Raw genomic sequence first — 68,582 nt, 5'->3', positions numbered from 1 at the left:
ATATATATATACATACATACACACGCCCCTCTGGCGCATTTAAGTACTACAGCAAACCAGTTAGTGTTACAAAATAATTATGCAAAGTACAGAAATTATACATTATAAATTACGCACAGGCCGACATACATAAATGCTGTACAAATATACGAAAATGCTGCTTCGCATAATAAATAAAAAATGTTTGGAGATTATTCGACCAAAAATTATTTACTTGTGGAAAACATTACAGAGAGTCGCTTTTTTACCTGTGCACAGGTTTGACTTTTAATAGCTCCGGAACGGTTTGTCGCATCGGTTCAAAATTCTGAAGATAGTAGCGTATGGTTTTAGAATCGGGGTGGGCAAAAAATCAAGTCTCCAATTTCAAAATGCCACCAATGCCACCAAAATGCCACCCACTGTCCCCAGAATATGAGGCCACCCGAAAAGCTATTTTCAAACTAAATTTCTAGCATAGCAAAATAATTAAACATCTTAGAAATGAAGGAAAAACAGTTTTGAAATCCGGAATCACCAAAGTATTGAAAAATAAAAAAAAGTGAGAGGCGTTGAGCTGAGGACAACCCCACCGCATAGAAGTAGACCATCAAAAATTTTAATTCCGACCGTGTTAAGGAAAATCAATCAGCTGACCTCCAAGGGCACCCCACCGACCCAAAATTAGTTTGCACGTAAAGTGGGTTGGGCTTAGTTCGAGAGCTCAATCTGCTAAAATGTGATTTCAACCAGTTTTAATGATTATAATACTCAAATACATTAAGCCAAAAACATTTTCAGGAATTTTTCTTCCCTAGCTTTTAAATAAGCAAATGAGAGCTAAAACTGTATATTGGTAAATGAGTCAAGTCCGACAGGACTGAAGATATGTACATAAGTTTCTCTTTTTGGGGACGTATCAAATGGTCAAAACCCTTTTCGGTAGCGACAACTCAATCTGTTCCTGATAGCTTTCCATCACTTTCATCCATACTTTAAAAAAATATTTGTCGTTCTAAACTCCGTCATTCTGATCTCCGAATTAAAGTTTTCATGTCCATATCGTTTCATCTTGTTCGAGCTCACTTTTCCCCTCGGGCCATATAGAAGGTGTAAAATTAAAGGAGTGAAATGTCACATCATTTACTATCAATGTAAAAACCAAGCTATCTTCAACCCGAGGTATAGTGTCTGTACTTTAAATGTACTTGTGTCTTGCTGAGGATTTAGAGAAGTGACTTTCTTGAGTGAATAGTGCAATATATGTAAGTTAGCAATTACTTAGATTGGATTTTGTTCCAAACAACAATTAACTAAACTTAATTCAATTGCCAACACAATTCAGAGCTCTGCTACAAAAATATTTGATTCGTGATTTAACATAATTACAAATTAATACTGAGCAACAATTACAAAGAACGGGACGTTCCCGCTCTTGTCTGCCAAACACTTCGACTTAAAATTAAGTGTGGACCATTCCCCACTTGCTACGATTTATAACAAAGAACGAAGCGTATGAATTTCGCCCCCTATGGCACCACCACAACCACTACATCATGGGGCAGTTGTACACATAAAATAATTTCACATATTGTAGACTAGCGTATAAACCTGTCTCCCGCCAGGCGGGACTTATTTAAATCCATATTTATTTATTTACGAGAGATTAGGCCCGCAAATTGCGGGCTCCGAATCATTCATCTAGTAATTGTTGATGAAACCATCTCCCGTCAACCACCACACCCCCGGTTAATTCATACTTCCCGTCACCCTCTATTCTGTGTCAACCTACATATGCACTCGGGTTAACTCTTATTTCCGTCAATCTCTATATCCTGGAGAAATACTACTTCCCGTAAACCCCAGACGTCCCCCCTAACTCCTGTTTACCACGCTCCTCGTTAAATCCTACATTCAGTTAACTTCTACTACCCGTCGACAACCACTCCCACCGTTAACTTCTACTACCCGTTGACAACCACGCCCCCCGTTAACTTCTACTACCCGTTGACAACCACGCCCCCCGTTAACTTCTACTACCCGTCGACAACCACGCCCCCCGTTAACTTCTACTACCCGTTGACAACCATGCCCCCCGTACTCTTTGTATGATTCGAGGAATGCATGTCGAGCATGACTGCACAGTTTTTTGCAACCCTCGGTTTCACATATTTAATTAGTATTAATAATTATGTATAACTATAATTAATAATTACAGTTATACATAAATATATGCAAACTGCCAAGTAGATATCAAAAGTTGTAGGACAGTCATACACTGGCGAAAGAACGGAAAAGCCCTGGCTTGTGCTGAAATATATTACCGATAAATTGTAATTGGATAATTGTGATTGGACGTGATAATAGTGGTTCAATTTATATTCCGATAAATTATTTACGTCGCCTGACATGCTTTATGTGGGTATTTTCCAAAGTTCCCGACGGTTCACCCACTTGGGGGTGTGGTTTTTTGTGATTGTACATCACCATTGGGGTCCCCATTCCATCCCGATGTATTATTGGTGTCGCACTAGGCAATTAAATTGATTAACGCCAAAGCGCTGATGGGCACAACCCCTGTGGGTGTGGATTGAAGAATTATATCCGCTAATGTGACCGTCGTCAGAGGGTGTGGCCCTGGTAGGGTTTGGGTATTGTATTTTTCACGCCTCCAAAGCGGAAAAACTCATTAATTGTAACCTGGTTTAGGTTTTCCACACCCCCAGCCACACCCACAAGTTCTTATAAGAGCTAGGGGTCATATTTTGAAACTTTCCAAGTTATGTAATTTCGAAATTTCCAATACCATATGACGACAACCAAATTTTACGCACCAGGGAAGTGTGGTCAGTTTTTGACCTTGTGACCTTCATTACAGGTCGATGAGGTCGAATTTCGAAAATTTGAAATTTTATATTGCAGCCCATCGTTCTAGTCTCCAAGAAATTTCGAATTTTGAAAATCGGTTGAGAATTGCAAAAATGGCTCAATTTCAAACTTCCAATGCTTATAAGCATAGAACAGGTCGGCCAACTAGTTTCAGCAAAATCTGTAGTGCAGGAAAATGCTGCGGCTTTAATCGATGAACCATAGTAGGATCTTGCCAAAACAATTCTTCCTACATCGCGCGATTTAGCCATAACTAAATACATGCTTGCACTTAGGACTTTTTAGAATTTTTATTGTGCACTTAGGACTTTTTATAATTAAGCATCGACTGCACTTAGGACTTTTTAGAATTAGAACGACGATATTGTGTTTCGGTAAGTCGAAAGCTTTCATATTTAATCAGGGTATGTGTACATATGACATCGTACTCACAAGGGACACTCACGACCTGTCGTTCGTGTCCAGGGTACCCACTATGTTTTTTAGAATCTACTAGGACCCTAAATGAAGGTTCCATTCTTATTTCCGTGTAAAACTCATATTTGGCGCCTTGGCGTGGCGCCAAACTTAAAAATCTGCGTTTTCGACCATTTTTAAACCTCCATAACTTTTGCAGTTTCTGTGGGATTTTCAAAATTTTGGACTTAAAATGATCACAAAGGTCAAAATTTGAGGGAAAAAATAAAAAATGTAAAATTTTTATTTTTAAGAGATTTTTAAGATTTTTTCGCCGAATTTCCACGTGTAAAAAAATCTCAAAATTTTGACATAAATTGAAACAATCAATATTTTGAAAAACTTGATTGCATACTAAAGTTGAACTATTTTTCATGATGTTTGAAAATTTTTTATAAAATCCACCCAGGATTTCAAAAGTTATGGCGGTTTTAAAAATAAAAACCTACAAATTTGGCGAATTTGGCGCCACGCCACGGCGTCAAATATGAGTTTTACACGGAAATAAGAATGGATCCTTCATTTAGGTTCCTAGTAGATTCTAAAAAAACAAAGTGGGTACCCTGGACACGATTCGTGTCACACGAACGACAGGTCGTGAGTGTCCCTTGTCAGTAATCGGGTTTAACCGTGAAAATTAATCACACAAAAAAGCTTTCACGTGAAAGTCTCACCATTTGCTGAGCCGAAAAAAGTGTCATGAATTATTACATGAGTAATGAATTTCATTACGCTGAGTACATTTGTACGTGTATATGAATCCAACTCAACTTACTTACATATGTATAAACACAAAAAAACACCAACATATATACATATTATTAATAAGGTTAGGAAATTACAGCCAAATAATAGAAAATATTTCGCCTGTCTGCTGTCAACCCAAACATAACTTTTGGACGAATATACAAGTTTACTTCAAGCTTTTATTCCAATTTGCAAAATGCAAACATTGCTGAAAATGAGAGAAATAGTTAAAAATGGGAGAGTTATAAAATTGATAACATTGTTATTTCGAATCGTGCTGACGTAGTAAAAGAAACAAAAGTTTTATTTTTGTTCCACAAAAAATTCAAAGTGAAGTCAGCGCAGACTGGTATATCAACAAAGTTTTAAAGCCATTAGTGATCATTCCACGTATTTATGGTGATTACCTCCACAAATTACTTTCACTTTGCCCTAAAATTAGAATCGCGATGTACTTTCAAAAGTAACATGAAAGTAACGGTAAAGTGAAAGTGAAAGTCGAGTCAAAATTCCCCAAATGGGAAAGTAAAATCTATGGTAAACCCAAAGTTTTACTTTAGCATTGCCGTTGGAGTTAATATTTACAAAATCAAAAGTAAAATGGAAAAGTGACGGTAAAAGTAGTGATAAATCCCGAGTTAACATTAGGCGATAGGTTTTAATCAAAATAATTGCTTATGTTACATATATACTGAAATTTCGAGCTTAATGTAGTTGTTATAATTGGTTATCAAGATTCTAAACTGATAAATCTTACGTATTTTGTAAATTAACTGAAATATTCTTAAGCCAAAATATCCATCACCTTGGATCACCAGTAATGCATTAACATTAGCGGCAATAACGTAGTCACTCATGCAAACACACTAGACCAAAATCCTGGCACCTCTGAAATGTCACAAAGAATGATGTTTCCCACCATTTTGTCCTTTGTTTTATTAGTAGCAAAATTAGGCGAATTCGTTGCCGATGCTGACGACCAGGTCAGTATTGCTCAACTTATTGATGGATTAGTATATTTCGATTTAAAAATTCTGCATGAAGACCGCCACTCGTACTTATGGCCAAAGCCACTAATTCCCGTGCGTATTCTGTACTGGCCGCTGGACCTAGATGAATATTATTACCTCGGCGATAATCCATCTCAAAGGAAAAACTTCCCACTAATTGATTCCAGTCAGGTACGCGTTCCTATATGTCAATTAACTTTCGTGGTCAACCCTAGTTTAAATGACTCTACTGCAATGCAAATGTTATTTCATCATTGCATGGGTATATCGATGAAGCAATTTTTCTTCAAGTCTCATATATGGGACAAAGTAGTACAGCGCTCCTTGGATTCCGTTGTTATTCTTGTTAGTAATAACTCGATAAAACAATTGACTGTGAACGATTATTGGGGTTACATATACCCCTCAATTTTTCGATTGCAGCTAATCGTCGTTGACACGGGGATGAAAGTCTGTACATTTGTGCTCCCGATCGTCGCCCAAAAAGTTCTTAATCTGGAATGTTTTCCACTCACGAAGGAATACGCGACACACATAACATATCTGGCAAGACGAATAATTGATCCACTAACCCATTGGTGTAGTAGAGAAGTTTCAAAAAATGTCGATCGCAATTATCGTAATGATCCAGTTCGGCAACTGAATTTCTTATCTAAATCAGTTAATCCTTTCGACTTGAAGATGAATGATCCCATTGAGGAGGTCCTGGTAAGTATAGTGTTCTCAAAACTGGTCAACCAAACGACATCAATGAGCCACCAATGTCCCTCTTTCATGGGGCAAATATTTTTTTTCGAGCCACACGATTCTTCTTAGTACGACGTGGATGCGAACATAGTAGTTACTTTGTTTAGCACATATCGGTACTTAACGTGCCACAAGGAACAGTACCTTTCCTGTTTTACATTGCTCCATTTAAGCCGTTCGTATGGTTGGGGATGCTAGTCACGTTGCTTTCGATTATTTCAATGCTCTGCGCTTTCCTGCATTGGTGCGGAAATTCTCAAATTTCATTCACGCCTTTGTTGTTTTTGCTGGCTACAATTTTCGAGGAGTGTCCCTCAATCCCTAGGGAAATTGCGGGCTTGCCTTTCGTTCGTTATATCCTAGGCACCTGGTTGATCATGTCCGTAATTTTGACAAACTGCTACAACGGGATGCTAACTACCGAGTTGAACGCTCCATTGCCAATTTTGCCTCTGCAAACATTTGACGATCTAATATGCGAACAGACAAGGCACGACACGGATGTGTATTTTAACCGGAGTATCACACACGAATGCAGAATTCTTTCACAGACCATTGCATTATTACATGGTACGAAGTTGCAAGGTTCACCATACTGTGAGCGAAAAATCAAGTTATATATTGTCAAAATTGTTAACGATGCCTCGATTATGGACAAATTAATAGCTGGTCTGCAAATCTCGAAGGATTGTTTTACTATTCTCTCTCTGCCGGAAAAAATCACTTTAGGAATTCAAATGGTCCCAACATTTTTGGACTTTCTTGTCCAGGTCAACGTGTGGAGGTTGGCCAATTTGCCTTCATACGTCTGGCTGGAATTCGAATTCTTACCGAAGCACTACATATCAAAACGTTTTTACAAATCCAAACAAATTTTGTACTTGGGTATGGAAGGAATTATATTTACGGGTGCGGGGGCTTCAACTGTTCAAAGGAGTTACCTTTCCCTGTTCGAATCTGGGATTTTGAAGCGCTTACAACATGAATGGATAGTTAAGGGATGGCGTGGTAGGACACCCGTGTTGGGATTTAAACGAGGACTTGGTCATGATAGTGTTTCCCTGAGTGGGTCGTTTGGGACGATTTTCATTCTATGCGGTTGTACCTGCCTATTAGCACTTATCGTCTGGTTTTGTGAAATCTGGCGTTTGGTGTGCTCCCGTTGCCTATTCACAGCTAGATTTGCATACTATAAGTTGATAAGAGTTATTTTGTATCTAAAATCATTGTCATGGGGTGGTTAATTACGAATTATGCCATTCAGTGCAACAAATGTGTATCTAAATAGTATTTAGATACACATATGTATTTAGTAAATACAGATGTACCTACCTACTTAACTACCTACACACCTGTTTTCCTACAAAATTGTTACGTGTATATTCTTTGTATGAGATGAGAAAAATTTTGGCTGAAATGTTTGCGGCGGCTACGGCTAACTTGTAGCACATCTTTGACGAACATCTGCCAGAGGGGCACCAGGGTGACAAAGGATCTCCTTAGGGTAGAAAAATAATTTAGAAAAGAGAGTCCCATTTACGACCTTTTACCCTTCTGTCTAATTGAAATCTTTGATAAGAACTCGTACCAAGCGGAAAATATTGAGAACCTAGAGTAATAAATAAGCCTACTATTTACATAGGTTTGCAGTGTGGTCAAACTCGCAGTTGAGATATTTTAACTAGGTGATATTTCATGCCAGCTGGAAATCCACTCATCAAATTGGAACATGGACACTCTCACAACATACAATTTCATTAGGCCTTTTCTATAAATTTTGTGTGGTTGTGTTGCTCATACTGGTTTCTAAAAGTTGACACATTCAGATGAAATTATGCAAGAAGCTATAAATGACCTGTGGGCAGAAAATATGAAGTTATAACTTTGAAATTATTGACTACAGAGGATGGATTTCTTCGCTGAACGACGATTTTGTTTTTAAATAACTCAGAAACTATTTCGAGTTTTGACTTCAGATTTTGATCATAGCAGCATGTGACCCTCAAAAATTTGCCTGCAAAAATTTCAAATCTCTATTTTCAAAAAATGCTGGCCACACTGACCTCTGAAATAAAAACAGTGATATTTTTTTTCCAAATTGAATTATTCGCATAATCTCTCAACTCGAAGAACTTTTGTAATATGGCAATGGGTTGGTGAAATAATTACTAATTGGATTCTCCCACTTGTAAAGGTTCCTCACATTTCATCACATTTTTTTGCAATTTTTTTGCAATTAAAATTAAAATTTTAATTAGTATTAATATAAAATTTGAATTGCTGTTTGCACAGCGCTTCTCGACACTATTATCTTCCTTGCTACAGATTTTTGTGGTATTATTGGAATATCTGTTGAAGTCAGTAGGCCAATTTGAGAACGGCCGGAAATAGGATTGCTTGGACGTGTTTTTGCGATGGTGATATGGGTCCACTGACTACCGATATGAGCTTGTCGTTACAACCTACAGGTAGCTCCATGCACGCGACCCAAGGTAAAAAAGGAGATGACAGAGAGTAAAATTATCCAGCAGCGATACAAGGTTTTTGAGTTCCTCTAGAAATAATATGAAATAAATAAATATTTTAAAAATAGTTATGAAAATATTTAATTTTTCACACTTACTTTAGCAACAGCTCTGTATAACGTGGCATAAAATACGGCGACCAAATGGAAAAGAGCAATCACAAGAATTAGAACAGGTTCTGGTACAGTTTCTAGAAAAACCGGAAATTTATCTGTGAAAATATTTACGTTTTTCGGTAGGTTTAGAAATTTGGTTTAAATTTGCCGTAATATAAAATACTTTAATTTGCTTCGATCCCACCGACAAAGTAAACACGACCTCAAGGACCTGAAGGACGAGATACTGTAATAAATTCCTGTACCAGGCATGGCTAGAAAAGTCATGATCTAGATCAAATTTGATTGTGAAGATTAAATAATAATAATAAGTTCTAATATGTATTACTTATACATAATACACATCTCTGGTACACGGATAATTTCAAATCTAAATAACATACCTTATTCATCTTGTTTCGTTTTGGACGTCCAAAACGTTTTTTGGAAAGGCGAGTGCCCAATTGGGTAATATGAGTTGTATCAGTTTGCCCCATTTTTCTTACTTTCGGACACCTGTCCTGGGTGGTTTTGGGCCAGCGAAACCCTGTATGTACGAATCGCGTAATACGATAATATTTAGATATGTATGTATTGCTTAAAATCGTAATCGAGATTCGAATCTATTCTAAAAATATATGCCATGAATAATATGAATTTAACGAATATATGCAACACGTAAAACCCACACATATCCTGCCTTCCCACTTTACTTACCCATTAAACAATTAATTACTTAACGTGATTGATGTGAACATGCACGTGGGGAATGATCCATCAGTCCAATACATTTCACAACTTGTCAACAACTATCAATCTGGAGCTTTGTATTTGTGTAATCGACACAGAGACGCATTATGAATGTTGTTGCCTTTATTAATTAATTTGTCACCCGAACGAAGTTACGTGTGCACAATAAATTGGTCCCACCCGCATCGCAACTAATTGGAAATTCCATTCATATCATGTCACGTTAGCATTTATGGTGTGCAAAATTAATTAATTTTTATCACGACATGTTACCAATCAATTGTAAACAACTTGAACCTCTTCAAATCACCAATAAATAGTGAACCCCCTCAATTTATTAAATTCATGTCTTCTTCACCTCTTTCTAAATCAACGCAACAAACATGAAGCTCGCCCTTGCTCTCCTTTTCCTCGCAGTGGTCTCTGTCCATGGTCACGGCTATTTGGCAGATCCCTTAGCCCGTACTTCCATCCATATCCGGCCAGACGAACCGTACCGCCCCCCTTACGAGTGGAATCATTCAGGCATCGAGTGCCGCACTCCGCCCACCTATGGCCAATCGGGTACTTGTCTACGGTGCGGGACCAGCACCGACATGAATTCTGGGGGTGCCTATGACAAGAATGAAATTACTGGAAACTATACGGCCGGATCGGTAAGTATCATATTACATACTATTTCCAGTTGCAGTTTGTTGGTTGATTCCATTATTATTCCCACGTGACCTCTGCCACACCCATATGATATTTCACCTGAATTAATTACCTGAATTGAGCGTTTGACTATTGTTGTACCGTGTTATTATCATGGGGTTGGAAACTGAATGCCGGCATGTGACCCCTGACCTGGACACAGCTATTAAATGTCATCTGACACATTCACTCTTCATGCCTGCTAGTCATGCACTTGAAAAGCCTAGTCATATAACTAATTCCTTTCTGCAGTTTGTCTCCCATTTTGAGCTGCGCGCTCTACTCGATGACTTTTTCACGTTGCCCCTGCTATCATTCTGTTGGGTTTAACACTTTTATGGACCTTCCATATGACCCCTAAACTAGCCGCACCCCTAGGACTCCCCAACGTAACCTGTGACCTCTGCACACCCCTTGAATGTCGCTACGTGACCCTTTGGCACGAAATTTAACTTCACACACCCCCTCTCCGTGCCCCCTGGCCGGGAGCTTGAATAACCTAGTTTAACAATAGAAGAATAAAATTATATATTTCGATTCCCTAGATCATCGACGTCGTCGGAGAAATGACTGCCAACCACAGAGGTTACTTTGAGGTGGAGCTCTGCATGTCGGAAGTCGAAAGTGACTACTGCTTCTCCAAACTTCCCATTGTTGGTGGAACTGAAGGCCATTTAATTCGAATTGACAACAGAATTTGTACCAGCTCGGCCGGAGGCGATCACGAGGATAAAGCTGTCACTGCCCGCGTCCAACTCCCGGTTGGATTTACGTGCAATAAGTGCACCCTGCGGTGGACTTATAGGACTTCATACCCACCAGGTTAGTTAAAAAATCAAACATATGTAGAACACTGTTTAATTAATTATTTGAAATTTTCAGCGGCCGACCATTGTTTCAACCCGGACGAGTCGGTACAAACCTTCCGAAATTGTGCCGATATTACAATCAGATAAATTTTCATTGTCGAATTCGATCTTATATCAAAAGGATGTATTAATTATTTGAATAAATTATCCCAGCATTCAAAACTCGTTTAATAAACAGTTAATTTATTTACTTGTCGAGTTAAGTAATGTGTTCGCAGAGTTTACAATAATCGCAAAAGTTGGGAAAAATAATGCAAAAATTTGATAGCCTATTATCGATAACGTTTTGTGATAAACAATTTCAATTTACATTCGGGGTACTACTAATATCGCCTTGCTTGGGCCTATACAGACCCGCCACACCCTCTCATAGTGGTGAAAAAGGTGAAAACCCCACGTTTTCACATATCCAAACTCTCGCCAACGTCAAATTTTGCCCGAATTTTTTAAATTTTTGCCTTTCCAATTTCATATCCCAGATAGTTGCTTTATAATGCGTGACATCAATCTCAACTTTTTTGAGATTTCAAATTTTTTAGTGTCTAAATTACGAGTTGGTTAGACTTGGTTGGTTGGATGGTTACGAGATGGACCAAATTCAAGTGGTGAATCTGGGAAAAAAAATTTGTTGGAAAAAAATTGTGTTATTAAAAAATTATTTGAAATTACACACATTTTTACAAACTATTATTAATTACACAAAGTTCCCCCAACCTAGAGCAAATTTAGTATCGCTAACTTGACAAGGCTAAATAATGTGGGGGAGATTCGAAGTTCGAAGGAGTTCGAAGTCCGTTTCAGAAGTCAATATTTCCGTTTTTTGCAGGGGCTTAACTGTGGAACGATGAAATGTGGGGGGATGATCTGTGTGGGGATTAACTGTGGAAGGGATGAAAGGTGCGGGATTAAGAGTGGGGTATTAAATGTGGGGGGATAAACTGTAAGGGATTAAGTGTCCGGACACCGGGGAGATGATGCCAACAAAATTTAAATTGGGTTTCCCCTCTCCCTCCTTTTGCGTCCCTTATTACAGATTTCAAGTCCTGCTCAAAAATAATATTTTACAACACTGTATTTTAAAAAAACTTCTGTAAATAATACTTTGTGTGGGGGTATCGAACTGGAGTAATTGTGAATTTGGCAATATTTGACGCCACAGCATATTCGTTTGTTTTTTAATCTGATTTATTGATGCCAAAAACCCACAATAATAAGACTGGACTCGTTGGAGAGACATAAAAAGAGACAAGATCTTAACATTAAAACTATTGGTTGTATCACTAAATATTTTTAATACTAAATCTACTCATTATAATTATATCATAACAACATATTTTCCATACAAAAATTCACTTGATCGTTTCTCCAGCAGCCATTTCTTACTCGATGGGACGAATAATTTTGCGATAATTTTCGGATTTTTCCCTCTCCTCAAAAATCGCCTTCAAAATATGAAATAAATTTAAGATGTGATAAAAAATGCAGTTTTATCCATTCACGCTGTAGATTTTGTTCAGGAATTGATTACCAAATAAAATACCAAATAACAACAAAATTTAGAAAACACGTACAGGAAAAATAAACTTATATTATTTAGTACTTGAAGAGAATGCTAAGTCGAATTGAGTGAGGCAACCAATTCGTCCATCAATTACTCAGTTCTTCTTCTTCTTCCCCTTCCCAGCTTCCCCTTTGTACTTGTCCATTTTCTAAGATTAACAACAAAGTAGAGAATTTCGGTAAAATTTCACCACAAATAATAAATTTCCCTCTAACAAAATGACAATACCTAATTAATTAAAACCTTACCTCCTCATATTCCTCCTTCGCAGCCGCAGCAGCCTTTTCGTACTTCTTCTTGGAGGTGATCGGTTTACAAATTCATTTCTTACCTAGATGTCAATTTTTTTATTGTTGTCCATCTATCTTATCTTACCACTTCTCTTGTGCACAGCTCCAAATAGTCATTTCCAATTTTGGTACACTACTCCAACAATCATGCCAGGAATAGTTCGGACGTTGGAGATAATCAATTAGACAAACGTTGGCCTCCAAATAAATTTTATGAAAAATTTTTAATTTTACAAATTTATCATTAGACTTGTACACATCTGACAACAATCTTGCATCACTTTCACCCAACATGACTTGGCATCATCATCGCAAAAAAATCGAATAGAATGCAGAGAAATGCATAATAAGTAGTTATTCATTTGCATTTTTCCCAAGTGACTTTTTTAAATAAATAAAAATCATATTCTTAATTTTGATGAGTTTCTGCAAAAATTGTCTAAATTTCACTAGGAATTAAACATTTTTGTGCTACATATTATTACTTCTCGTGTTAAACGGATGTCAAATTGGATTCAATTTTTAAAATTTAATTTGACTTAATTCATGACTCATAGTATCCTCGCATACATAATTTGTTAAATAAAAATATTTAATTCCAAATTGGAGACATCTATGTAGTAATTATGTAGTATTTATCAGGTTATTTTAAGTTTTTTAAAAAGTTTGATATACATATTTATTAGTGCATATAAGCCATGTAATAATAATGCAATGCAGTAATCATTACAATTAAAAAATTGGGATTAAAGACGTCCAAATTTTCATGAAGCATTCCATGAAATCTGATTTCCATGGAAATGCTTCATGATAGATAATTTTCATGAGCCAACTCTCACAACATAGACCAGTGCGGGTCACCGATTTTTGTCGAGCTGCCCTGTATTTGGTATTGGCCCACCTTTCACCAAGCAACAGCCGATCTATTGTATACGTGGACGTTAATATTTATCGAAAATCCGAATAAAATTCAAACAATTAATGCATCTTGTGTTATTTCCTGTTCTCATTAGTAGTTAATTAATTAGGATGGATTTCAATTTTAGTCGGGAGAGGGGTAAGCAAATTCAATCATACTTTAAGTATTTATTTGTAATTAAATAATGAAATATTTTTCTGACAGGACATTTGCCAACTTCCGAATTTAATAATCATCCCAAACATTATTTTTACTCGTCCAACGAGCCAGATTTGGCCAGGAGTTACAGAAATGCTGTGATGCCCGTAAAACCCCCACCGTCGCGAGGGGTGCGTTTTGTAAACTGTTAATTTTTAATTAATAATTAAAAAAATTTTACTGCCTCTTATCCAAGGTCCTCTTTCCACCGTCCACATCACAGCTACAAAATAATGGACAAGCCGACTTTACCATAACTTCGCAAACAGTTTTCGGAACTGTGACTCAAATTTACGACATATTTGGAATAATTGGGGAAAATCACATCCTCTTCTCACTAAAGTATGTAAGAGAATAACTGATCAAATTCGGAATATTAAATTATTTATTTTATTTATTTAGAACCGTGAGCGGTCCCATCATTCCAAAAATTGGGGATAAAGTTGTCGCCGAAGCTTTCCCCGTTTCTGGAATGCCGTTCAAACTAAATGCTACTAAGGTTAGTATCGTGGATCACGATTTGACATGCAGCTCCACACTCAGTTTTGATCAGCGAGATGAAACCAGTCGTCATGACAACCCTACAGTTCAAATGGAACATTCCTCAAATAAATTTATAGGAATCGGAAGGTAACTTTAACTCACTAAAATCAGGATAATTTCGACCTCAAATTATGACATATTTATTTATTAGCTCACTCACTTCTGATGCAGAATTCGAATCTGTTCCCTGCAACGTAATTCCAATAGTGGCAAAAAAACAGGACGACCACACCAGTCCCACACCTATTCTTCCCCGACTATCCAAACAAGAACAGCGAGACGAAGAAAAAAAAGCGGTCAAGAAAAAGAGAGAGCATTTAAAGAAATTAGCCAAACTTGAACAAGCCCAACTGGAGGCGTTACTCGTTTTAAAAAAAGAGTCACTCAAAGTCTCTGGAGTTGCTGCGGGTGAGAAAAAATCGGCTGCGGTTGAATACGCCGCAAAATCAAATTGTTCTTCTGGGAGGAAGAAATTGTCAAAATTACAAGAAAAAATGAAGAGGGAAATCGCCGACAAGGAAAAAACCATGGCGCAACTCCGTTTGGAGAAGGTCACCGATAATCGGCAGGGTGCCAACAAGAAGAAAGTTAAAAGCCTTTGGAAAGAATGGGCGAAACGGGGTGAAGGCTCCACCTGGAAAAGTCGAATTAATTCAAAGAAGACTAGTTAAGTTTGCCAAGCAAGTAAATTGATGACGTATTTTTTTCTAGAAATGGTTCGAGTTCCAATAAAAATCACGTTGTTAAATTTATGCAATAAGCATTTTCAATACGAAATATCTATTTCGTAATAAAGTTCACGTGTGGTGAAAGAGTGCGAGACTTTCTAGCTATTGAGATACATAAATAGACATGTGCAACGCATTTATAATAGAGATATGCATTTATATTTATAATAAAGAGGAATATTATTAAATTTTTATGGTTAAACAACATGGTACAAATTCTAGGAGGAATATTAAATTGAATTTATTACAATTCAAAATTGCTTTAAGTTTGAGTTATCCTTGAACTTGAATACTTACATATTCTCTATTGGAATCAAATTTACAATATGGGTTTTTACGTAACCTTCGTAACTGTCGTAAGCGTCGTAAATGTCGTAAATTTACGTCATTTACGAAAATTCCATGTTTACGAAGCTGTGTAAATTTACGCACGTTTGAGGCATATTTTTCGTTCGTAAAAAAATTTCACAAGTCAAAATTGCTAGATTTTCGTATCTTAGGAAACATACTCCATTAAAAACTTCAAGTGCCATGATACATTTTACGAAATCAGTTTTTACGAAATTATTTACGAAGGTGCTTTCACGTAAACCCCATTGTAAATGACGTAAATTTACGAATATTTTTTTTATCAATCCACTGTTACGAAGGTCGTGAAAACCCTAAACGTTATAAATGGTGGTGATTTAATTCAATCCTATTCATTTTTTGCTGCCAGCACGCTACAAATATGTGGCTATCTTTTGACGTAGTGAATATTTTTACCAAGACTAGACCATTGGAGTAGGTCAATCATGACTACATATATTCGTTTTCAGATACAAGCTCCGGTTAGACTGAACTTGTCTGAGAATTAAATTGCAGAAAACTTGAAGACATCCTAAAATACCGCAGCGGTACAAATAAACCAAAATTTTGCCAGGGATAAACAACGATCTCGTCGACTCATAAATGTCTTCTCTACGAAAACAATAATTTAGCCAGAATTTATCAGATATTTGGAAATTGATCTCAAAATTGTCGAAAAGAGCTAAATGACTCGAAACGCCTTACAAACAATAACAGGAAAATTACACATTGTCAAGGTTTCGCTTCTTCCACCTTTTCGGTGTTTCTTCCGGGCCATTGTGGATGAAACGGAAGAATCGGACGAAAGTGGAAGAAATTAAAATTAAAGGTGAAATGATACAATACAAGCGGTAGACCTCAATCTAAGGCGATGATTTCAGTTGACATTTATTATTATTTCAAATTTAGAATTTGCTGAAAAATAATAAGGACAAATTAGCACAGAGCCTAAAGATTTGGGGGCATAATTGAAGCCAATACTGGGAAGTCTAAGTATTAAGGTATGTTCAAGAAAAAAAAATTAGCTTCAGAAAAATATGCATCCAAGAGAAATCGACTTTCACTTTTGTACAGAAAAAATCGGATCGAATTAAATTACTACCCTTTACATACTTTTTACTGCAATTAATAGTATGTAAAGGCAAAGCGAGTATTACATATGTATGCGACAAAACGACTTTTATAAAATTTAGTGTTAGAAAATTAAGCAGAATTAAATCTGTTAATATTTAAATACATATAAACATATAAAAAGTCATGGCATTTTAACTAACCAAACCAAAAACCTCTAAAACTTTCAAATTTCAAATTTTCAAGTACCCAAATGCAAGATCATCTCTATGTATGATTTCTATTTTAACTAACCTTTATGGCACACAGGTATCTAGATACATATTCTCATGGCATTTTTTAACAATACCCCCCCCCCACCCCCAGAAAAAAATAAAGCTATTTGTAAAAATATATCATGACGACACCGATGGGGGGGACCTGTGCCAGATATTTGTACACAGTTTCTCCCATCGTAAAGCGGTCACAATGCGAGTATGTAGTTGGAATCACCATCTGCTCGGCAGTAGATGGGCATCCATTGACAGAGACATATTTTTAGCACACCACCCAGGCTCACAATCTCAAATTTTTCTTCCAAAGTAAAGTAGTTTTAACTATATTTCAGCTTAATGTATATGAAATGCAATTAACCTCATAGAATTGGTGAATGTCCATAATGAAAAAATTCTCATCACTCCAAAAAGAAAATTTTGTTAATATTGAAAGTTATGAATCGTAAATTTATAAATTTGAAAATTTTGTGTATCATGATAATTCATGATACACAAAATTTCTACTTCTTGGAATTTTTAATTTATCAATAAAGGCACCTAGACAAACCAAAATAAAGATTCATTTTTAATTCAAGATTATTTCATCAACAATTAAAAAAACTATTAACCACCCATTACACGTCAATTTTTCTAAATTTTAATAACGCATTATCCATGAACTTATCTTCGGTTAACATATGGTTGATTCTTTATTAATGGATCATTGTCCATCTGATTGGCTTGGTAGCCGATCCTCAAATGCTTTATTACACATATCAACCATACCTACCCTCAACACATATACATATATGCACAATAGATCTAGGTCAGTTTGTCAATGTCGGACAAACTAATGATAAATTATTCATTATAATCATTTGATATTCGTGTATTTGTCTCTTGCGTGTTATCCTTGCCTTATCTGACAATCCTTATCTGTCCCATTTACTCCCATATTTAGGTCAGATTTTGTATATAACCGTATTCAATTACGATATTTATTTTATTTTACCAACCTACATCAGAACATTGGTACCGTAACGAACGAAATGTCTAAAAACATTGTACTGTTTGGAGAAACTGGTGAGTTCTGTATGTGACTGTAGTTTTCGCATTAATATTTCTATCCTCCCCAATTAATTCCAGGGGCTGGAAAAAGCTCGGTGCTCAACCTTCTGAAAGGTTCTGAAGTTGCCGCAGTATCCGATTCCGCCGTCGGTTGTACCTTTGAGCACACCATGTATCCCATACCACCAAACTACAACGTCTTCGACACAGCCGGACTCTCTGAAGGAAGCGCCGGTACTGTCGGAGCAGACAAAGCGATTGAACAACTGGAGAAACTCTTGAAACAATTGTCTCTCACCGGAGGGGTTAACTTGCTCATCTTTGTCGCAAAATTTGGCCGCATCACGAAAACTGTGGAAGACAACTTTAACCTCTTTGTCAAAACGATTTGCATGAACAGGGTTCCAGTCCTCTTATTTCTAACCAACTCGGAATGGGAACCCAACCCGAGAAAGTGGTGGGAGGAGAATGCCCAAGAATATCGCAACCATGGAATGATTTTCGGGGACTCTGTTGTCGGTTGTGCCGCCAATCCCGACAAATATCCGGCCCCTGTAAAGCCCATGATTCGTGAACGAAGGAAACAATCGCTTAAGGAGTTGACCAACCTTATCGAGAGGCATGCACTCCAATCAGCTTGGAGGGTGGTGGATCCGGCCGCGTGGCTGGGCTCGGTAGTGATTGCAGTAATTCAAATATTGATGGCAGTGTCAACCTTTTTCTTCCCGACGGGTTCCATTGTCACAGTCCTGGGTAAGTTGGGACTGAGCAGTGGCCTTATTACTAGTATTGTTAATATGTTCAAATAATGAAGCGACTATTGATAAAGTCGAGTTGAATAGAAATAAATCAGATAACTATGTACTACAAGTATTTCCAATTAGCTGCAAGTGTTTGGTAATTATTTTTTCGCTTATCGTTATTTCATCAAAGCTGACTTCTTCCCAGTAAAAAAGCAGCGTTACAATTGGTATACATAATTAATGCCTCTTCATTACATACTCATCGGATACAAATACAAGTTCTGAATGTGTCCTGGTCCTGTGGTCAACTCGTTAACACGTTCTCACTCATCCCTTTGTACTGAAGGTGAATATTTATAAGCTACAAATGTTCACCTGCTCAGGCTGGCTTGTTTAATTAAACCATACAGTGAAATGAATTTCATAAGCGTTTGACATTGATCAAGGTGGCAAAGATGAAGATTGGAATCCAGCATTGCAATATCACCAAACACCAGTCAGTCTTGGTTATGCCGTCTTTTTTACCAATTTTATTGCCACACGTGCCGCATAAATTATGATTGCATATTGTACAATTTCTTACCCACAATGCAAATATGTTTGTTTGTTTGTAATCCTTTATTCAAGTCTTAACAGATATCAGTTGACAACGAGGAAACTGGTTTTCAAACCATGATACAATAATACAGACACAGAATACATATGTACATGGGATTGGCCCTCGTGAGCATCAGTTCGATTCTGCTTCGACACAGTTGCATACCTTCGGAAAATTTGTCTCTTATCTGCTATTGCGTGTAAACCGATTGAGAAGGAGGTTTTTTCTCGCGCTCCTCTGTCCACCACCATCCACTCTATGCCCCAATTCTGAAGGGCCGTAAAAATTTTGCTCCAACTTCTTTTAATTATATTGGTGGAAATAAAATATAATTTAACCGAATAACCGAATTAGTAAGTTGTGTAAAATAATAATTGGCAATAATAATATTTAAAAAATGTGACTTATACAGCATTATTTGTTTACGGCACTGATGAAAATTTCTCATCAACCCCTTGACATACTTGAATTGGCGGTCAGATTTTTGATTCAAACACCTCCCTGTCAATGAGTTTATGTACAATATATCGTCGGCTTAATCATAAAACGAGCAAAGTGCAGTCTAATTTTAAAAAGAGCGAAGTACTGTATCCGCTTAATTTTAAAGAGAGTAAGGCATCAAAAAAAGAAGAAAAAGAGCAAAGTGTAATATAATAAAATATTTAGCATGTTGTGGGGGTGGACTAGAAAACTCATCTCTAGGATCTCATTTGTCCTGGCACGCCCACTTTAAGGGGCGAAAATTTCGAGTTTTTGGCGCACATAATAATTCGCCAAAATTCCAATTTTGGTCGTATATTCATAATTTTTACATTTCCTGGCTCCTAGATCAATTATCTAATAAAACGAACATTTTTTTAAATTTGATTGTTTTGAAATTTTTCGTAGTAGGATTTATTTTTAATTTCATAAAAGTTGATTTTGTTATTAGATAATTTATTTTTAAAAGCCAGCAAAACAAAATTATGAACACTGAACCAAACTTGGAATTTTTGACGAATTATTATGTGATTACAAAAACTCGAAATTTTCGCCCCTTAAAGTGGGCGTTGCCAGTGCAAACGAGATCATAGAGATTTCCGCTACACTATAGATTCAACTCCACCCCCACAACACGTTATTTTATTGCACTTTGCTCTTTTTAAAATTAAGCAGAGACGGCACTTTGCTCTGTTTTTTGCATTAAGGTTGAGGATTATGGAACATTTTTGGTAAATTAATTTGTATTTAACATTTTTTGTCTAATCTTAGCTTGAAGTATGGGCTCCTCCGAAGACACTTACGAGATACTAGTAATTGGTGCCGGATTCTCTGGCATCTATGCTCTCCACAACCTCCGCAAGAAAGGGTTTGCCGTGAAAGTTTACGAAGCGGGAACATACATGGGCGGGACGTGGTACTGGAACCGCTATCCAGGCGCACGGGTCGACACTGACAACCCCATCTACCAATTCAACGAGGAAGGACTTTGGGATTTCGCGTGGACTGAGCGCTTCCCGGCCCATCCCGAACTTCAAGAATACTTCCGCTATTTGGACGACAAGCTCCAACTCAGCAAGGACATTCAGTACAACACCAGTGTGAGCGCGGCTCAGTTCGATACCGCTCGGAATCAGTGGCAAGTCAAAACGGATGATGGTAGGGTTACTTGGGCTAACCATCTCTTCCTTTGTACTGGATCCACCACAACTAGGTAACCGCTTTCATCAGTGTTCCGATTTAGCCGGCCTAGAGTACTTTTGGCCACTGTCCGGCTAAAAGTGGTTAATACCGGTCAAAAGTGGCTAGTGGCCAAAAGTGGTCAAAAGTTAGCCACCTGTATGTAGGTCCGCCATCTGAACATACGTATGTATAATGGTTCATCTGGTGCACCACGACATGGCGACACTTTTGGCCACTTTTGACCACTTCCGGCTGACTTTTGGCCGGCTAAAATGGCTGGTTATAACCGGTTATTATAGTAAACCACTTATACCACTTGAGTTAAACTTGAGTTATACCACTTGAGTTAAACCACTTGAGTTTACTCCACCCGGAACACTGGCTTTCATGCTTGACATGTTTTTATGGATATGGATTTCCAGGAGCTTCTTTCTCGAATTTTAGCAGTGTTGGTTCAAGAAAAACTTAATCGGAAGTTTGTGCAGATACGTTTTTAGGATTTCCGTAACGCTCCGTATCTCTTGAGAGTGGTCAAAATTTGCAGAAGAAATTTCTAAATTGTATTGGGGCATAGTCTTCACATTTTCCATATGCACTTTGAAAATTGTTACCATTCTCAAGAGCTACGGAAATTCTAGAAACGTAGCTGCACACATTTCCTAATTTTCCCGCTCGATTTTACTTTACCCCAGGTACACGCCTCCCTTTAAAGGTTTGGATAGATTTAAAGGAATCTGTCACCATTCCTACGTGTGGCCGAAAGATGGCGTCAACTTTGACGGGAAACGCGTCGCCGTTATCGGCACGGGGGCCAGCGCGGTGCAAATCATTCAAGAAATTGGGTCTCGCGTAGGCCACCTAACGGTTTATCAGCGCACACCCAATCTATGCCTCCCCATGCAACAAGCCAAGGCTGCCGATCCCAGCAAAGCTGCCTGGTTCCCGCCAAAGTCAAAGTTTCCCGAAATATTCGGTACAGCTCGGAAATCATTCTCTGGCCTCAATTTTGATTGGGAACGGAAAAATGCGGCTGACGTAAGTCCAAAGGAGCGACGCGCCTTGTACGAATCTCTCTATGCCCATGGCGGGTTTGCCTTTTGGCTGGCCAATTTCCAAGATATGCTATTCGATAAGGTAAATTCTGAACACTTATAAGTTATCATAAATCCCGCCCTTCAGATTTTACTTCACTCCTTATTCCTAGGAGTCCAACGCCTATGCCTACACCTTCTGGGCGGAAAAGGCCCGAGCCAGGATACATGACTCGGTGAAACGGGACATATTGACCCCGCTCGTCGCGCCGCACGCCATCGGCATTAAACGGCCCTGCCTGGAACAAACTTATTACGAAGTTTTCAACCAGTCTAACGTCGACCTTGTTAACGTGCGGGAATCTCCAATTTTGGAAATTACGGAGCATGGGGTTCGAACAGAAAATGAGGGTCTCGTTGAAGTCGACATTATCGTCCTAGCCACGGGATTTGACTCTTTGACAGGAAGTATCAAAAGTATGGACATCCGCAACGGGAAAGGAGAGAGTTTGAGAGATATGTGGAAGAGGAATGGGACATCCACTTACTTGGGCCTCACAACAGCCGGATTTCCAAATTTGTGGTACATGTACGGCCCCCAGGCAAGTCAAGTCAAGTCAACTACACAAATCCATTGTTCTGATTTAGCCGGCCAAAAGTTCTTTTGGCCACTGGCCGGCTAAAAGTGGTTAAAACCCGTCAAAAGTGGCTAGTGGCCAAAAGTGGTCAAAAGTGTCGCCATCTGTACATATAATAAGTAATTCAGCTGGTGCACCACCAGATGGCTACACTTTTGGACACTTTTGGACACTTTTGACCACTTCCGGCTGACTTCTGGCCGGCTAAAATGGCAGGTTATAACCGGTTATTACCACTTGAGTTTATGCCACCCGAAACACTGCAAAAATCTTTAGTAAAGTGTCAATAAAAAAATATTGTATGTAAATAGGCCCCCACTCCCCTGGGAAATGGGCCCACGATTATTGAGATTCAAGGGGAATGGTTAGTAGAACTGATGGTCAGGATGAAGGATGAGAAACGCAGATTTGTCGATGCCAAGAAAGAATCTGAACAGGGTTGGACAAAGGAGGTTTGGGATGCTTGGGAGGCAAGTTTGTTCCCGGAAGCGGATTCTTGGTATCAGGGGGCCAATATTCCTGGCAAAACTAGGGAGCCACTCTGCTACGCGGGAGGATATTCCAAATACGAGGACCTGCTCAAAAAAATTGCAGCCGAAGGTTATAAAACATTCAATTTGGCATGATTTTCAACCCACCGAATTTTAATACGGGGGCGAATAATTAATTTGTTTTATTAACTCCCATTCTTTTATGCAATAATAAAGAAATCTTAAATAATTTTGTTCGTTTCATTTCTGACATGAATAAATAACGTCAACATATTCCTTTTACTTTTTTGGCGAGATGGAGTCACGTTGCCAAGTATCCTTGACATTGTTCCGACAAATCGGGACGTTAGTCATGCATTAAGGTCACCGTTAACTGATGTGATTCTCCGAGAAACAATCAACTGCATACTACCCCATGGTTGACTTTAAATAAGTTATTGTATATATGTGTGATGATTAACTACTCACTAAAAGTTGTTCATATATTAGTTGTTGTGCAAGCTTCTTCCCATGCGTGGGAAAAGTGTCCCTGTAAATAATAAATTTCTTTTCTTGCTGGCGAAACATACTGGCACAACTTTTTCAAAAACATCAGCTAAATAAATCTGTTTTTCAAAGTAGTCTTGTACACTTTATTGCTTTAAATTACATTCATTGTCTTTCATACACATACTTCCGGTAAACACATCGTTGTCACGTTTCTAATAAGTATTTTACTACGCTAAGACTGATCTTAATGGAAGGGTATTTATAATTTCATTGTCTTTTGCTACAATTCTATGGGATGTTATTGTTTTCTCGTTCTTCTTAAAATATATGTATACATGGGTCTAAGAGCACAAGGTGTTATGAGCATCCGAGGTTATCACCAAGACTACGAATGGCTGTACGTGTATTACGTAGTACAGTTTTAGATTCTACGACAAATCATGTCTGATTGATTGTCAGTTTACATTGCATGTTTGTCGGAAGTAGTAGGGGGTTGGGCAGGGAGTGGGCGGGTTTCATGGTCAAGCTGTAAAACAAAAGTTATCGGATAAATGCATATGTATTTAGTGGCGGGTGTTTGTTTTAATTTTTTTTTGTTTACCGCGTCCAGCTCCGCTTCGGTAAATAGGAATTTTAAAGACTGCCTGATTGGAGGAAGTAGCATTAAGACGACGGGGAAGAAAATTGCAATTTCCTTAATCGACTTAACCACCCAGAGGAAGACAAGTGTAATTATTTGGATAACAGTGTACAAGTGGATTTTCCATGTGGGGACCTGAAATTCGTAAAAAGTTGAAGTTGAGTTTACGCTTAAACGCATAATCTATTTAAGTCCGCCTTTCGCTCATTTCGAGCTTGAATTTATTTTAATATGGAATTGCAATTGTGAAAAATTTAGTAACCCATGGGGGAATCGAACCCACGTCTTCTGAATACATGTCAGACGCTTTTTCCATTGAGCTACCAAGGCACCGCCTTCTTCACATTGCAGTTTTACTCATTTTTATGTAGTCGTTCTGTGAATTTCTACTTCCCCAGGTTACAACGAAATATAATTTTGAATTACCCGTCGAACATAAACAGTTTGAGGGTGAGCGTCCTTCGAGGTGAAAAAGAGCACGATTCGATCACAAAGTTGCGTCGGTTTGAAAGAAGTTACTCCCATAAAGAGAAAAATTCCAAACAAGACCGGAACAGGGATTAGTTTCAAAACTGGCGCCAGAAAGACAGAGGCCCCCATCATTACACTCATGAAGAGTCCGGAGAGACGGTTTTCTGCAAAAATGAATGTAAATAATTATGACAGGGTTTTGGACACCAATCCTGAGGGAAAATGGGGCAAACTGATACAACTTATATTACCCCATTCGACCCCATAAGACACTTTTGAACATGGACACTTTTGGACATATTTGGCCACCGTCCTGTCCAAAAAGGGTTTTGGACGTCCAAAACGAAACCACGAATAATGGAAATTTCACGAAAAGTACGAATTGTGTCTCCTTACCCCGAATTTTTACTATAGTTGGTGGCATTCCGGGCGGATTATTTTTCGAGTATACCGTCAACGCCTCAACATGGGCGAACGTTCTCAACACAGCTATACTCATCCAGGGAAGGCCACAAATTCCGCACGCCAAATTTGTCACCGCGAGCACAACGGGATCCCAGTGAAGACCGAATGCTTTCTTAAAACCGCCCCGAGTTAGTAAGATTTTCCTGGAGTAAAGTGAAACCATTGCGTGAAAAGGTTGCTTCTTTAGTTTCTTTAAAAAGTTCTTACTCGCAAATTTCCACCGTCATAAACATAATAAGGAAAATCAGGCCTCCGGGTAATATAGTGATCAACGGCATCCAATAATTGAACGGTTTCTCAATCCCAAACGGTGACACGACCCAACCCCTTTTTCCCGGCATGGTTGGACTAAGACCGGAAGGAACTTGAGTTTTCGTCGTCTTGACGCCACAACGGTAGTCAATCATCACCATAAAGATTATTGCTACCGGGACGCCAAAATCGGAAAGTATGTCGCGAATCTACAAGGCAAAATATTTCCAATCTGTTTAAATTACCCGCCATTGTATCTTTAACTTTTAAATTTCCGGTTCACCTTTTTCGGAAAGAAATTAGTTAACTTGAGACGTTTTAGTTTGTATGCAATAATAAACGTTCCAAACATTAGGTACGCCGACATTATAGCCGTGTTGGGTTGCCCCACAACGAAATTTGATTTCTGTTCACTTTCCCCCTCGTACTCGTCGGAACCCGCCATCCCGCCATTTTTGGTTAATGGATTGGCCAGAAATATCCTATACGAGACTTCTAAACCCTCATAGACAAAAATAAGTGACGAAAGGGCGGAGAATATTTCCATCGTGAAGCGGGAAATGTATTTCACGATGGCACTTCCTTCCAACGAGGCAACCACGATGGTGATGATGAGCACCCACAAACTTATCCAGACCCGAGCCGGGAGGAATTCAATTGCATGCATTTCCATAAAGAGGAACAATTGTTCGTCAAAAATGAGCAGGGGACCGGTCGGAGCAATAACGTTTAACGGCTGTCCGCCCAACAGGGCAAAAATTATGCCGGAAGACGACGCTGCCACCAGGGTTTCCGACACGCCGATAAATCCCGCCGTTTTTTCTTCCAGTAAACCACCAAATGTGACGTTGGGTGCGATGGTGGTAAAATATAGGAAAATTGTGGTCGACACGGTCTGTGAGTTGAAACCATCCACAAGGTCAGACTTGTACCATAATATCTTCTCTTTTAGATCGTTAATCATCCCGCCGAATAATTTATGATGGCGGTGAAAGGTTGTCGGAAAGGTTTGGGGTGAATTTAATGCCCCAAGTTCATCGCTTTGTGGCGGCAATATGCTGCCGATACTGGAGAGGCGGTCTTTGTTGTCGATATCGTCCCTTATCTGGAGGATGAGGATTTCCTTTTCCTGGAGAACGTGGAGGGGAAGAAGTTGGCAGAAGTTGTGGATATACCCAATCCCCGGGGGTAGGATGATACAGCGGTCAAAGAAGTCGGAGAAGGCGGTGAGGATTCCTTCCTTATTTTCGGCGGAGAGCATGCCTTTATTGAATTTCTGAAATTTGGCGGTAGTAATTTTAAAATTGTCAAATTGGCCTACTATTAGGGTGTCACTTACATTGTCGCTTATCAAAGTACCAACGGATCTTCCAATCTCGGTAAATTCTTCTCTCATTCCTTCCGGACTTAGGAAAATAATAAGAAAACGGAAAGGATTTCTGGAACTCTGAAGTAAAAAGATGGGTTTCAAATTTGCGTACTATCAAACGTTAGCGCAAATATTTGCAAATATTTTGAATATATATTTTTTTCATAAATTGTACACATTACATTTCATAATTGGAGTAAAAACGTGCCAAAATCTTGCAAATTATTTTCAACACATATTTACCTCTTCTCCACCGGAGTTGGAAAATCGCACCAAAACCATCGCCCCCATTCCCACTGTTGTGCATCCTCCCCTCAAGAGGATAAGGGTACCCTCCTTATCATCAATTTGGGCGGAAACGCGCCGACTCTTTTCATCTTTTGCGGGAGTGTCGTCCTGGAGGAATTTTGCAAGGCCGGAAAATGTCCCCCTTCTCTTGAGGACTCTCCTGTCTCTACTGGGGGGAATGAGAGCCGTATTTTGGCGGACAAGTCTCTTCATGCGAATACTGTCTTTCCTGGGTAATTTATCAATTTCTTCCTCCCCCTCCCCCTTACCAGACAAGACTCTGAGCTGTGAAACAGGTTAAAAATTGAAAAATGTTTTTCTTCAAGAGAGCTACCTGCACGCGAAGCAGTGTTCCCGCCTTTACTAAAACGGTTGTAACCGTAAGTGGTCAAAATTGGCCAAAAGTGTCGCCATGCAGTGTTCGCCCTGGCAAAACAGGGCTTTTTTGAAAAGCATGCTTTTCTGCTGTTTTGCTATATTGAAACTTCTATCATGGGTAGTTGTGAAGTATGGCGCTAGATGGCGACTGTTAAATCAGCAAAACAGCAAAAAAGCATAAGCAAAACAACAAAAAAAGCAATGTAGAAAGCAATTATGCATTTCAGCCCTCCATGCTTTTTTGCTTGGAGGGCTGTAATGCATAATTGCTTTTCACATGCTTTTTTTGCTTTTTGGCGAACACTGTAGTGGTGCACTATGGGAACTATTTATTATATATTTAGATGGCGGACCAATAGGCCACTTTTAACAGGTTTTAACCACTTTTAGTCGGCCGGTGTAGTTTTGGCCCCCTAAATCCGAACACTGTTGCGAAGTAAGAAATGATCGGACACTCACCGAACCCCTTCGAATTCTAGCAGACGATCCTTTCCTCCCTTCCGCCAGGACTGTGCCTTGCGGTTTAGTGAAAAGTAATAAGTCTTGGAATATGTCATCCAGTTCGGCACCCTCAGCAAATTGTTTGACGAGAAGTTCATCCACAACGTTTCGAAATGTCGCGGGTAGATCGCTCTCTGATGGGTCGAGTAAAAGTACAGCTGCAATATCCGAGGAAAAAATAATTAAATAATTTATAAATAAAGTATTGATCTTATTAGTAAAATAAAAAACAACAAAATAAGTAAAAATAAGTAGTATCTGCATACATCTATTGTTTATTAAATGGTTCAGTTTTGCCGTGAAACAGTACGGTATGGGAGCCACGTGGGGCTGGCCGAGACGTCCAATCTCATCCAGGTCTTGTTCATACTTGACCCAGCGGGAAATCTCGAACCATTCCTTAATTTCTATGGATGACCGTGTCTCAAAGAGTTGAACAAATCTATACACCTATGGCAAAAAAAAACTTTAATTTAATTCCTGGCCTGGTTTAATTACTTATTTTAAAACTAATTTTTAGCCCGAACCAGGGCTTATGTACCCGTTCTGTCCGTCTGTCTGTCTGTCTGTGTTGCGATAACTCAAGAACGCTTTGACCGATTTGGATGAAATTTGGAAGAAATGTGCATCTATCGAGTGTGACGTGCTGTATAGTTTTTGGGGTTGATCGGCCAAGTGGTTGACCGGTGGGGGTCATATGAGTGGGTGGGGTATTATGCACCAAAATTTCAAAATGGTCGTAGAAAGCTGAAATTTGGTACAAAGCTTGTTTTGGGGGCCTAATGGAAGAGGATGAAATGAAATTGACCAAATTTTTATCTGGAGGGACCCTATTGGGTGACCCATTCCGATTTTTCAAAGTCACCTGGTTCGGGCTAAGCAAAGCTGTACTGATAGGTTATTAATTTCTCGTCCTCATCGAAATAATTAATTTGCTATAAAATTAATTTTGATTTCACTAAAAATACAAAGTTCCATGCCAATACATAAATTGCAATAAAATACTTATCTACCTTATCCTCCTCCACTGGACTAATCGGTGACATAAAACTGCTCCTCCTCCTACTTCCTACTACCTGCTCAACTTCGCAAGATTCCGGCATAGGATATTATTACTCCAATTCAATTGTACCCCACAAATAAATAATCTTATCTCCAAACTAATTAACTACGCAAATTCTCCTTGAAAATAATATCCATTATTTTATTATCGATTGCCAAAACAAAATTGGTTTCGAAATTGGTAGCAGATCGTGAAAGAAATAGCGAGAATTAAATTTTTCGATAAGGAATGACAAGCCCTTAAAAAAAGAAACATGATGATGGTTGAATATATCAATAACTGAAAAAAAGAGCTCAGGTAGGGAAAGAGTGGAGAGAGAGGAGTCTGCTTATGGGACACTTTCTCCCACTTGGAGGGATTCGGATGAGTTTCATCGATTTTCTCAATCCGATTCAGGATCGGGTGGAAAGCGGAGGAATAACGGGACATCTCCTTCCACCCGGATCTTTTCCCACAACAGGGGAAAGTTAGGGTGCGAGAAAGTGCACAGTGGAGGAATAACTTTGCTCCTTCGACTTTCCCCGTATTCATTTCTCCCTTTGGTTCATATGTAGATATGTGCACCGAATGTCCATAGCATTTATATAGTGGGGAAGGCTGATATTAGGGTAAAATTTTGTTACGATTTGTACACTCTTTCACGATACCCTTCGCACACACAAAACTGATATACTCTCCATCCACCCTAAGGCGATATGGGAGACTATATTCAGTTCAATGTAAATAAGCATGCATCGAGATTTAGTCTCCATTATCTCCGGGCTCAACTTGCAGTGAATGAAGAATATGTATGTATAAAAATATGTATTTCATGTCACGTTAATGTACAGCTTAACAATATTTGTCCCGTGTTAAAAAAATCGATTAAAGAACAGCAGTTAAGAGGACATATCTATTATATCGGTGAATATTACTGACGCCTTTTTCTCAGTTAATTAAACTTAATGTAAACACTCAGTATTCACCCTAGCAAAAAACGCCCTTTTATGGAAAGCATGCTGTTTTGCTAGCGGCTTTTTTGCTGATCAAAATCGGACGCTTTTTTGTTTTTTTGCTATATCGAAACTTACATGTGTAGTTGTGAAGTATGCCGCTAGATGGTGACTGTTAAAACAGCAAAAAAGCATAAGCAAGAAAGCAAAAAAGCAAAACTGCAAAAAATCATGTAAAAAGCCATTATGCATTACAGCCCTCCTTTTTTGCTTGGAGGGCTGTAATGCATAATTGCTTTTCACAGCCCTTTTTTGCTTTTTGGCGAACACTGTACACACTATTATCGTTCCCATTTTGTAACCAGGGAATTTAACTTGATACATTAAATCATTTGTGCCAGTAAAAATTGTATTCTGTGAAATAATTGATTTTTTGAACAATATTTGTTGATTAATTACCAATTTTATTGCAACGATTATTGCCTTGAAATAATTTCTTATAGAACTAATCTAATTTAAGATTCGGTATATACATACTGCACCTTGCCAAAAGTTTAAACCCTCTCATGTCTCGATTTTTTCGAACGCTATAACTTTTCGAAAAAAAAAATTTGAAAACACAGTTCATGTTAATTTTGTAAATAATTTAATGGGTTTTATAACCGTATGAAATTAGGGCAGAAAAACAACAAGGGAGATTTGTGATAATCATATAAATACTAGCATTTGAACAAGCATCATGCTCAATAATAATAAATACATACGCTAACATACCGAAGCTTCACCAATGCTCAAATTAAACCCAATTATTTTTTATTGAAATTAATAAATCTGCAAGGACAAACTATTTTTTTTATGCACTTCTCCATCAGGTTCTTGCTACGCATTCAGTTAGCTTAAGTCGTGGTTGGAAATATTTACTCCAATTTCCAACAAACATCCATTGAAAATGTGGACCGGTGGATGGAATATTTTGTTAGTCCTTGGGTGGAGAGGACTACCAAGATTCACATTTCAGTGTAAATTGTGAAAATGTATCTCAATTATTATTTAACAGATAGTACAGTAAACAAGAATAATTTGGCTTAATTACATTACCTTATATATTTACCCATTTCTTTCTGCCTCTGTGTCGTGAGAACGCATTCCACCCATGTTAGCATTAGGCGGATAGGATGTGGGGATCATTCGCATACAACGTCGTTTGTCGGGAATGGGGTAGCATGCACTGATTACGTGCTACTAACACTCGCCCTCCTGGTTGCAAACACCACAGTAAGTGCGACGGAGGTGGTGCGACAGGCACCAGCCAATATCCTAGTCAAAATATAGTTAATTATTTTTGTAGAGCCCCATGACCACTTTGATAAAAATATTGTAGCGTGCAAAGTTTGTACTAAAAATATTTGCAGAGTTGATATTGTTGAAATCAACGTCATTTTTTTGGTTTTTCATAACTCCTCGGTTTTACAAAAATCACTCACACTTGCATTCCAAATTTTCAAAATATTTGCAGAATGAGGACTGAAAACTTCTGATGAAACGGACCCCACGTTTTGCAATCTATCGGAAATACAATGCATAATTCACTAAACTGACCTCTTTCATTTTACTATGATGTTTGATTTATTTGTTCAGCAATTTATAAGAGAATATAATGCAATCCAAATTAGGCTTAGTTACTTGACAGGAAAGTAAACAACCTCATGGGGATATCCATTTGTACATAGTAAATAATGGACACTGACAATAACCAAGACAAACAAGGGGCACTATATATTGTTTACCCACTCTACTATTTTACGATCGCGTCATGAATCACAGAAAATGCAGGACAAGTTCATGTTTGGAATGAAATAAACCGTTTAAAAACAGGACGTAAGGAAGGGGTGAAGACATTTGTTACGTCACGCGGTTAACTTTTCGATTTTGGAAAACATCGCCACGGTGATGGCCTTCTCACTGGGCCGAATGGCTTCAATTTCGTAGTCCCCGTTCAAAAGTATATCTAGAACTATCGAAACAAAAACGGCGAAATTTTGTCGACTTTGGTGCCGTCCCAACGGTCACGGCGTGGTCGTAGGTTAAAATGTTATTGATTTCCATGATCTCCGTTCAAGAGAATGTCTAAAACCGTTTAAACACAAATTTCGACATAGGCGTCGTCGCCACGACGATGGTGTCAAAAAATCACCTAGTGCACTGTGCACTAGACATGTCTTCAAAAACTCTTAACACCCTATATTGTGGTAACGCTATTCAGAAGGTTATGGCCTGTGATCTAGCGCAATGACCAAGAAGGTCAGTTAGTTAACGAACTCATCGCCTGGTCCCTTTATGTCTTTTGGCGAAATAGAATTCAAAAAAGTTTAGTAGTTCGGAAGTTAGTGCTCGCCACAGACAGACGGACAGACAGACAGAACGACGGACCAAATCATAAAGTTAGTTTCACCCCTTTATAATACTACGTAAATTTCTTATGTGAACCATTACTCCTCTGCTCCTCAACAATCAGTCTGTTATCGCTCTACACGTAATGGCCCATAAGTTGGAAGAAATCATCAACGATGTCCAGGAGAAAGTTAAAATTCTTGACTTTTCCCAAGTAATAATCCAATCTCAGTTAGAATTAAGCAAGTACTTGGACAAAATCCCGCAATTACGAATCCGTCGTGAGAAAGTCCGTGCAGAAGATGTCAAAATTCGTGATACGCAATTTTCATTTAAATTAAAACGTGGTGCACGTATTCCTCGAAAACAATTCGAATATGGTGATCCGTGCCCGTCATCCATGCAAAAAGTGAAACAGGAAGATTTGGTTGGGGTGGATATTCGTATTTCGTGGAAGGCTAGAAATAACACTTTTATTTTTTGGTATAAATTTAATATATACGCTAATGCTTGGATTACTTAGATGCTGACCATGGCTCGAGCAAACAAAATCTTGGATGACGATATCTTTGGACGTTTGGTGGAATTGGGGAAATTGCGACACAAAACACGAACCTTAGAAGCAGAAAAGTTATTTCAGGAACGCAAAAAGAAAGGTGGAATTACTTTGCCGCACAATTCTATATGTCTCCTTTGTAACTTGGAGTTCTGCACGGGGGAATACTGCAATGGTAGTCAATTATTTATATATTTTGTGCACTACATAAATAAATAAGCTAGATAATTACGTTGTATTTTATGTACAGAATTTTCATACGACTTCTTCGCTCGGATGATATTGGGGAAAGATTATGACGCATATCAGGAATCAAAGGGAAAGCGGGGCAACGTGAAGATAAAAAAATCAGGGAAATCACGAAACAGCAAATTGGGAGAAAAACTGAGGAAGAAGCGGAAACACAATATCACGACGAAAAAGAAATAATATTATTATAGTTCGTACATTTTCCTACTCACTTATGCTCCTGAAATTATGTAGTACTTCTCATGGGTTCAGGTTTCTTATGGGATTTCGGTTTTGGATCTACATAGTTCTGGCGGTTCGAATATGGATGAGAGCATCCTATTCGAAACAGTGTTCCGTCTCTACCGGCTAAAAGTCATTTTCACCAGTGGCTGGCTAAAAGTGGCTCGTCAAAACTATTATAATGGTGGTACACTCTTCACCAACACAAAATTATGTTATAATCTGGACCTTTATTAAGTTAAAATTTCAAGCCGATCGGGTAAGTCTAACTAGAGAGTTATCGTACGGATAGACAGACGGAAGACCTCGGCATGTGGCGGCAATAACACACGGCACACACTTTCAAGTTTATCGGATGAGTTTAAAGAAAGTTATGGTGCACGATGGGTACATAAGCCGTTTGACTGGGGCTAAAAATACCAAATTAAATTAATGAATAATTTTCTACTATCAGAATCAGTGATGTAACAACCATATTGATTGAAACATTTATTTTATAATTTAAATTGCACTACTACGCTTCACATTAATAAATAGGCTTTTCGGATTGGTTTATGGTTCACATTTTTGTTTGTATTGAACGGACATGTCTACTTAAATGAGGACTTCATTAGTAAAGCCTAGTATGCTGGTGGTACTTTTTCGCTGGCGAAAAAACCCAGCGAAAAAGTACTAAAACAAAAGTTCGTGAAAAGTACCAAACGAAATTTTATCTCGGTATTTCACTCGATTTTTATCTTGTAATTTCACTGGGCGGTATGCTCGTGGATTTCGAGATAAATTGAAAAATTGGGGCAATATGAACCAAATCAGCGGCATTTTTATAAAATTCATATCAATTATTTACAAAAAGTTTATTCACGCCATTTAACAAAACAATTATAAAACTAAAATTGTGGAGTCAGATAGCAATACAAAAGAAGACATACTGATACAAGTGCATAATAAATTTTTAGAATTTTTAGGAAAATTTATTTAAGTGTAATTAATAACAAAATTAAAATACTAGAATCATGGAGTAATATTTCATTGTCTAATCTCTATTCATTTTAATAATTTTTTAATGGGATGCATTCTTCTTCCTCTTCAGACAGATCTTCCCAAGCTTCATCCCCGGATTTCGTTTTTTGGAGGTCTCTTTTGTATTATTGTGGAGCAGAGATTTCCAAGCAGATTCTAATTCTGGGACTGCAGATTTCTACAAAATGACATATAATAATTGTAGTAAACTTACTCGTTATACAATTATAATAAATTATACATGCGACAGTCATGATAAAATTACACGTAGCTATTGCAATGAAATCGTTACCTGTCTGATGTTTGTAATATCTTCGATGATCCAAATGATTTTCTTGTTTTTACTTGCTCCAAGACTGACCAATTCAAATTATCTCGACTCTGTCATCTGCACCGTCTTCCCCCTCGGATTAGATTTCCTCTTTCTTGTTATATTTCAATTTTTACTAAATTACGGTAATTTAAATACCAATTAATTATTTTAATAATGATGAACTACACGTAAAAATAAGTGAATGTCAACTCTTTCCAGAGTTATGCCGCTGATTTGTACAAAATGGGGTAAAATGGAACAAAATCTATGATTTTTCACTCAACTTTTAGCTGAACATTTATCCCAACAACGGTCGTCTTTTCACTGCAAATGTCAGCGAAAAAGAACGGTTTTTTAGCTGAGCGAAAAGTTGAGATAAATTTTCTCAACTTTTCGGTCGCCACCAGCATACTGAAAAGATAAAAATGTCGTGGAATTTTCACCGGAACGTTTATCCGGTACATTTATCCCACCTGTAACCGCACCTTAATAAGGTAAAAATTGATGCTTTATTACAACCATTATTTCTAAATTCAAATTATCATAGTTTTTGTTGCATCCATTATTATGCATGTTCACTTCGTACATGATAGTTATGATACATATAATCGATGAAAAATAAACTTTGCCCAGTCACGATGTATTTACGTGACACACAGTATACGTTTATATACTCCTGCTCTTTTTGCGTCATCCAGATAAGTTATCTTATCTACATGCCAGAATATTACTTAGGCCCACTAAGCGGAGGCGTGATTTCTTTTTTATTTTAATTTTATTTCATTCATTTCTTCTCGAGGAGCTTCGTTTTAATAAAAGAAAAACAATTTTCCCATCAATAACTACATCAAGAAATCCATTTTTATCCTCGTCACAAATGTCACAGCCAAGAATATTTACTGGTCTTGGACAAATCATGAATAAACTTTTAGAACTTAAAATAAGTCGCCATTTCGGTTAGGAAAATTTTATATAAATAACATCCCAAAAAATTTAACAATGTAAAATAATCTCTTTTTTATGTTAGACAAAAATTTCTGGCGTTATCTGGAGATGAACCCTACCATGGTTTCTTATCCGAGGAGCAGCCAAGACCATCAACTGCTCAAAATTGAGGAAGGAGTTGACGAACGTATTAAAAATCTCGAATTACTTACAAATTCTGGTAAAATGAAAACGCTGGTCAAAATGGAAACATTCATGAAGCGACTCGACGCAAGAAGAATTATGGCTGGTTGTTTTGACTATTAAAAATTTTAAAACAAATTTCACATGTACCAAATATTTGACTTTTTTCTCGCGTAATATAATCATGTCGTCTGCTCTCGTTTTTAAAAAGGCGACGCACACATCTTTAAATAAATTTGCTAGTCAGTCTCAAACTTATTTAAGTTTAAATCCATGCGTTCACTTAAGACTTCACAACATTCCACGGTATGGTAACCCTCGGTGCGCTTCATACTCTATTGACACCCGACATAGCATAAATTAGAATTAGATCCATTAAAATTGGTAAAAATTTCCAAAAAAATTTATACTGAATTATAAGTTGTGCCACTAGTCAGATGTAACGTGGTTGTATCAGGAAGCTCGCACAGCTTCACCAATTAGGGATGGGTACAGTAAATAAAAATTACAGCAGTCTACAATTTCTCCACAATATGCACAAACACTTCAATTTTATCAAATTTCTGGTGACATTAATTTAGGGAAGCTACGAATTTGCCAAAAATTTAATTTGGCCCACTATGACCAAACTCAATAACGCCGTCTCGGGGTACCAAACCTCCTTGAAATAGGTGTCAAGCAAAAAGTTGCCTTAGGAAATGTTAAATTGTATATACGGCTACATATATTGTATGTCGCTATTCCAAGAATGAATTTAATGTATACATACGTCTAAATTTTGCTATATATGATTATCTATACAAATAATCATGATGATAGGATGATTGCAATTTATGTATATGCACATGATCTCATTAATACACGTAGAAACTCATATTTGGCACCAAGTTAATAAATCATTTTCCACGTAAAGATAAGACTACCAGGAAAATTATGTACGTATGTATTTAGAGTTGCTTATCTTTAAACTTAGCGTGTAATGAGCTATGCATATAATGTATGTGACTTTCTGTATTCATATAATCTTTTAAAAATGGTATAAATGTTTTGCACATTTTAATAGGCATTAATCCTTTGACTTGCAAAAACATGTGTATATCTTAATATGTCCTAATCAAAAGCTGAGCCATATCAAATGTACTGTGCACAGCCCCCGTCGCATCGATTTCACCGAAATTCATTTAAAAATATCCCTAGGAATATCCCATTGGAAGGATCAATGTAGCATGACTATTTTTGAATTATATGCAACCACACCCCCTTCGATAATTTGGGAAGAAAATTGGGGAAAATGAGAAAGTTAATGCACACTCGGCACACTAATAATTAGACCCCAGGTTGCATTTGACATTTCAATTCTCCTATGAATACGAACATTTTGATGCATCAAAAGTTTCAAAATTCGAAAATTCGCGCTTTTTTATCGACACAAATCGTTGAAAAACTCATGGTCCCGGTCATTTCCCGGCTGACAACCTGATGCCAGATTTTTCTAAGTCAGAAGAGCTACATTTTCAGCTTTTGTTGTCCAACGGGAAATGACCGGGACCATGACTTTTTTGCGGTCAAAGTTTCTTTGGGAGCCATCTTTTCTGTCAAGTGCCGTAACAAACTATTGCCACTGGTGAGATAATAGTTGCAATTATCGTACTATTAAAATTAGATAGTCGCCCCAAATTAAAAAAGTAAGCTTATCTAATGTTACAATGATGATATCGACTTGATAATTAGCGCAGCTGGGCTTATCAATGTACTTATCAATGTTTAAGATAAGCAAATTTTATTTATTCAAATCGCCCCAAATTAATATGATTCAATCATGATAACAATTGAAATCTTATCATGTTTTTATAAGCCAAGATTTAATTTATCCGCATGGTCAAAGTGCAACACGTACGGCACTGTCGGAAACACAGATTCTGGTGGTGGTGGATACCACCAGAACCCGAGTTTCTCGCTGAAGATGGAAACTGATATTCTGGTGCACTTGGTATGATATGGCTCAGCTAATTCTCGATTAAATAAATTAAACTTAAGTGGCTTCACTAAACACACGACACTTTTTAAGTAGCCTAGCCTATTCATTGCTGATGGGCCGTGTGTTGGGTAGGATAAATCTGTTCCGAACTTCGGTATTCCAAGACTCGAATATCAGCGACATAGATACAATAAGATGCCGGATCTCCCTGTAGGATGCCTTCAGTCATTGGAATAGCGGATGAGAAACTGTCATCCATTTTAGCCCGAGCCGAGTCAGGGCTTATGTAGTCATCGTGTCCGTCTGTCTGTCTGGCCGACCGATAACTCTCTTTAAACATATCCGATCGACTTGAAATTTGGTACACAGGTAGTATGGACAAAGTCGGGAATCAAGTTCGAAGATGAGCCAAATCGGTCAAGTGGTTGACCGGTGGGGGTCATGTAGGTGGTGGGATTATTATGCATCAAATTTTAAAAAATGTCGTAGGAGGCTGAAATTTGGCATGGTGGCGCTATATAGGTCAGAAATTAATAATATGAAGTAAAATTGCCAAAATACTTTTCTGGAGGGACCGTAGAGGGTCGACCCACACTGGTTTTTTTCAAGATTGTCGTAGGGGGCTAAAATTTGGCATGGTAGTGATATGTGGGGCAGGAATGACGAATATCAAGTAAATTTGAAAAAAAATTTCATCTGAGGGACCACAAGGGTCGACCCATGTCGATTTTTAGAAATTGTCACATGGACCTGAAAATTTGCACAGAGGTCCACAACCACTCCAATTGAAAGAGTATATAGTTTGATTTGAAAATTTTTCATTTAGTGAGACCCTAGGGGGTGACCCACACTGGTCTTGACAAATTATGGTAAAGAGCTAAAACTTGGTGAAATTGTAAAATAGGATTAAATCGGTTGAAATTTGTATTAAATAGTCGGATTATTTGATAAAGAGTATCACACACTGACTCGGGCTATATTATGACTGTACTGTAGGTTTTAATATGTGTGGCTGAAGATTCATAAATTTTGCGGAAAATTCTGATTATCTTTCCACTAGCACCCAGGTGGAATAAGTTTGCCCAAATCCGTTTATGCGTCAAACTAGGAAAACAACGAGAGAAGTCTATAAAGAGTGCATAGACCTTGTCTGCTGGTTTTCTTAACCCTATATGGATTGCTGACGTAAGTGTAAAAATTTGGTCATCGCATCTTCTCCCTGCTCTAAATCTACTCTGGGATTCTGCCATTGTCTTGGATGCAATGGCCCATGCTGCTAGTCTCATACTAAGAATCTGTGTGAACACTTTTAACATTGTGTTAAGCAACGCAATTAGTCTATAATCCAGAGGGTTTAGGGGGTCGCCCTTCTTAAGCACCATAACGGTAATAGTTTCACCCCAATCTGTTGGAATTTCCTTCTCCTGAATCTCAGAAAAGTACACTGCTAAAAAAATTTTTACATAATACAATATGTACAGGAAACCAATTCTTGGGATAGAAATTTTAATTTTTCAAGTTATATATTTAAAATATTTAAAAAAAACCTTAAAATACACAAAGTAATGAAATTTTAAAATATTTTGGAGTTATGTTTTTTTCATCATCTTTCAGATAATAAGGACAGGCAAATTTGTGTACATACATAGATACGTTTTTACAATTGGGGTACAGGAGTAATTCTGGCTAGGGTCTCAAGTTCAGCGTCCTCTTCCAAATACTCAAGTTAGTTATTTCTTTCTAAATTTTAATAAAATATTTATATTAAGTTTTTCGTTTTATATGTATATACATACTCATGGACAATATGTCCATTGTACATGCGACAGTATATAACACCCACGTAATTAAGGCTTGACATAATGATAACAAAATATTCGTGGACTTCCACATTTTTACAAAATGCTCAAATTTCAAAAAATCCTTAGCATTGACGTTATAAAGTGCCGGAACGGCAGTAACATACATGAAATATTTCCGGATCCGGATCTTCAACCCAGTCAGTGCGGTTTGTGACATATATCGTCACACTTTTTCTCATTTTCCCTATCAGTTTCTACAGTCAAAAAAATTGATTGTGAGAATTCATAACAATTAAAACGGCTTGAATTTAACAATTGCACAAACTTTGTAAAACCCTTGTAGCTCTTTTAACGTTATTGTTGACGCAAGCCTAGCTCCATTCGCTTTTCTGTTGAAGTTGTATTTCCCAAATTTTATTTCCTTCCAGTAATACGCCCCATTTTTAAACAAGTCAGTGAATACAGATTGAAATATGTCCCCCATACTTGAACGTTTTTGAACAAATATTTCTTCAGACATTGTCCTCAAATCGTTCTGAGTACGAAAAAAATCTTTGTTTACTAAAATTACTAATAATGTCCTCCTTTCCATGGTTGCCTCTTACCTCGAAACTTTCAAGGAATCGATTAATCCCTCGTTCCACAGTGTTAGGAGGTAGCACTCCTTGCACAGAAACGGCCAGGATAGTGGAGGTGCGACCAACTAGTGGAGAGCACTCTGTTTCCACGATATAACCTAATTGTTCATTTGTCCGAAGTTGCGTCATAATTGGCGCCTTCATGAAATCTGAAATCATTTGAGCCTTAATTTTACTCCGGAATGATGTCACATCTGCTTGAAGAATAACTTTTGAACATGTGTTTTTTGTATCATCTGTCCGAATTTTGTATTTAATGACGGTTCCTACAATTTAACCAACCTGTTTAGGATTACAGTTTATTATGTGTACCAAATTGGAATTCTAACCAGAAGGAATTTCAACTTCGCGAAGCATCCTCTCGTAGTAAGATGCCAGTCCTGGATGCACGCCGCGCATGCGGAGCAAATCTTCTACACGGCGTACTATCGGTTTGGCTTTCTAACCACTGAAACTGGTTAGCGTTCCCGAAATAGTGGTAAGATATACATATTTCTGATTTACCAATGGCAGAAGGTTCCCATATATGAACCACTCAAATCTGGGATGGGAAAGAAACTGAGAGTAAAACATCACAAAGTCGTTTAGCTCCAGCCCTGTGTTAACAAACCAAATCTGAATCTAAAATATCTAAAAAGTAGAAATTCACAGAACGACCACATAAATATGAGTAAAATTGCAATGTGCAGGAAGCGGTGCCTTGGTAGCTTAATGGAAAAGCGTCTGATATGTATTCAGACGACGTGGGTTCGATTCCCCCATTGGTTACAAAATTTTTCACAATTGCAATTCCATATTAAAATTAAATCTAAAAAGTTGTAATGTTCTCCATACCTTCCTCCACCTCCAAAAGTAGTTCTGGTGAATACTTTGTTTCGAACAGGATTAGCTCTACATCAGCTAGGCCGCATGGTTGCGTAACTAATTCTCCCACCAAGGTACGGCGATAAATATCTTTTGCAATATTAAATGCATCATTGTTAACCGGAAAGTTCGACATCTTATTGAAAATCGTCACTAGTATGTCATCAATGCGATGACTGAATCCGTCCACAGCAACCTAGGCATTTTCCACGTAAAATCGAGCGATTCAATGGTAATTTAAATATGCCGACATGCCTCAATACCGAAGGGCAAATTGTCAAAAGAAATTTCAAACCCTATCCTCATCGCTCCGTAGAGTTCTGCCTGGAAATATTGCTCCAGCATTTTCACAAATATTGCGTTAAGCGCAGCATCAAAGGCTGTCACAGATGAATGTGGACTGCAAGCAACAGATGTAATAGTTTCTAACAATGCGTGGACGCCAACGGGGTCACGCCAAATTAAATAGGACCTGCCCTAATTTATGAGCGAGGTCATGCCAATACAGGGTTCAATAGGTCACTTTCTTGAATAGGCAGTTTTGTAGGAACTAGGGAAGGTCAAAGTTTGACAAAAATGCAAGAGTTTTTTTTCAGAAAAGGGCAGCCTGAGGGCAACAACCCATTTCTCCACTCACATAGAAAACTTGCATTTTTTCAAACTTTGACCTTCTCTACCTTCGCTAAAACTGCCTATTCAAGAAAGTGACCTATTGAACCTTGTATTCATATGACCTCACCAATAAATTAGTACAGGTCTTATTTAATTTGGCGTGACCCCGTTGGGTTCGAGTATTAAGAGTATTGCTGAATAACAATGATAAACATGTCAAAATTATTAGGAACTTGATTTACTTAATTATTTTCACCCGCACCATGACCTTTGGAACCTTGAAGATTGTGTCTTCCAGATACCACATGAGGGAATATTCTGTGACAAGTATGCTACGGATGTATTGTTTCTACTCAAATGAAATCAAGGTTCAGTCAAGTTCTTATTTATACGTTATATGCTATACCTAAGTTATATTAAAACTTACTTACCCCGACGTTTTGGGACTTAATCTGAAATAATTCCGGAATATAAGCATTCGGTGGGGGCAGCTGCCTAAAAATATTAGAGGAAGAGTTCGCATATCCCTAAGAAATATGTAACTATAAGAATTATTTGATTTGCGTAATTATCGATTGATTTGCCTAATTATTGATTGATATGATTGTACCGTTAATTTTTCACTCTCTATTTTACCATAGTTGTAGTGAATCTTATAAATTGGTTCGTAAAATTTCGTTTTGTTCACTGCCCTCGGAGACAATATGGTGAGCCTCATATTATCTGGAGTTAAAAGTTCGGCAATGTTGGTTAAAATTTCTTCCGAATAGCTAACCACACTCCGATTTTGAAAAACTGCTTCCAAAATGGATTCTTCAATTGAATGCTCCTATTTAGTATTGTTTCTAAATAGATTTACCCATTCATCAAAAATATTTATGAGGTTTCCAAGCCGTTACCAGTAGGTCGGCTCCAATGCTTGTAACCAATTCTTCTGTTAGGTGCGGGTCCCGCCAGCGCCGTTTAACATCAGCAATCTGCTGCATCTCATCCCAAAACCATTCTTGTGGTCCAACCAATTTCAACATTGAAATATACTAAAATTGACACTTTATTAAAGTTTCGAAACATTAATTAAAACCAGCTTAAAATAGGAAATAACCTCAAAAACTAGTTGAACAATGTGATCTTGACGTTCGAGTCCAGATGGAGTAAGTACTGCGGAAATTAGGATCATGCGATAGTCTCGAAAAGGTTTTGATCTTTCGCAGGTAAGGTACGAAATGTAGCCTAATTTTTTGAGATGCTCAGCCAACGAGTTTTTGCTTTCGTGTTCAAAAATTCCGACATAGTACAACTGCGGATTCATTAACATTTATTAATCTACATTTACAAATACTTCTTTAACTTACACTATGTTCCCAGTGCTCCACTAATATGGGAAAGTACATGTCCAGTTCTCTAACGTCACTAATAGGCACAACTTCTAATATTGTTCCTAATTCCTCTCTTCCGTACGGAGACGTATCCCAAATAGGGAAAAGCGTCCCTTTGTTTGGAACATCGCTAAAAAATCTTGCCACACTGTCCTCCAACTCATCTAGAGGTTGTGGTCCGGCCACAGCTATCACCATGAGGTTTGCAGAATAGAAGGTTTCATAAAACGTTTGCAAAGCCTGAGTAACGTTTATTCCGAACTTGGTTGGTTGTTCCCAGACAGAATTTTGGTTCCCTGAAAGTTGAAAACATTAATGGCAATAGAAAAACCTACCTCGCATTGGTGTCGGACCTACCGGTCGCAAAATATCCATACGGATCCCCCTTTCTTGACGTCATTCTCTGAATAGAATTGTATCTAACAGAGTCTTGACTAAGGCCTTTGATAAATTCAGACTCCACAATGGCAGCTTCTCCCTCGACAAATTCTTCACTTAAAATTGGCGATGCAACGGTGTCGAACAATCTACAAAATTATAAGTATATGAATATGTTGCAACTTACACCAATCTTAAGTTTACCTAAGTAACTTACTGTTCCAACCCTTCCTTCAGCACGTTTTCTTGAACAGTCATATAGTAACGGGTGTAGGATAGCTCAGTTTCCGCCAAGAATGAGCCTGCATGACTGATCGCGAAATTTGAAAATCCGTAGGGTGTAGGGTTCTTTTGGTTTCGGGTGAATAACATATGTTCAAGTAAGTGGGCTAACCCAGGTATCTGGCTAGGGTTGTTCATATGCCCTAAATATAAATACTTTGAGTTAAAACGATTTCAAAATGGACCATAAATATTACACGACAACCGTTTCTCGTTTCGTTTCGTTCCCTCCAAGAAACGGAAACGAAATCAACCCTCTCCAAAATTTGAGAAACGAAACAGAAACGAAACGCGTTTCCGTTTCATGTATGATCCGAAACGGTCCCAGCACTATCGGGTTCTATCGACCACCGAACACATTAGAAACAAAAATTTGAAAAACGACTATTTTCGTATTTATGATTATATCGGGCCTGTGTCTATTACTAATTTGTAAATGTAATTCTAAATATGTAAACTAGTCAAGTATTGCAATTCCTGAATTTTAACTTGTTGAATCCAGAATTTGAATGTACAAACAAAACACAATGTTAATGTTAAAAAAAACAAATTTTACATATTTATGTATATTGCATATTTAGAGTACTAGTTTTTGATTAATATATGTCCTACATAAAATATACTTTTTTCAGAAAGTTTTTAGATAAAATACACGAAAAGTATATGTATTATATTTTGAATACCTTTACATAGATACATACATAATATACTTGCAAATATATTCAATACACATATAAAATTACCTAACTCTGCATATTCAATTATGCAAAAGAATTTAATCAAGAAAAATTACTAATCAACTGTTGCAAACCACATAAATATATAAACCAATTTAGTCTCCTTCTAGGAAGAATTATTTTTGTAAATCAAAATTGTTTTAAATTTTAGTGCGATCATGGATAAGGGTTCAAATTTTACTTTTCCCCACTTGACAACCATCTTCAGCAGTCTAATTATGTATTTTTATCTCTGGTCTCTGCATAAATAAAACTTTACCTGCAGCCACATGCAAGCTGGCCGACGCGTATGTCCATGTTTTGTCACTAATTAGAACAACTTTCATTCCATTTTCTAGTTGTCCTCCGCTATACTCTCGGTTGTAAAGTGGATACCCAGATGCCTCAGGAATGTTCAAGGTATTCTGATTAAATCCAGTTCTCATGTAGGTCGACGAGCTGTTGAAAATAAAATGTTTAGCGCACACTTTGTACATATTAACCTCGAAGGTTTATACATATCATTAAAGCCTTAATTGTACCTAGAAGTAATTATGAACAGTACCAGATAGTCTCGGGATGACATCGAAAGTATGTTACTTATATAATGTTAATTCTATATTTATATCTACGAGATATTTATTAGTGTCTCAGAATGAATCGTAAAGCGTACAATCCATCTCAAATAAACACGGATGCGATTTAGTAATAAAAAAAATACAGTGTTTAAAGCAACTCATTGTTTACTGCCGGTTGAATTGTTCTCAGTTAATAAATATGCATTGTTTGTTAATTAATTGGACCAAGTTTTGTTTATGGCAGTTAGATCTTTATGTAATTAGCTTTACATACATAAATGTGGTATCACCACTGGCTGGGCTATTCCTCTTGACGGCCACCCCACAAAGTACAAGTGTTGTGAAGTTCTTATGTGGTATTGTTAAAGATTTTAATAAATAAGAATATTTAATAATATGCGACTTTTTGTGTTTATACCTAAGTATTCTTCTAGTCGGCTCTCTTCGTTTTTTTTGCATATTTCCCCGCCCAAGTTTTTCTTGGGAAGGAACTTCTCCATATTTTCCCATGTGTTAAAGCTTCTCGAACTATGAAAAACCACACCCACACGTGGGTGTGGTCTTGGCATTTTCGGCATTTATAGAATAAACCACATCATGTGATACCAATTATTTTTCAGGAAGGAAAGGCAAGTATCAAATTGGCCACTAACTTTGAAAATCGCAAGGGGGTGCTCGGACTGACCACACCCCCTACGAGGTAATGTGAGATTCCGATCAAAATGTTGATACGATGCGAAGGCAACTTGGATTAATTAATTTGAGGGGCTTTCCCACTTAACCACAACACGGGTTGTAGGATTTGTTTGAAATATAATTTAGTTTTACGTACTACTATTTTTATTTTGCTTAACCTGCCTTAAAACATCCATTAGAAAATTCGACACTTTGAACTATTGCATCTTGAGTTCTGAACTCTATTTGAAAGCAATACAATAACATAATTGAAAATAAACCAATATCGAAAAGACGTAAAAAAATTTCCTTATCAGTCTGGGCATGTAAAAAATACATAAATTCTAGATTGTGGCAATTAGTTAACAAACTTTTTCAATACTTAAAAATTTGAATTTAGTTTTGATAAGTATGATAGATAGAATAAAAATCAGTGAAATATTAAAACAAGGTTTAATATATTTCTCCAAGTTAAGCATCATTATGAACCTTATAAGTTTGAATTAAAAAATTTAGTTAGCATTAATAATATTTTTATAATCTGTAGCCACATTCACATTTGGTGAGGCAAATTTAAATAAAAATTAGCAAATCTAGGTTACATGCCATTCGGAGTTGTGGTCTGGTGGGACATTGTCGTTAAAAAATGGTCCCAAGATATTCAAATCCCAGGTTATTTTTTTAATACACACATCTCAATATCATATTTCTCCCAACAGGTGTTTTGGTTAAGTGGGAGAGCCCCTCAAAGTAATTAATCCAAGTTGTCTTCGCATCGTATCAACATTTTGATCGGAATCTCACATTACCTCATATGGGGTGTGGTCAGTCCGACCACCCCCTTGAGATTATCAAAATTAATGGCCAATGTGATACTTGCGTTTCCTTGCTGAAAACTAATTGGTATCACATGATGTGGTTTATTCTATAAATGCCGAAAATGCCAAGACCACACCCACGTGTGGGTGTGGTTTTTCAGAAATTGGAATGACGATCATGATGAGCTTTCTCTCCTGAAAAATAATTGGTGTCGCATGACATGGTTTGTTCAATTAATTCCGAAAGCGCCAAGACCACATATATCATTAAAACATCATGACACAATACTTTGAGTTGATCGCATTATCCAGCGACCACCCATACGCACTCAGTTTTTACCTGAACCTTAAGATTTTCTTTGCGAGGAACATAATGCTAAATAAAGTTCCATCGGAAATGTAATTTAATTGACGTGATTCATGTTTACCCGATTACCTCCAACTGGAGCATTATAACACTATTTTTTTGCCTTTGCCTGTGAAACGGCTTGATTAAGCCTATCTTGATTCCATTCATTTAGATCATTATTTGTAACACATTCAAAATAATTTGGAGACAAAAATACTTACCTTGATCGCATAGTTCCTACAAGGCCAGAGACAAGGGACACTACTCTTACGGAAAAGAAAATGTTTCCGTTTGCTAATACATAAAATTGTATTCGCGTAGTGATAATTGCCTCCGTAAAATAAAAAAGTTATCATCGAACCGTAACAATTATCGATAAACGGATGCAACTTTATTACTGAACGGCAACATTTTCTTCTCTTTAACGGTAGTGTCCCTTGTCTCCGGCCTTCTAGGCACTAGGCGATAGAGGTAACAATTTTTGTCCCTAAATTATTTTGCGTGCACAGTCCACTGATAACACTGTCAATGTTACACTGAGCACCTTGGGAATGTTGAAGGTTGCGGTGGTTGTGGTGCGGACCGCTTGTTGATGGTAGATGCATGTCCGGTGTTTATCTTAGCGGAAGTATACACTCTTTGGATACTCATACACTAAAAATAATTGGGAGACAATATTGTTAGTGATGTAGGCAGTATTCAATTCTACCGGGGGTGACAATTTATAGTAATAATTTGCTATCCGATGGTAATTATCTAATTGTTCCCAGTGCTTGAGATATTTCTCCTCCCATAAAGTAACTAAGGTGCCGGGGCAGGATTTAGGCTCGGTGTATGTGCTCCCGGAGACGAAATGTGTCCAAGACGGTGGAATTGAACAGTACCTGCACCAGGAGACAATCCTGTTAACAAATTATGTTGAGTGTATCTTTGTGCTTCGCTTATGACAAAGTCACCACTCAAGATTCAAGGACTCAATATTCAAAAACTCAAGACTCAGGAATTCAAGATTTTAAATATCGAGATTCAAGATTTAATGATTCAAGATTTAAAGATTCAGGGATTCCAGACAGACAGACTGGACAAATATTATAATTAACGGGTGCCAGTTGCACTCTCCAACTGCCTAGACATGTCATACTCTTCCAATTTTTTTTTGTTTTCTCTATCATCTCGTCCTCCATATAGTTTATGTAGATCTCTCGTCTTAAACCAAGTTCACCATAATTATGCCATTTTGACCCTCACCAAATAAATGGCAAAACTTACGCAAATGATATTAAATGCTTAGCAAACTTGCGGACTCCTCCCCTTTTACGATCCATGTCGGAGTTCCATAAGCCACGCAAGCAGTCGCGTAATCTCCGTCATGTAATGTATTTAGAAGAATTATTAACGGGACTGGTATCGATGACGGGGAAGGAACATTGTGAGCCATTACTACAGAATAATAAGATGAATCTTGGGGAACTTAATGGTCCAAATGACGTTATTTTTATGGGACAGGGAAGCGGGGAAGAGGCACTTATTTTCAGATTAGGGATCGTTATTACCACAACTTATTTATTTTGCTGTATTGGAAATGTTCGGTGGAGCAGAGAAATCTTAGATTTTTAAGTAGGTATTACGGATATTTGAATAAAATGATCTTAATAAAATGATCTTAATGAAACTGGTATTTGTGACCAAAACTCACCAGGGGCCACGTCTCCGTGCTTTGGAAAGTTACGGATAGAGGTCAAGTTTGAAAGCTCTCCCCAATACGATTCAATCTACCCCAAGCCACCCAATTTAATGGCGGAACTATTTCACATATGGTTACCTTTACTTTTTGGGTGGACCCTCTCGAGGGTGAGACCTTAAGAGCCAATCTTCCATCTTGTCCTGAGATGGGACCCAAGGAACTTATGTTTCAAATATTTATCAAGTCTCAAGGCCCAGCTTTTCGAAACGTATGGACAGCAGGCAGAGAGAGAAGACTATCTGATAAAGGGGATTCACCCCTTAATAAATACATATATTTGATTTTGATTTAATTTAATTTTGAAAATTTTGTTTTAACAATTGCGGTTCGTAAGATTTGGCACAACCATATTTCACATTGACGTAAATAACATACTAAATTTACTTCATATATATACATTCACATATTATTTCATCTCGCCTTGTAAGCAGTAAGAGTTTAACCAATTAACCACTATTTTCACTGGATGCTAATGTCAGCACAATTCCTGAACACTTGGGCTGGGTTGGGATTAACGGCACACTCATGCCAACCTGTTAATGCACAATTAATATTTAGTACTTCAAATTCGGCTCAAACATGGTATTTTTTCATTGACGACAGGGTTTTCCCAAAAGTGTACGCAAGTGTCCGATGGGGTAATATGAATTGTATCGGTTTACCCCACTTTTCACTTTTGGACACCTCAGGATTGGAAAACCACTTTTGGACAGTGTCCTGTCCAGGGTGGTTTTGTCCCTGATTGACCATACCTCCCCATCCCGGGTAAGCTGTTCGATACGTCCATCTTAACGTGCATCGGTTACATCGCACCCCAGCTGGAAGTTGAAGTCTGGCGGTGAGTATTCTAGTTTCGCTGTTTGGGTATGGGACGCACATTCTTTCTTCTGGAATGATGTCTTCACTTCCTCCAACAATTGCAAGTTTCTGGAAACAACCTGGCGACTCGATGCTAGTTTGGCACAAGTGAAACTCCATGTATCCGTAGTGAGCAGCGCCGAATTCGGTTCGAACATCGATAATCTATCACAGAAACAAATATGAATTTTTCTTAATTATTCCATCATAGTAGGTCACTCTTACAGAGCCAGCGGTATAGTTCTTGCCAACGGTTGCTTTCCCATAATAGCCTCCATTCTCATTCTCTCTGGGGGCAGGATCGCTAGGAACGTCGCCACACATGCCTAAGCAATAAGGAGTTTGTTCAGCTACGTGTTTAGGATTTCCGTGACGCTCCTTATATCTTGAGAGTGTCAAAATTTCAAGAACAAATTTGTAAATTTTGGCGGGCTTAGTCTTCACATATTCCATATACACTATGAAAATTTTGACCAGTCTCAAGTCATACGGAGCGTGACGGAAATCCTAAAAAGGTATGTACACAAACTGCCTAATATTTAAATTAGGGAAAGCTAGCCGGGTACAAGTGTCAAGCAAAAGCTTAAGGCACACCCAAATTTAAGATGTTCACATGTTTAAATACCACAAGTAGATTCCGGGACGTCGATTGCTTGAGGAACGTCGTTACACCAGACAGCTTGCCAATTCCAGTTTGGTGGGGTTCCTTCGAAGCCTGCGTGGTACATGTAGTTCCTCCCCGGCGGGTCGATCATTCCACCGTGAGGAACTACCACCCCGACGGCGAAGGCTAGAATAAAGGACAATATTTGGTACATTGTGTTCAAGTCGCAGAGACCAAGTAATTTTGGCACGGTTTGAGTGGTGACTTTTATACCGAGTTCTTTATTCATGTCCACAATACGTGATACTGATTGCGCAAACAGTTTACGTGACTTGGTTCGTGGTCAATCAATGTCAATGTCAATGCTGGTTAAGAATAGAAAGATGTGCACCGTGGTTAAAGTGAACGTGTGCAAAGCCCATCAGTCAAGTTTGTCAACAATTGCTAAGAGGAGATCAATGCTACAGTAAGTAAAATACAAATATCGACAATGATATCGATTCTGCATTCCAACCATGAGATATGCGACTGTTAATTAATATATGTATGGCAGCACTTCTCTGCATTTGGTATTGTTTGTTTTGCACACGGTGGTTTAAATTTAGGCAAACGGACGTGTGCAAATCGTGTGCAAATCCCAACCAGCAAGGTAACCCGTGATAAAAGGAGATCAAATGTGTCGAACCAGTTGATAAATGGAGTGGTGCACGTCTTCTAAAAATGTTGGGTGTATTTTGAAGCTGTAAATTCATGCCCTGTGATGTTAATTTAAATGCTGACCTACGAGATGTGAGACCGTTAAATCAATGATTGCACCTTGATCGATTTTGTATTGTTTTTTAAGTATACTAGCCGAGAATCCAGTTTTCAAGTTGATAGTGCAATAGTATTTTACTAAAAACATAATAGGGCAAGATATGGGTTTAAGATGTTCGACTCCTTTAAAATCAGTTCCGGTTTAATTTTTAATTTTCTACTTCCTAAAATCCTACTCGTGATAATAAAAAATAAGAAATACAAAAATAATTTTGTATCAAATCACCAGCTTCAAGGGTGGGTAGTCCAGTTTTAGGTTTAAAATTTGCCACATAAAGATAATGTGTTACTCATTTGTTAATTAAAAAGAACTGAGCTATAATAAGTTGGACTTCCGAATTGGCAAGAATCACTGCATAAATAATATTGATGAGGACGAGAAGCTCAAGTGAGAGCACACGTTACCCTCCGCTCCTCTGTTTAAAAATTAAATTTTCAGGGCAGGGCAGAGTTGTAGGGCACCCCCACACTTCCAATTTGTGCCCCCTTCTCCCTAGTAGGCCTATCAAGGCAGTGTTAGTGAAGTGGGGACCGTGTTACCCCCTTCTAAGTGACCTATTGGATCATGACCGAATCAGAATCGATGTCAATCCTTCTTCCCCTTATTCCTGAAAGTGGACTCTTATTCTTTCAACCCGTCACTGGATCTACCATCGGAAGATCCCACGACTTCGGTTGTGTACGGGAGGAGCCCCTGCGCCTCACAGTGTCGGCACGGAATTTGAGTGACCGCCCTATGGAGGCTGCCTCCTCTCGTGCCTTTTTAAGGCCTGAATAAGGCGAGAAACTTCCCACTTTAGTTTCCTTTATATAAAACCTTATCCTGATCCGCTTTTTCTTGTTTGGGTGGATCCACTTGGTCCCTTCTCCGTACCCAAACACCCGCGACAGAATCCACAACAGAGTTGGGATTTTTGCCCCTCACCCTCAAAATGAGGGGAGGGGAGGGTGAGGGGCAAAAAAATGAGGAACTGGTGAGCGGAGGGGAGGGTGAGGGGTAAAAAATTGCGAAATTGGTGAGGGGAGGGGAGGGTGAGGGCTAAGAAATCGAGAAAATTTTGAGGGGAGGGCGAGGGGTTAAAAATTTGAGGGCCAAAATGACAATTTTTCCGCAAAAATCATGATGATTCAACCTTCAAAATCATGTTCATTTGCTCCACATGTCTACCGAAGACTAGCTGAGGAGAACTAACATCTGAAAAATTAACTTTTTGGATCAAAAGTTCAAAATTTTTCCTTGCCAGATACGAACACAGAAACCAAAAATTACTTTAATCACTACCATTAATAAAAACAAGTTTTTGAACAAAAATACGTTTTAAAAATTAGTGAGGGGATGAGAGATAAAAAATTGCGAAATGTTTGAGGGGAGGGGAGGGTGAGGGGCAAAAAAATGAGGAACTGGTGAGGGGAGGGGAGGGTGAGGGGCAAAAAATTGAGGAACTGGTGAGGGGAGGGGAGGGTGAGGGGTAAAAAATTGAGGAACTGGTGAGGGGAGGGGAGGGTGAGGGGTAAAAAATTGAGAAACTGGTGAGGGGAGGGGAGGGTGAGGGGCTGATAAAAAGTCCCAACTCTGATTCACAAAGCTCAGGATTGCCCTGCGGATGAACCATCACCAGAAGGATCACAACAGCCCTCGATACGTCGACAATTAAAATGGACACGACGAGGACGGCGAAGGTCCCCCTTCTCCCCACCCCGATCGTGTTTGACTCACCGTCGTCCACAACCTCGTCGTCCACATCACTTACAACTCATTACGACTGCTTTTTGCCGTCGGAGCCCCCCCCCCCCAACATAGTCCACTACTCTTCAAAGTGACTTCATGTCTAAGAACACGTTACATAATTATTTATTATTTATTTTGTCATGTAACAGGATAACTAATTTTTTTTTATATATTGAGGTTACAATGCGTGGTCCCCAACCTGGTCAAGCCAAATTAAATAAGACCTGCACTTATTTATGGATGAGGTCAAATGAATATAAGGTTCAATAGGTCACTTTCTTGAGTGGGCAGTTTAACAGGCAACCCTATTCTCCACTCCCATAGAAAGCTCTTGCATTTTCTCAAATTTTGACCTCCTCCACCTCCGCTAAAACTGCCCATTCATTAAAGTGACCTATTGAACCTTATATTCATATGACCTCATCTATAAATAAGTGCAGGTCTTATTTAATTTGGCGTGACCTAGTTGGTGACCACGCATTGCTAGTTAAGCAGTGTTTAAGCCTACCTAGTCCATTCACATAAAGTGTTACTCGCCCAGTACTTTTGAACCCGATAAGCTAAAATTAAAAGATAGGTTGTATGGTGTTCCTTGATTCAGTATCTATGATTAGGTACCAACCGCTTTTTCCTGATCCCACTACGTAAAAATTTATATAAGCGCAAGCAGAAGAGAACAGCCATCATTTTTTATTTTTACACCTAGCAAAAAAATATCAATTTTTAAAGTGGTGTAGCTTTTCATGGTCAGCTACTATGTCGTCGCCCAAGCTATTAAAATAATCTTAGGGAAGGGGGCAATTAATAAATGCAAAATTTCCGATCGTCTAAGGTCGCAGAAAATTCCTGGAATGTCCAACGCTACAAGCGCCAGAATACTACAAAATCACACTCAAGCGCCGAAGACTTTGGCCATACAGATGACCTGCAAACTCAGCAATCGGAAGAAAGCTGTAAAATGACCCCAAGATGAAGGCCTTCAATTATTCCCGAGTCCCACACGTTAACGATTCCGCAGGAATATGTCCGTGTAAAAAATGGCAAGGTCCTCCCAAGCAGGCACGGTAAAAATGCTGAAATTTTATTGTTTACCAATGTGAATATCTTCATGATGGAAGTGTATTTCAACGAACAGGATAGAACGTTTTATGGCAAATATATTAAGGATTGGACAGTTGCAAAAGAGGGTCAAAAGGTCACACCCTCCGGAGTCACTCTCAGTTGCGGAAAGCGACGGAATTGGTCCAAAACCTTAAATTTCGTCGAGTGGGGGGTGGGGGTAGATGCAAAAAATTTTATTATTAACGTCCTGGCCAAGGTGAAACACCCCACCAACCAATTCATATCGGGTGGTAAGCTGTGGACACTTGTACAGGGCTCCACGCTAACAATTAGTGCGAAATTCGTGAAAAAATGGATTAGGATCCACATTTCTGACTTCATGTTTGACCTTGGCATTTCCCGACCTTAATCTACTTCAACACCAAATATTTATTAGAGTTGAAGAAAATGTATGTTCTGAGCCCCATATAAGTGTCTGGGTCACAAAAAAATTTCTGACCCCGGAATGCGACAATTTGTGCATGAATGGAGCGCGTGTCGCAGCGGGTGCTTGGCGTTCGCGAGTTCAAAAATTTAGCTACGTAGGGGGGATAAATTTTGAAGTGTGACACATGTTTTCTGTTCAAAATTTAACTGGCTTTTCAATGAAATAAAAATAAAATTTAAATTCCCAAAATTGAAAAAGCGGTTCCTGTTTATCCCAGTAACACTTTATGTGAACAGAGTAGGTACATAGTTTACGTTAAATATTTCACCTTTAAGTTAGATTGTATAGTAGTCAATTTTAAATATAGATAATTTGTCCAGTCGTGTCTCCCTAGGGAGACCAGTCTAATTATGCACTGATAGGTTGAATGATACGTGAAGTAAAGGCCAGGGCTTCGCTTGGATAAAACTACTGTGGACAGGACACTGTTGCCCTCTTGTGTGTTGTACGGGGTGGGTGCTCCTTTCGGCGGTTGCGTGAGCCCGGTGGGTGAAATCTGCAAAACTTATTTTTTAAGTAAAGTGAACCCCTCCACCAGTGTTTCTGCTGTTAAATAACACTTGCAAAAAATAAGCTTTGCAGCATTTTTAAACTTTAATAGTGAAATGGCACAAATTAGAGCTAAATTCTCATATTGCCCCAACCGCACCCCTTAATAACCACACCCACGCGCTATAATTGTCGTTTTGGTGATTTTTCTACCTAAATTTGCATATACAAAAAAACACCAAAATCGACGCCATCAGTCCTGCAGGGCCCCCTCCTATACTTTAACCAAGCAGGAGCACCACGCACCAAGGCATCCGAAAAATAACCAAACATCAGGTAAATACATTAGGTAAACTTCTTAAATTTGAAAAAAATGGAAAAATTTCAGGTTCAAAATATAACACTTATTTTCAGGATACTTATTTTGATATCTTTAATGCGATTAAATTTTGAACCTTTTTCTACGTTGGTTTGGATGGGGGGAAAAAGTCGAGAAGGTGGTGGCACAATGCTTTACGACCAGTTGAGTAAACAGGCCTGCTGGCAATGCTGTAGAAAGGGGTCCTCAACAGAGTCCGTTCTCTGCTGGGAAGAGCCAACTCACCGCCATAGAATATATGGTGAGGAGGCCCCGTCATGGATTGAAAACCAGAACAGAAAGATCTGATATCTAGTGACGTTAAATGCTATTTTTCATTTTTTCTGGTTTTGGACACCAATCCTGAGGTGTCCATAAGTGCAAAATGGGGCAAACTGATACAATTCATTTTACCCCATTGAAAACTTTTGTACACTTTTGCACGTCCAAAAACGAAACCCTGATACAAGCCAGCAAACAAACAAGCAAACAAGCATAACAAATATCGTATTACCACCCATCACTTATCGAGGTTTGGCAAGAACCGCGATAATTTATTAGTTTATTTATTTATTACAAAGTAGATTATAATTAAACCTGCCAAAGTAAGATTGGTTCAATAATATTACGATATGCCACAACATTATTTTATCTACGTGGTAATAAATAATTTTCTACGATTTGTAACGTATTTATGTATGTAAATATCAATATGATGCATATATTACTTATTGTTTATAAATATTACTTATTGTTCCAGCCATACCTGTGCACCTTCATTGAAAATGCCGAAATAAAGGGTGAATGACGGTGAATGAAATAAAAATGAGTAAATGTGAAGGAGTCTTCACACACATTAGATGATGAATCAATGGGAAATTTAAATTTGATGTTGAAACGATATTCAATTATCCAGACCTGTGCACCTTCATTCATAATGGTGAAATGAAGGGTGATTGAAGGCGATTGAAGAAAGAATGAGTGAAGGTGAGTGAAGGATTCTTCACCCACACATAATGATGAATTAAATAATTGAGGCTTCCCTAATTTTTCCGCTATATTAAATACATGGGGTGAAGGGAGGGAAATTGAATGAAGGTGAATGAAGGATGGCGATCTTCAAATCCGAATGAATGAAGGGAAAATTTTTGCACAGCTATTGTTCCAGTAAATGCCAGCCAGCAAGTGCATCAATCACTGTCGCAGTGTTTTAAAAAATTCACTTTTGAGATTGACCGAAATTAATTTAAACTTAACACATTACGACTTTGACATAAATATCATGATAAAAAACGTCAGATACGGGCGACGCTAAAAATATCAATATTATACTCCTGTGGTGTGCAATATAAGTTTCGTGCGCAGAAAAATAATTTCACGTCTGACAATTTCACACGAGCCCAGATGAGTGGGTCGTGTGCAACTTGCATAGTCAGGATTATCTAGCTAAAACAAACAATCCATCAGACATTATCTTCTTTTTCCCTGTCCACCTCAACAATGGGTTTGACATGACAACTTGTTAATTGATTGGAGTGTGTTATTAACAAATTAATAACAATTGAAATGATTGTGTCACGCAGCCAGTGTGTGAGCCACGTATAGTGTCAAACATGCCACTATTTTTTGAGACAAACGTATATAAAGCACGCCACTACATTTACCTCCGTACAGTCTCAACCACCACATCGCGGGAATTTATTCTTACCCAAATTTAACATGAAGTACTTCATCCTCATTTCTGCCTTATTGGCAGCAGGCCACTCTTCCTCACGTAAGTCTTCCTCACACCACCAAAAAATCATAACTAGACGCAACTATTACAAACAGTGTTTCGTTTCTTGCACTTTTCAAACATTTTTTGCACTGCAAAGTGGTTTTTTTCATGTGCAAGAAATTGAAAAAACAGTAAAAGATGCAAGAAACTGAAAAAACACTGAAAAAACACTTTCTTGTAGTGGTTTCTTGCAAGTGGTTACTTGCATCCAAAACACTGATTACAAAGTAAAAACTAACATTACAGTTGGAGCTAAGCAATCCTGTTCCGGTTGGGCGTACACGAGCAGCGACTCCAATTTGGTAAATCCCTTCGAGTTCGGGACTGATGCCAGCAACGAGAAAGCATACGGCTGTCGAGTTCAAAATGGGAACGAAGTAGTTCCCGGACATTACTCCTTCAGCACCCGGGCATGCCGGATTGCTGTAGAAGGGCGGGAAATCGTGGCCACTGTAGGGGTTTTCGTTCTCGACAATGCGGGAAGTGCAAATCTTCACTTTCAGCCCTCCGAGGGCCTTCCCCAATGGGGGGAGGCGATTCAAGGCGGGGCGACGGCAAATGGAGAGCCACTCTATGCGATTAGATGCCTTGCCACCGTTGACGGTAGGGCGGCCTGGCTGGCTGGAAGGTATCAAGACTCAACCCGTGCAGCTGTTGGTGCTTGGGGTGGATTAGAAGTCCCTTGCAATGCAGGCTCCGTTCAATTCTTGGTTTGTGATTAAGTCCAAAAAAATTAATTAGAAATAAAAATAATTATGCAACATTTACGTGATCTCAATTCTTTTATAACAAAATTCATTATTAAAATTTATTACATCTTCCTCAAATGAGTTAGAAATCAAAATCAGGGCTTTCTAATTAATTTCTTAAGCTAATTAATTAGCCAACTAAATACGTAATTGGCGGTTTAGAACTAATTGTTGATTACTAATTACAAACAAATTAATCAGCTTGGAAAAATGTTAATCTAGTCTAATATCTTGGCTTCGCTTTTCATTTCAACCATTGGATTTCTACCAATCTTAGCATAGTTTCCACACTCAGCCTGCTTAGATAACATTATTTTCGGTTTGAAAAAAAAAAACTTTAATTACATATTCCATTAAAAATATGTTCATACGTACGAATACCATGAAAATGTGTGGTTACTTATATAAATCGAGTCGGGTAAACTTGAGAGGCCGAATGTGAAATATCTAAAATTGAGTCAAGTTTCTACATTTTCGTAATATTGCGGGTGGGATGAGGCCCTAAATGCTTTCCCATTGTCCCCTGTGCAATTTAAGTTTAGGGCGAGTTTATGCGAATGGGTGAGATTTTCTCAAAGTCATAAGTTCGACAGAGTAAAAGCGATGTTGCCACATGTACTCTGCTCAGCCAGTGGAGCAGTGCGCAATACATTGAGAAAAAAGAGAACATCGCAACACCACAAATTCTCAAATTTTCTTTCACGGGCGGCGCCACACATTTAATTCTCGGGTTGAGGAAGAAGACTCGCTTTGAGCATATACGCCCCTGTTTTACAACCCCACCCCCAGAACTTTCAAGTCAAGTCAAGTCAAGTAATCCTTTATTCATGGACTGGTTTCCAATCCATGACAAAACTCAGCTAAATATATAATGCAACTAAGACCAAGTTCACATTAATTATGATAATTATTATATCCTAGGTATACCTCTAACTATTTAAAAATATGTAGCATCGTAAAATTATGCAACATCGTGAAAAATATTAAAATTTAGTAATACATAAAATCATTTTGGCGTTTTAAAATTAGAAATTCACGATAAAGTTGGACAAATTTGTTGTAAGTCATATTCGCTTCCCACTCCCGTGGTAAAGAATTCCATAACTTGATAGCGCGACAGGTTATGCTATTCTAGGCAAATTTAGTTTTGTTAACAGGAACGGATAGTAAAGGAAACGTACAACGGTTGGAAGATGATGTGATTAAATGGCGTAAATTCCTAAATGCATATTTAAGCCAAAACAAGTCTCTTCGTTCAGCTATGGTTAGAATATTACATTGTTTTCTAAGTTCATTAATATTAATATTATGCCTAATATCTTTATACCTTTGAGATTTGCGTGATCGCATTTTTTGGCTACGATTGGTAGAAAGAAATTGATCAGATACTGGTCTTCTTTTCTCTGGATAGTATTAAGTTGCAAGTCTGAACGAATGGCCCATGTATCCAAGCAATAGTCTGCTATGGAGTGTACATGACAGTTTAGTAATATAACCATGACCTTATCGGTTAAGTAACGCTTTATGCCATATAAATAACCTATATTACTTGAGATACGCTTTGATACAGATTCATAGTGTGTCTTAAAACTAAAGGTAGAGTCAATCTAAATGTAGTTACTTGTTCTATTTCGTGACCACTATCGAGGATACGAGGACAATTAACATATTTGGCGGGGAGAACATAGCCGCTTTTGTAGAAAATTTGATACTTTGTTTTAGCATAATTGAATTTCATATTATTGTCTTTATACCACTGTTCAACAATTGCTGTCTGCTGTTTTAATATAGTTAACATTTCATCCAAATCGTCTCCTGAGACATATATACATAAGTTTACTGCATAAAGAAGGAAAGCTCCCGTAATGACCTGAGCAATTTCGTTCTGGTAAGCTCCGTAGATAAGTGGCAAATTCGAATGTTTCGTTAGATTCGTTAATTGAATAGTTAACCTCATAATTTTGTAATTCTGTTGAGAATATGGGGTCCGGGATTAACTTTTCGCTAGTAACTATAAAATGAGATGCCAGGGCATCACTGACTTTAGGAGGGGAATCATATACCTCGTCGCTATTAGGGTCGACTAGCTTATAAATATTAATATTAGTAGGTTTCCGGTAACCCGTTAGTAGATTAACATTGTTCCACAGATTTTTGGTATTACTAATTGAATCCGTGAAACCTTTTTTGAAAAAGTACTTTTTAGCATTACTTAAGCTGGTATTGTAACAGTTGCGCGCTCGGATGTATATTTTTATATCAAAAGGTAATCTAGTTCGGTCTGCGACAATACGCAATTTATCCCTAGTTTTACTCTGAACAGCTAAATTGGAAGCATAACACGGGTTTAGGTTCGGCTTGACTTGACGTCTGTTCACAGGGGCATGTTCGTCAAGTAGTGATAAAAAATAGTTATTATACCTCTCGAACTCAAACTGTCGACTAATATTAATATTTGTATCGAAATGGAAGGACTAGAGTTAACTTTCTAGTAATGAAAAGTCACAATTCTTATAAGAACGATAATTTATAAATTTTGGTTGAAACTTTACTCTTGCAGACTTTCATACTAGAAAAGTCAAATCGTGATCCGAGCTGGTAAAAGAAAATTGGCCAGCAAGCTTTACATTTAGTTTGTTACTGGAATAAACATGATCTAATAGTGATAGTCCTTTATAGGTTGGACCTACCATGTGTTGCCACAAACGAAATTATTTCCCTGCATTAAATATTGAGTACGAGTCTGCATCTCGCTTTAAAAGATCTAAATTGAAATCGCCTAAAATATAATATTCGGCATCGAATGATATTAAATAGGTGTTGAGTTCGCGGAAGAAATCTACTAATTTGGCTTTAGGAGTGGCAGGGTGACTGTAGAGTATAGCTACAAGTACAGGTTTACAATTCGTTAACATTAACTTAATTATTTGAATCTCAGAGTTATTATCAATAGGAACTAAACATTGGACGTGTTCAAAGTTAATTTCACTTTTCACATAAGTGATAATACCTCCGCCCTGATTGTAGTTACGATCTGACCTTATAAAATTGTAACCTTCAACTACATACATACCATCTTTATCACGGTCTGGATCAAGCTTTGACTCGGTGAAGGATATAAGATCAATATTAATATTTTGGTTGCAAATGAGGCTTAATACATCGTCAAACTTATTACGAATACTATTAATATTTTGGTGGCAGATTTTCAAACCTTTCGATGTTTTGAATTGATTGTATAAGTCGTGGACGATAGATGAGTCGTGGACGATGGATGAGTCGTGGGGTGGGGGAGGTAGGGTTGATGATTGTTCATGAGGGTAATCTTGAGTTGTGATGTCTTGGAAGCGGTGTAACGGAAGTACCTCGAATAAATTTGAGTTAGTGGTTGTCTCGTCAATAGAAATATTAATATTATTGTTGTCTCCTGTTTGACACAAGGTACAATACCAAATTCCATTCTTAATTGTCGGCCATTCGTGGTTTGAAACAGTTGGCAGGCAGATCCTATGATGAAACTGGAGACATTGGAGACACTGCTGGCGAACGGCGATAATAGAGTTGCAGGATCCACAATTCATAGTAGTTAGTCGGTTGGGAGGTCTCCGGTGCCCATCAAAATGATACAGAATTAGTGAGGGTGACTTATTCTTAAGAATAGTATAGGTTCGGATTTGAAGTAATATTAGTATTAATAAACTTGCCTGGTCACGTGCCGGTCGGGTATGGCAGCTAGAAGGTCAGCGGGATCAACCTCCTCCTTAACCTTGCTAGCGCAGGACCACACCCGTGGCAGTTTGTTGTCCCGTTGATTCCTTAAAGTTATGGTAGTAAGGGTGAGTCCACTTAAGGAAAGGAGGGGAGGAAGTCGGCTCATTGGAAGAGGAGTTTCTGTGACCTTTTCCAGAGTTTGGGAGTGGGTGTGGTGGTCGGTGTTTGATATAAGTTAAAGGGGGGATTAGCTTTGGAATCTTATTTTTACAAGATTCGATAAATTTCGATTCTTAGTCATGTTTTTGTAATATTAATATTCTGAGAGCCGTAGAATGTACTCTCTTTCCGCCTCTCCCGCCCGTCACCTCCACTTTGACCGTGAATATCTCTTGGTTCCTGTCGCCGGCCCCTTTGGGAGAAACTCTTATCTGATTTTATTTTTATAGATGCTTCTGAATCTGTCAACAAAAATTGGTGCCCATGACAGGAACCATGAAAAAATGGTGATCAAAGTTAACTACACTCTTAATAATCCGGTAAAGTCACGCTGGTAATGATTTCTCGGTAATAAATTTGGTAATAATATTTTACCAGGTAGTAAAAATTCGTTACCATGTTGGTAAAACTTTATTACCACACGGAACAACTCATCATTACCACTCTGGTAGAGTCATATACTTGTGCTTTTCGGTAATGTTTATTACCATATTATTTACAGTGTAGGTTACGCCCCAAAAGTTTCGAATTTTGACTTCAAATTTGTTTCAAAAATTTCTTCAAAAATATTGCTATCGTTCATAAGTTAAGGTTGTCATCGTAATTCTTTTGTGTGACTAGTTATGGGCCATGATAATTTTGCAAAATAATCACATATTCATGAATATTGGGGGTGGGGTTTGACTAATTTAAAAAGTGAAATATACAAATTGTTTTTCCAAGCTCGCACATTTCATGATAGAAAAATTAACTAATTCGGTGACATGGCCCCGCTTGGTTATCTCACCCATTCGCATAAACTCGCCCTTTAGGTTTATTCAAATTATCTCCACTGCAATAACATACGAGGGGAGACTGATAAGTCATTGGAATTGTTTTTTATTTAAACGGATTTTAAAGTCTGGTGCTAGTCAATCTGTGATTTTTCAACGTTATCTCTATCTAGTTCAATACACTATTTAATTCTATGCCTAAGCTGTTTCCTTTCATCACGAATTTTTATTTCTGAAATGATTTTAACACGCCTTGCACGACCTGAATTAAATGAGGATGAGAGAATCAGACCCTACAGGTCACAGGTTTCGATATCCTTTGAGTATGATATAGTATTACATGGGTGTACTATAACCTCAAAGTAGTTTGATTCCATGACCCTATTTGCGCCCGCCACAACCCTCTCAAAGGTCGACAACCAATAAAATCACTATAGATTCTATGATTTAAAAAAAAACAAGTTGCCCGATCAACATGATTTTTGATACACGAGATGTAGGATGGACAACGTCTAAACGGATAAAATTTCAAAGCTCTATCTTATCTTTAAAGATATGATTCTAGGTACTTATCAATCTCCCCTCGTATTAGTAAAGCTACATATTTATTGTTCACAGTGAAATTCTTCATTTATATGTTATGCATCTATCCTACTTTTCGTGGCTGACACGATGTGGGCGTTGGAATTGGTTCATGAGGAAGCCACCTCTACACCTACTCCGCTATACCTGTTAAAATGTGAGTAAAAGTGTTGTGTGATCCTGCATAGCCTCCAAAACTTTTACCATCCAGGAATTTGAAATCATTCCAAACGGCCCCAATTAGCCTTAGCGATCGTGCCACAATGGTCGCACCTTTCCTCAATGTTTCTCTCCTCTCTGATTCCACCAAATTTAGCGACCGCTCAAATGCATTGGCAGCCTGGGGCAATACAGTTACGACGAATGAACTTGAGCAAAAGCAGTCGACAAGAATCAACACATACAGTATAGGAGCAATAATTGAAAAAACTAGACATCAAACATAAATATATCATCTAAATCAATACAGGTAATACAAAATAGGAAGATTATGTATCTATTTTGTGTGGTTCTTTTGCTCTGTTGGTGCGAGTCCTAACTATAATACAAAATAGTTTGAAATTCATGTAAAATAATTGACAAAATCAATGGACAAATTATCAATAGTGCAAAATAATTGAAAAAAAACTAGACATCAAATTCTGACAAAATACTTTAAAACTGCTACATATCAATTTAATTCATTCCTTTGTTACTTTTGCTAGAAAAAATGATAATCGAGAGAATTAGGTACACAATTTTGCATAACTGGACTGAACCAGTGATTTACACAATTGTAATTCATTTGCACCAACGGTGCAGCACAATAGCACCATAACACCATAGCTAAACAATATTGACCCTCTTGCACAAATCGTGCACAAAAATTGAATTTTGTTATAAGAGAGTATAGGGCGAGCTATTTCTAACGCATGCTACGGTTTATTTACTGGTTGGATAAACATAAATTACGGTATTCGAAATGCATACACGAAATAAATTAAATTACAAACAGGGTTCCGGGTGTGGGAATTACCGTTAATTACCACCCCACCTCACTGTGAATAACTGTGAATAACTGTGAAAATTCAATTGGGGTAGTATGAAGCTAATCTCTCATGTAATAAGTAGTTGTGTCATGTAAATTTTAAAGCTTATACATATATATTTAATCTGTAAAAGGAGCAAAACCAAGTTTTATTTTAAACCTACTTACAATGCGATGCCGTGAAGTGTTTATCACGGATCTTAATGGGACAAACTTTATTTTGCAGTTTAACTTATACTATTAAACATATGTTTTATTGTTTTCGATAATGCTCACTTTGGGTCCAGGAATTTGACCTCAAAGTTTGAAAAAATGCTCGGTTACGTCTTTAGAGGTCAACCACTTTCTCGCTCAATTATCTCCCTCGCAGCTCGCTTCAACACTCAACTCGCTTACTCGCATTGAATTTTTCCAAACTTATCTGTTTTACTCATTTCGATATTACCACATGTCGATAATCTATTTAATTAATTATTCTTGTTAATAGATGAAATTATCCTGTAATAAAATTCAATGCGAGAAAGCGAGTTGAGTGGGAAAGTGAGCTGCGATGGAGAGAATTGAGCGAGAAAGTGGTTGACCTCTCCCGGTTGACCTCTCCCGGTTGACCTCTCTCTCTGTTTTTTTAGGACAAAAGTGGTTTTTAGGCAACCTGCATGCAGTGTGTCCCCATTCGGTAGATTTTATGTGATTTTGGACGGTGGTGTGACTTATTTCCTTCCCCAACCGCTTGACAGATCTCACAGGTTTAAGACCGCCGCACATTTTCGTGTGGAACTACTCAATTTCTTGCACATCCGCTTCTTTATGATATTTTTAGTTGTAGGTGAGAGGATTGTAGGTCGTCCAGTCCGATTTTCATCGTTGATTGACTTCCGGTTCTTCCACCGCAGGACCGTGTTTCGATGAACTCCTAATTTTCTGGAAATTTCTGTTGAGCCCTTCCCCTCCTCCAAAAGTGTTTGAATTTGCACCCGGGTCTGCAATCTAATAGATAAATGGTTGGTAACCACCATCCCAAAAAATAACAGCTGTTGATGTAAACAAAGATTAGTTATGACGATTTTGCTTACCCGCCGTCCATTATTTTAGTGATGCTGCACAACTTTCTTTACACTATGTATAAATGAATGAATATTTATTCATTGAAATGAATTTGAATGAATATTTTTTTTATGTTAATTCAAATGAATGAATTTTGAATGAAGAATTTTTTTTGAACAGGTATGGCAATGAGTAGTAATTTATTTCATGACATTCTTACATAAGTACAATAGATATGTCTATTTCCCCGCAGCCGGCATGGGAGAAGTTTGCCTTGAAGAAATAGTTGTTGCCCGGGCTGTTGTCCGCCAACCGCCCTGTTGACCACTTTGACCTTGGCCGCCCTGTTGACCACTTTGACCTTGGCCGCCCTGTTGACCATTTTGACCTTGGCCGCCCTGTTGACCACTTTGACCTTGGCCGCCCTGTTGACCATTTTGACCTTGGCCGCCCTGTTGACCATTTTGACCTTGGCCGCCCTGTTGACCATTTTGACCTTGGCCGCCCTGTTGACCATTTTGACCTTGGCCGCCCTGTTGACCATTTTGACCTTGGCCGCCCTGTTGACCATTTTGACCTTGGCCGCCCTGTTGACCATTTTGACCTTGGCCGCTAGGTCTTATAGTGCTACTGCCATTCCCAGTGCTACTGTCCTTGCCCTTTCCCCCTTTGCCTTTCCTGGCTAATGTTTCCTAAAATATCATTCATTTACTTAGAAAATTATGACCTCATATAGAAACATATTATATTTACCTGAGCCAATAGTGCTACAGTCAAGACCAAAATTATTGCGATCTTCATCCTCTTATTTTTTGAAAAATTCTGATAGTTTACAAGTAATATTTTTACCTTGAAATTAAATTCCAGACTGAAGTACGACTTCAAGTTTTTGCATTTTTTATCGCATGCGTGGCAGGATAATATTTGCATAAACTAGAAAAATCTCGAAAAAATCGTGTCGCAAATAATCTCCATAACAATGAATTACGTTATGAAGTGCGCACGATTAATTGCTTCAAGCAGAGTTCCCCACTACCGATTGTATTGATGTTGGAAGCTATTGAAATGCAAATCATAATTAATCAGTAGAATATAAAATTTTATCCACACCTGTTAATAGTGAAAATTTGTTACCCAAAAATTATTACAATTTAAAACCAATTAGATTTTACCCGGATATAAATTTGCATTGCCATAAATGCCAAATTGTTGCATAAACTAAAATTTGTTTGGATTACGTACTCGAACGCTACGGTAGTAACGTGGGTTTTAGCCCAAGTCAGGGCTTATGTAACCGTCATGTCTGTTCGTCTGTCTGTCATGCAAATTTTCTAAATTTGACATTAAATTTTACTAATGCAAACTAGAGATAACCTAAGTAACAAATCTAAGCCAAATTTAGCCAAAAACCACCTTTCAGAAATCGGTGGTGGTCACCCCCTCGGGTCTCTGGGATTAAAAATCTTCACATTCTAACTTTCCCATGGCTGCATAAAAACCATTAGCTCCATCCATACCAAATTTCAGCTTGATTAAATGATTTTGAAAAATCGACATGGGCCACCCCCTACAGACAGACGAACAGACATGACGGTTACATAAGCCCTGACTTGGGCTAAAACCCACGTTACTACCGTAGCGTTCGAGTACGTAATCCAAACAAATTTTAGTTTATGCAACAATTTGGCATTTATGGCAATGCAAATTTATATCCGGGTAAAATCTAATTGGTTTTAAATTGTAATAATTTTTGGGTAACAAATTTTCACTATTAACAGGTGTGGATAAAATTTTATATTCTACTGATTAATTATGATTTGCATTTCAATAGCTTCCAACATCAATACAATCGGTAGTGGGGAACTCTGCTTGAAGCAATTAATCGTGCGCACTTCATAACGTAATTCATTGTTATGGAGATTATTTGCGACACGATTTTTTCGAGATTTTTCTAGTTTATGCAAATATTATCCTGCCACGCATGCGATAAAAAATGCAAAAACTTGAAGTCGTACTTCAGTCTGGAATTTAATTTCAAGGTAAAAATATTACTTGTAAACTATCAGAATTTTTCAAAAAATAAGAGGATGAAGATCGCAATAATTTTGGTCTTGACTGTAGCACTATTGGCTCAGGTAAATATAATATGTTTCTATATGAGGTCATAATTTTCTAAGTAAATGAATGATATTTTAGGAAACATTAGCCAGGAAAGGCAAAGGGGGAAAGGGCAAGGACAGTAGCACTGGGAATGGCAGTAGCACTATAAGACCTAGCGGCCAAGGTCAAAATGGTCAACAGGGCGGCCAAGGTCAAAATGGTCAACAGGGCGGCCAAGGTCAAAATGGTCAACAGGGCGGCCAAGGTCAAAATGGTCAACAGGGCGGCCAAGGTCAAAATGGTCAACAGGGCGGCCAAGGTCAAAATGGTCAACAGGGCGGCCAAGGTCAAAATGGTCAACAGGGCGGCCAAGGTCAAAATGGTCAACAGGCGGCCAAGGTCAAAATGGTCAACAGGGCGGCCAAGGTCAAAGTGGTCAACAGGGCGGCCAAGGTCAAAGTGGTCAACAGGGCGGCCAAGGTCAAAATGGTCAACAGGGCGGCCAAGGTCAAAATGGTCAACAGGGCGGCCAAGGTCAAAATGGTCAACAGGGCGGCCAAGGTCAAAATGGTCAACAGGGCGGCCAAGGTCAAAGTGGTCAACAGGGCGGCCAAGGTCAAAATGGTCAACAGGGCGGCCAAGGTCAAAATGGTCAACAGGGCGGCCAAGGTCAAAGTGGTCAACAGGGCGGCCAAGGTCAAAGTGGTCAACAGGGCGGTTGGCGGACAACAGCCCGGGCAACAACTATTTCTTCAAGGCAAACTTCTCCCATGCCGGCTGCGGGGAAATAGACATATCTATTGTACTTATGTAAGAATGTCATGAAATAAATTACTACTCATTGCCATACCTGTTCAAAAAAAATTCTTCATTCAAAATTCATTCATTTGAATTAACATAAAAAAAATATTCATTCAAATTCATTTCAATGAATAAATATTCATTCATTTATACATAGTGTAAAGAAAGTTGTGCAGCATCACTAAAATAATGGACGGCGGGTAAGCAAAATCGTCATAACTAATCTTTGTTTACATCAACATTAGATTGCAGACCCGGGTGCAAATTCAAACACTTTTGGAGGAGGGGAAGGGCTCAACAGAAATTTCCAGAAAATTAGTTCATCGTATTGCGAAGTCTTCCGAAAAAGTAGCTGTAGGGGGCGCCAAGGAAAAAATTAAATATGAAATGTACAATGAACTGAAATCTAGTTTGTTTACTAAAACATAATACTAGATAGTAAATACTACCGCACAATACAATAAGATCTACTTATTAATTTACATTTTTGACCATTTTCAAGTTAAAAACCAAATAGTACCAGTTCCCACCATCAATACTCTAAGCAATACCTTTGATGAAAATATCATTCTTAGAAAGGGACGGTTGAGGGTCGCATTAGGTAACTTCCATTCAAAAAGATGAGGAACTGGTGAGGGGAGGGGAGGGTGAGGGGCAAAAAAATGAGGAACTGGTGAGGGGAGTGGAGGGTGAGGGACAAAAAATGAGGAACTGGTGAGGGGAGGGGAGAGTGAGGGGCAAAAAATTGAGGAACTGGTGAGAGGAGGGTGAGGGGCTGATAAAAAGTCCCAACTCTGCTTCGAACACTTTTTGGCACTTTTAAGTAGAGACATGATCCCACTTTTCGTTCAGAGCGTTCCGACAACCAGCTAGAATCTATGCTTTCATGAGAAAAGTTATTTCTTCAAGTATCTAAACATAAAAAAATCCATCGGACTAATGTAGGGTGACTTACA

At 38.1% G+C, this 68,582-nt stretch overlaps 11 protein-coding genes and 2 long non-coding RNA genes across 14 annotated transcripts; 8 read left to right on the top strand and 5 right to left on the bottom strand.

The window, feature by feature from the left end:
• Positions 1–8,209: 8,209 nt before the first annotated feature.
• On the bottom strand, positions 8,210–8,663 carry LOC118433556. Its single transcript, XR_004833438.1, has 3 exons — positions 8,633–8,663; positions 8,452–8,543; positions 8,210–8,382 (listed from the first exon to the last, which is right to left on the bottom strand). It is a non-coding gene; the product is annotated as an uncharacterized LOC118433556 (long non-coding RNA).
• Positions 8,664–9,545: 882 nt separating this feature from the next.
• Positions 9,546–10,931, top strand: LOC110862471. The gene is made up of 3 exons (XM_022111665.2): positions 9,546–9,854; positions 10,437–10,713; positions 10,774–10,931. The coding sequence occupies exons 1-3, from the start codon at positions 9,582–9,584 to the stop codon at positions 10,845–10,847; spliced, it is 624 nt and encodes a 207-aa protein (XP_021967357.1). The 5' UTR covers positions 9,546–9,581; the 3' UTR covers positions 10,848–10,931.
• Positions 10,932–13,511: 2,580 nt separating this feature from the next.
• On the top strand, positions 13,512–15,202 carry LOC110862474. Its single transcript, XM_022111668.2, has 5 exons — positions 13,512–13,668; positions 13,735–13,859; positions 13,925–14,070; positions 14,131–14,358; positions 14,423–15,202. Exons 1-5 carry the CDS (start codon positions 13,641–13,643, stop codon positions 14,940–14,942), a joined length of 1,047 nt encoding a protein of 348 aa, XP_021967360.1. The 5' UTR covers positions 13,512–13,640; the 3' UTR covers positions 14,943–15,202.
• A 2,444-nt stretch (positions 15,203–17,646) lies between these two features.
• LOC110862472 lies at positions 17,647–18,613 on the top strand. The gene is made up of 2 exons (XM_022111666.2): positions 17,647–17,755; positions 17,819–18,613. Exons 1-2 carry the CDS (start codon positions 17,722–17,724, stop codon positions 18,547–18,549), a joined length of 765 nt encoding a protein of 254 aa, XP_021967358.1. The 5' UTR covers positions 17,647–17,721; the 3' UTR covers positions 18,550–18,613.
• A 610-nt stretch (positions 18,614–19,223) lies between these two features.
• On the top strand, positions 19,224–23,127 carry LOC110862480 (baeyer-Villiger monooxygenase). 2 transcript variants are annotated; one of them, XM_035845578.1, is made up of 5 exons: positions 19,224–19,434; positions 20,333–20,774; positions 21,436–21,877; positions 21,948–22,376; positions 22,724–23,127. In XM_035845578.1, exons 2-5 carry the CDS (start codon positions 20,341–20,343, stop codon positions 23,036–23,038), a joined length of 1,620 nt encoding a protein of 539 aa, XP_035701471.1. In that variant the 5' UTR covers positions 19,224–19,434; positions 20,333–20,340; the 3' UTR covers positions 23,039–23,127. The 2 variants fall into 2 exon arrangements, with proteins under 2 accessions (XP_035701471.1, XP_021967366.2); XM_022111674.2 differs by lacking the exon at positions 19,224–19,434 and having other exon boundaries at positions 20,087–20,774.
• A 380-nt stretch (positions 23,128–23,507) lies between these two features.
• Positions 23,508–29,128, bottom strand: LOC110862467 (anion exchange protein 2). The gene is made up of 11 exons (XM_022111660.2): positions 28,770–29,128; positions 28,023–28,206; positions 27,715–27,914; positions 26,833–27,162; positions 26,560–26,667; positions 25,504–26,496; positions 25,176–25,429; positions 24,900–25,111; positions 24,459–24,667; positions 23,994–24,167; positions 23,508–23,918 (listed from the first exon to the last, which is right to left on the bottom strand). The coding sequence occupies exons 1-11, from the start codon at positions 28,857–28,859 to the stop codon at positions 23,853–23,855; spliced, it is 2,820 nt and encodes a 939-aa protein (XP_021967352.2). The 5' UTR covers positions 28,860–29,128; the 3' UTR covers positions 23,508–23,852.
• A 3,440-nt stretch (positions 29,129–32,568) lies between these two features.
• LOC110862466 lies at positions 32,569–33,635 on the top strand. Its single transcript, XM_035845575.1, has 2 exons — positions 32,569–32,873; positions 32,949–33,635. The coding sequence occupies exons 1-2, from the start codon at positions 32,666–32,668 to the stop codon at positions 33,125–33,127; spliced, it is 387 nt and encodes a 128-aa protein (XP_035701468.1). The 5' UTR covers positions 32,569–32,665; the 3' UTR covers positions 33,128–33,635.
• Positions 33,636–35,250: 1,615 nt separating this feature from the next.
• Positions 35,251–35,888, top strand: LOC110862483. Its single transcript, XR_002549183.2, has 2 exons — positions 35,251–35,458; positions 35,530–35,888. It is a non-coding gene; the product is annotated as an uncharacterized LOC110862483 (long non-coding RNA).
• Positions 35,889–41,706: 5,818 nt separating this feature from the next.
• On the bottom strand, positions 41,707–43,536 carry LOC110862465 (insulin-degrading enzyme). The gene is made up of 9 exons (XM_022111658.1): positions 43,496–43,536; positions 43,258–43,427; positions 42,877–43,196; positions 42,627–42,821; positions 42,424–42,561; positions 42,135–42,353; positions 41,956–42,051; positions 41,781–41,873; positions 41,707–41,718 (listed from the first exon to the last, which is right to left on the bottom strand). Exons 1-9 carry the CDS (start codon positions 43,534–43,536, stop codon positions 41,707–41,709), a joined length of 1,284 nt encoding a protein of 427 aa, XP_021967350.1.
• Positions 43,537–48,712: 5,176 nt separating this feature from the next.
• LOC110862476 lies at positions 48,713–50,690 on the bottom strand. Its single transcript, XM_022111669.2, has 4 exons — positions 49,924–50,690; positions 49,524–49,624; positions 49,193–49,463; positions 48,713–48,973 (listed from the first exon to the last, which is right to left on the bottom strand). Exons 1-4 carry the CDS (start codon positions 50,189–50,191, stop codon positions 48,900–48,902), a joined length of 714 nt encoding a protein of 237 aa, XP_021967361.2. The 5' UTR covers positions 50,192–50,690; the 3' UTR covers positions 48,713–48,899.
• Positions 50,691–56,492: 5,802 nt separating this feature from the next.
• Positions 56,493–57,387, top strand: LOC110862478. Its single transcript, XM_022111671.2, has 2 exons — positions 56,493–56,617; positions 56,867–57,387. Exons 1-2 carry the CDS (start codon positions 56,563–56,565, stop codon positions 57,340–57,342), a joined length of 531 nt encoding a protein of 176 aa, XP_021967363.1. The 5' UTR covers positions 56,493–56,562; the 3' UTR covers positions 57,343–57,387.
• A 7,521-nt stretch (positions 57,388–64,908) lies between these two features.
• LOC118433560 (glutenin, high molecular weight subunit DX5-like) lies at positions 64,909–65,614 on the bottom strand. Its single transcript, XM_035845560.1, has 2 exons — positions 65,479–65,614; positions 64,909–65,417 (listed from the first exon to the last, which is right to left on the bottom strand). Exons 1-2 carry the CDS (start codon positions 65,524–65,526, stop codon positions 64,965–64,967), a joined length of 501 nt encoding a protein of 166 aa, XP_035701453.1. The 5' UTR covers positions 65,527–65,614; the 3' UTR covers positions 64,909–64,964.
• Positions 65,615–66,724: 1,110 nt separating this feature from the next.
• On the top strand, positions 66,725–67,672 carry LOC110862463 (glutenin, high molecular weight subunit DX5). Its single transcript, XM_022111657.2, has 2 exons — positions 66,725–66,860; positions 66,922–67,672. Exons 1-2 carry the CDS (start codon positions 66,813–66,815, stop codon positions 67,648–67,650), a joined length of 777 nt encoding a protein of 258 aa, XP_021967349.1. The 5' UTR covers positions 66,725–66,812; the 3' UTR covers positions 67,651–67,672.
• The last annotated feature ends 910 nt before the right edge of the window (positions 67,673–68,582 follow it).

Source organism: Folsomia candida, unplaced genomic scaffold (assembly GCF_002217175.1).
Source record: "Folsomia candida strain VU population unplaced genomic scaffold, ASM221717v1 Fcan01_Sc058, whole genome shotgun sequence".
NCBI classification, from domain to species: domain Eukaryota; kingdom Metazoa; phylum Arthropoda; class Collembola; order Entomobryomorpha; family Isotomidae; genus Folsomia; species Folsomia candida.
Note: the sequence above shows the minus strand (reverse complement) of the source record. Positions and strands in the feature narration are given on the sequence as shown.

Excerpts from the sequence above, each read along its gene's own strand:
- LOC110862471 (XM_022111665.2), top strand. The coding sequence starts at position 9,582 with ATGAAGCTCGCCCTTGCTCTCCTTTTCCTCGCAGTGGTCTCTGTCCAT. Across the intron at positions 9,855-10,436 it reads GAAACTATACGGCCGGATCG|ATCATCGACGTCGTCGGAGA; the intron begins GTAAGTATCATA and ends TCGATTCCCTAG. Across the intron at positions 10,714-10,773 it reads TAGGACTTCATACCCACCAG|CGGCCGACCATTGTTTCAAC; the intron begins GTTAGTTAAAAA and ends TGAAATTTTCAG.
- LOC110862474 (XM_022111668.2), top strand. The coding sequence starts at position 13,641 with ATGGATTTCAATTTTAGTCGGGAGAGGG. Across the intron at positions 13,860-13,924 it reads AACCCCCACCGTCGCGAGGG|GTCCTCTTTCCACCGTCCAC; the intron begins GTGCGTTTTGTA and ends CTCTTATCCAAG. Across the intron at positions 14,359-14,422 it reads AAATTTATAGGAATCGGAAG|CTCACTCACTTCTGATGCAG; the intron begins GTAACTTTAACT and ends TTTATTTATTAG.
- LOC110862472 (XM_022111666.2), top strand. The coding sequence starts at position 17,722 with ATGTCTAAAAACATTGTACTGTTTGGAGAAACTG. Across the intron at positions 17,756-17,818 it reads TGTACTGTTTGGAGAAACTG|GGGCTGGAAAAAGCTCGGTG; the intron begins GTGAGTTCTGTA and ends AATTAATTCCAG.
- LOC110862480 (XM_035845578.1), top strand. The coding sequence starts at position 20,341 with ATGGGCTCCTCCGAAGACACTTACGAGATACTAGTAATTGGTGCCGGA. Across the intron at positions 21,878-21,947 it reads AAGATATGCTATTCGATAAG|GAGTCCAACGCCTATGCCTA; the intron begins GTAAATTCTGAA and ends CCTTATTCCTAG. Across the intron at positions 22,377-22,723 it reads GGTACATGTACGGCCCCCAG|GCCCCCACTCCCCTGGGAAA; the intron begins GCAAGTCAAGTC and ends GTATGTAAATAG.
- LOC110862467 (XM_022111660.2), bottom strand. The coding sequence starts at position 28,859 with ATGCCGGAATCTTGCGAAGTTGAGCAGGTAGTAGGAAGTAGGAGGAGG. Across the intron at positions 27,915-28,022 it reads CCATTTAATAAACAATAGAT|CTGTACTTTTACTCGACCCA; the intron begins GTATGCAGATAC and ends CGGATATTGCAG. Across the intron at positions 27,163-27,714 it reads CTAGAATTCGAAGGGGTTCG|CTCAGAGTCTTGTCTGGTAA; the intron begins GTGAGTGTCCGA and ends CCTGTTTCACAG.
- LOC110862466 (XM_035845575.1), top strand. The coding sequence starts at position 32,666 with ATGCTGACCATGGCTCGAGCAAACAAAATCTTGGATGACGATATCTTT. Across the intron at positions 32,874-32,948 it reads CACGGGGGAATACTGCAATG|AATTTTCATACGACTTCTTC; the intron begins GTAGTCAATTAT and ends TTTTATGTACAG.
- LOC110862465 (XM_022111658.1), bottom strand. The coding sequence starts at position 43,536 with ATGACTGTTCAAGAAAACGTGCTGAAGGAAGGGTTGGAACA. Across the intron at positions 42,822-42,876 it reads TGGAGCACTGGGAACATAGT|TTGTACTATGTCGGAATTTT; the intron begins GTAAGTTAAAGA and ends ATGAATCCGCAG. Across the intron at positions 42,562-42,626 it reads TTGTTCAACTAGTTTTTGAG|TATATTTCAATGTTGAAATT; the intron begins GTTATTTCCTAT and ends TGTCAATTTTAG.
- LOC110862476 (XM_022111669.2), bottom strand. The coding sequence starts at position 50,191 with ATGAATAAAGAACTCGGTATAAAAGTCACCACTCAAACCGTGCCAAAA. Across the intron at positions 49,625-49,923 it reads CGTCCCGGAATCTACTTGTG|GCATGTGTGGCGACGTTCCT; the intron begins GTATTTAAACAT and ends CTTATTGCTTAG. Across the intron at positions 48,974-49,192 it reads AGCTTACCCGGGATGGGGAG|GTTGGCATGAGTGTGCCGTT; the intron begins GTATGGTCAATC and ends GTGCATTAACAG.
- LOC110862478 (XM_022111671.2), top strand. The coding sequence starts at position 56,563 with ATGAAGTACTTCATCCTCATTTCTGCCTTATTGGCAGCAGGCCACTCT. Across the intron at positions 56,618-56,866 it reads AGCAGGCCACTCTTCCTCAC|TTGGAGCTAAGCAATCCTGT; the intron begins GTAAGTCTTCCT and ends CTAACATTACAG.
- LOC118433560 (XM_035845560.1), bottom strand. The coding sequence starts at position 65,526 with ATGAAGATCGCAATAATTTTGGTCTTGACTGTAGCACTATTGGCTCAG. Across the intron at positions 65,418-65,478 it reads CTGTAGCACTATTGGCTCAG|GAAACATTAGCCAGGAAAGG; the intron begins GTAAATATAATA and ends ATGATATTTTAG.
- LOC110862463 (XM_022111657.2), top strand. The coding sequence starts at position 66,813 with ATGAAGATCGCAATAATTTTGGTCTTGACTGTAGCACTATTGGCTCAG. Across the intron at positions 66,861-66,921 it reads CTGTAGCACTATTGGCTCAG|GAAACATTAGCCAGGAAAGG; the intron begins GTAAATATAATA and ends ATGATATTTTAG.